Source organism: Parasteatoda tepidariorum, chromosome 10 (genome assembly GCF_982258835.1).
Source record: "Parasteatoda tepidariorum strain Cologne lab strain chromosome 10, Ptep-v5.0, whole genome shotgun sequence".
NCBI classification, from domain to species: domain Eukaryota; kingdom Metazoa; phylum Arthropoda; class Arachnida; order Araneae; family Theridiidae; genus Parasteatoda; species Parasteatoda tepidariorum.
In genome coordinates this window covers 12,902,512-12,974,600 of record NC_141764.1, presented here as the reverse complement: position 1 = coordinate 12,974,600, position 72,089 = coordinate 12,902,512, and the positions used below count along the sequence as shown (strand labels likewise).

General features: G+C 31.7%; 2 protein-coding genes across 2 annotated transcripts; both read left to right on the top strand.

Annotated features, from left to right (window-relative positions):
- Positions 1 to 14,461: 14,461 nt before the first annotated feature.
- Positions 14,462 to 42,466, top strand: LOC107453935 (FAST kinase domain-containing protein 2, mitochondrial). Its single transcript, XM_043043864.3, has 9 exons — positions 14,462 to 14,785; positions 17,916 to 18,096; positions 19,336 to 19,465; positions 22,817 to 23,216; positions 26,490 to 27,126; positions 30,700 to 30,930; positions 33,794 to 33,926; positions 38,258 to 38,372; positions 42,296 to 42,466. Exons 2-9 carry the CDS (start codon positions 17,925 to 17,927, stop codon positions 42,401 to 42,403), a joined length of 1,926 nt encoding a protein of 641 aa, XP_042899798.1. The 5' UTR covers positions 14,462 to 14,785; positions 17,916 to 17,924; the 3' UTR covers positions 42,404 to 42,466.
- A 9,505-nt stretch (positions 42,467 to 51,971) lies between these two features.
- Positions 51,972 to 64,469, top strand: LOC107453929 (protein lin-12). Its single transcript, XM_087153822.1, has 5 exons — positions 51,972 to 51,996; positions 54,109 to 54,378; positions 59,274 to 59,453; positions 63,155 to 63,271; positions 64,310 to 64,469. Exons 1-5 carry the CDS (start codon positions 51,972 to 51,974, stop codon positions 64,393 to 64,395), a joined length of 678 nt encoding a protein of 225 aa, XP_087009948.1. The 3' UTR covers positions 64,396 to 64,469.
- The last annotated feature ends 7,620 nt before the right edge of the window (positions 64,470 to 72,089 follow it).

Here is a 72,089-nt window from a genome sequence, read left to right as displayed (position 1 = left end):
TCGTTTTTCAAAAATGTGGTTTGGTGAGTTATTTTTTCAACGTGGCTTGCGTGGCCAAACGCCAATTGATTACCAACGACGTGTATTACAAAGATGTCATGACCATTGTCAAGTACCAATGCCGAACGGGAGTTCCCCTCCCCCTGACCCGAGAAGGTTTAGCCAGACATCCAGAACGTTCCCCCATCGAAGTATTGAGTTTTGAGGCTCCCAAGAAAAACATGGCTCGTATTTGTACCGCGGCATCCAATGTCTATCCTGTGGAAAAGTCTGCCGACAAAATCTTGTTTGGTCAACAATTTAACGAGGGAACTAGTTTTTTTGCGTTAAGATCAGAGGTCGATCGATGCCTACAGCAAGACGTTGAAGCACGAGTGGACACACCACTGAAAAAATTTTGTAAATATTCCCGTGAGGACTCTGATGCTGGACTCTGTACATCCCGAGGATCCACGCTATGACTCTCTAGAAGCATCTACTCGTCGATGCTTGACTGGAATATCTGAAAAAAAAAAAAAAAAAAAAAAAAAAAATTTTTTTTTTTTTTTTTTTTTTTTTTTTTTTTTTTTTTTTTTTTTTTAACGATGTTTAGGAGATGCGTTTTTTTCCTCGCCAACAGGACGTGACGTCTATTCCACCGGATATTTTTTTGTCATATCGACGAGTACTTCAACTCTTTCACTTCCTGTGGACAAGCCCAAACGGGATGTACTGTGAGACATGTATCCGGTCGCGAGGAGAATTTTAGACATTTCGATTGCGTCACAGGATGTTTTGGACGACACTCTAAAAACTGCTCCTTGCTGCTACTTTCAAAATCCCCGCGCACATCCTGTCTCACGGGTATAAAAGCCTCAGCCCGTGCAGAGCAGTCGTTCATATTCAGAATGACTCCTTCTGAAGTTGTCGAATTTATCCTCTCTCATTCGTCCCGTGTGGTGGAAGAAGACCATTTTTCAGCACTCTGGGGTGAGAGCGCTTGGCAGATACTACCCTTCCCAATTTACGATTTGTCTGCGCCGGTTGAAAGGCAGGAGCCTGACATCGATTTGCTCTTGGCCATAGACTCCAATTTTCACAAACGGGACCTACAGTTTTTCAAGTTTATTGATTCTGATTTGCCGACCCGGTATTTGCACGTGCCAGGAGACTGGCGATGGAAGACGTGGCGATTTTTTGGTATCCGATGGCTCCAGAAAATCGTCAAGTTCTGGTGGAGAAAGCAATGGATCTTGAGTGAAGAACTGACGTGCCGAGTAGGCCTTGAGATTTTGAATTTCATTTACTGGCAAGATGTTCAACCTCTCCCTTTTCAGGAGCCAAAGGATTGCGCCATATGCCTCAGTCGTATAGTGACTGGTGTAAAATTGGACTGTGGACATTTTTTTCACGCGCAGTGTATTTACCGATGGAATAGGAGGCGTAGCACGTGCCCCATCTGCCGACAGGAATTTTAAGGACTTGATTCTGGACTTGAAAAAAATGGGACAAGTTCCCGTAAAAAATGGGACGAGCTCCCCTAATTGGGAGCTCGTCCCATTTTTTACGACTCTAGTTATGCCAAGATTGAATTGTTTAGGTCTTGGATCTCGTGATACTCAAACGTACAGGTGCATATTGCTCATATTCACATTGTCTTGGCTTTGAGAGAGTGTCCAAATTTTTCATCCAACAAAATTTGTAAGTTTTGAGGGCTCCAAAAATTCCAATGAGTGTAGATCAGCGAGACTCGAGGCTTGTCTTAAATGTGCAAAAAAAAAAAAAAAAAAAAAAAAAAAAAAAAAAAAATTTTTTTTTTTTTTTTTTTTTTTTTTTTTTTTTTTTTTTTTTTTTTTTTTTTTACATTGTCAATGACGTTTTAACAATAAAGCATTATTCTAAATTTGAGAGCTTCAAGAAATTTTTTGTTATGGTAGACATGACAATCCTGCTCCGTGCTTGCCGTTAAATGGACAATTTTTAATCAAAGCATAAGATGGAGTGTCGCAATAAGGTGGGTCATTTGCTTTATGAATGTGACAAATTCCCTTCAAAGCCTCAGATGGACACTTTTCAGGCATTTTAAATGTCCTTCCTCTGAAGTTCATTACTAGATGAACAAATTTTCGAATAAATTGATCGTACGTGACATCTCCAACATCGTCATTAGGTTTGATTTCCACACAGTAATTGTCGTATCTTGCAATAAAGAGACATTCATTCCGTACCATGAGCTTGGATTTGAAGAACAGACGTAACCACCATACATGCATTGGTGGAAAAAAAGCTCTTAGAAATTCCATCCATACACAAGTCGTAATGAGTTTGCACTCTTTTGTCAAAGTATTGAGAGGCTTAAATAAAATTTGATCGCCTGTTACAAGATAGTCTTGGATAAAGTTGTGAAATATAGGAATCACTTCATCGAAAAACATCTTTTCAAGATCTGAGACGTACCAATACAAATGTCCATCTCCTCCCACGGCACACGTCAACGGCGGCACTCTGGAATTGGCGTGCAGTTTGAAAAACATTGTAAGCAGATGCGACTATGAAAGAATTTGACTTGAGCCAGAGTACATCAATAATGTGAATTGTGTGGACAAACCCTACATTATAAATCCTAATTTCAAAAAAAAAAAAAAAAAAAAAAAAAAAAAATTTTTTTTTTTTTTTTTTTTTTTTTTTTTTTTTTTTTTTTTTTACATTATTCGAAAGGATGAGACATTGTTCAATACAACATTTTTTATTAATCTATTCAAAATGATTTACAGCATCAATGATATATTGGTTTAAAGTACATATTCAGGTAGCGTGAAATACCACCCACTACTGCAATCCAACGGTGACACTCTTCTCGACCACAAGACTCGCATCGTCCGATGGGCGGCTCAGGCAAAGTATCCAGAGTCACAATCTTTATATCGTGGGCTGGATGATATTTCGGCCACCTGCTCAGGATGTCGCTCCACAATTTCCGTGTCGTGTCGTCTGGTAAGACGAGGGTCGTTGCGTTTAGGCTCGACAGTTTATCAAAGAGCTCCTGCTTCGGAATGGATCCGTCGCCCGACTTGCACACATAACCATTGGTGATTGTAAATCCATCCGAGCGCAAGCACAGGACTGCAAACGCATTTCTGTGTTGGTAACGGTAGTATTTGGGTGGTGGCTGAGCACGAGGCGTCTCCCTCCATCTCGAAGGATAGCGTTGGAAGGCAGACTGTCTAGAAAAATCCAATCTACGAGGTGTGCATGAGAACTTTGTCGGACGATTACGAGGCGTATAGAAATCTCTGGGACGCTTCCAGCCAGAGGGATCAGAGTTTGAATTTCTTGGACGCTCAGACATTCTTCGCCACGTGCCATGTTGGCTGGAATCGTGTATCCTCTCCGTAGACTCTGTCGAAACGGGTGGATCCACAGGAGTAGGAGTCATGGGTGGCGAGAATAGTGAAATAATTTCAGTGTCCTCTTCATTTTGGTCACGAGCATTGGCTTGCACTCGAGCCATTGTGGCTGTAAATTCACTATTGTCCTCATCAGTTGAAATGTATGGATGATTGCTGGCCATGATGCTATTCAGTCGTCCAATTTCCACAGGTCTTTGGGTTGTGATCAAGTCAAGCAAAGAGTTTTTTCAGACTTTATCTCCGGATGCTGGAGCAGCAACGAGTGATTTTCAACTGTGTGTGAGCGCCTTTTATACTCGCTGCTCAAAAATTTGAACCAATCACAAGCGACTTTTAAAGAGGCTGGTTCCAAGAAATTGGCAAGGTGTGACAGCTCCAAGAAATTTGCAAGTTTTGACAGCTCCAAAAAATTCTGATGAACTGAGATTCTCAAGACTCTACGCATGGTTTTAAATAGCAGCTTCAAAAAAAAAAAAAAAAAAAAAAAAAAAAAAAAAAAAAAAAAAAAAAAAAAAAAATTTTTTTTTTTTTTTTTTTTTTTTTTTTTTTTTTTTTTTTTTTTTTTTTCTTGAAGTTAAAAAAATTTTTTAAAGTTGTGTTTAGATTTTTCAAAGTCTATTTTCAAGGTCATCCAAGTGGCAAAAAAAATTCACTAGATCCACACTAGTGAGGGGATGATGGGGGGTACCATCATCCAACTTAAAACTAATTGTAAATCTAAAACTAATTCTAAACAACGCAAAATTTTCAAAGTCCATTTTCAAGGTCATCCAAACGGCAAAAAAAATTCACTAGATCCACACTAGTGAGGGGGATGAGGTACCATCATCCAACTTAAAACTAATCTAAAACTAATTCTAAAACTAAATCTAAATCTAAATCTAAAACTAAATCTAAATCTAAAACTAAATCTAAACCTAAAACTAAATCTAAAACTAAATCTAAAACTAAATCTAAATCTAATCTAAATCTTAAACATTCTATCCATGGATAGGGTCATGATCAACACATAAGCTCCAAAAAAATATCTCATAGGGGGGTGCAAAACCCCTACGGAAACGCTACCTCGGTATTGCCAAAGCAACTCCGACCTGCAATATGTGCATCATAGCCGCCGTAGCGACTACGGGTTTTCTCGTTGGGCCGAAGCCCCTACGGGAACATGCTCTTCTCGATGACATCGTCGTGATGTCACCATCCTCCCTCTCTCCGCTGGACCGCAGAGTCTCCCTCTCTAATGAAACATTAGAGTTTTTAATTCAGCTATTTCTCTCGATTTTTTTTAATTCAGCTATTTCTCTCGATTTTTTTAATTCAGCTATTTCTCTCGATTTACTCCAATTTCTCTCGAATTCTTTAAGGCAACGCTTCTTCTGTCATCTCATGGCTGGAACATTCCATCGGGTCGTCTCCACCTGAAAAAAAAATACTTACCTGCTGGTCTGGACCTGAAAAAAATAAGCTCTCCTCATAGCTGCCGAAGCCACTACGGAAACGCTACCTCGGTATTGCCAAAGCAACTCCGACCTGCAATATGTGCATCATAGCCGCCGTAGCGACTACGGGTTCTCTCGTTGGGCCGAAACCCCTACGGAAACGCTACCTCGGTATTGCTAATGCAACTCCGACCTGCAATATGTGCATCATAGCCGCCGTAGCGACTACGGGTTTTCTCGTTGGGCCGAAGCCCCTACGGGAACATGCTCTTCTCGATGACATCGTCGTGATGTCACCATCCTCCCTCTCTCCGCTGGACCGCAGAGTCTCCCTCTCTAATGAAACATTAGAGTTTTTAATTCAGCTATTTCTCTCGATTTTTTTTAATTCAGCTATTTCTCTCGATTTTTTTTAATTCAGCTATTTCTCTCGATTTTTTTTAATTCAGCTATTTCTCTCGATTTACTCCAATTTCTCTCGAATTCTTTAAGGCAACGCTTCTTCTGTCATCTCATGGCTGGAACATTCCATCGGGTCCGGACCTGAAAAAAAAGCTAATCTCGTTACGACAGACGTCCACAGCTGAATAGGATTGTTTCATCCGAAAACTCAATTTGCGCAGCAAGCAAAGAGACATGCAAAGAGAAAGACATTATCCGCTTCCAGTTGGCCAGGCTAGTCGCAGATAATGTTGAAAAGGAGCACACACATGCAAAAGGTATAAGATAGAGAGTAGCAGCGGCAGCGGTCCCTGCGCACAATCCTATTCAGCTGTAGATTCATCCATCGTAACGAGATGACTGTAGAGGCTCTCCAGGGCTGGTGACTGCTTGCCAATACAGTGAGGATCCCAGATCTCACCAGCGCTTTTAAAGCCCAATCTCAAAAAAAAAAAAAAAAAAAAAATTTTTTTTTTTTTTTTTTTTTTTTTTTTTTTTTTTTTTTTTTTTTTTTTTTTTTTTTTTTGAGATTGGGCTTTAACTAGCCAGCGAGTACCCAGTCTCTTCACTCCTCATTCAGGATTTGAAAGTTCAAGAAGTATTTTGTCATCAATATCATTATTCAAAAGTTCTTCCTCGAGTCAAGACGTGTCTTCAATTGCTCCTGGTCGACGGCAAAGGCTGCAGATCGTACCGGCAAATATCAGAGAGAGCTTCGGCAAGGCAGACGGCAATCGTCGGCCAGTCGTTCATCTAGTTTAGACTTGTAAATTTTTCAGGCAAATCTTCTCAAGGTGGAGTCGCGGCTGCGACTGATTTCCAACGCTGAAGGAGCTCCTTTTAAACCCAATTTTGAAAAGTTTGAACCAATCAGAAGCGACTTTAGATTATATAAGAGATTGATAGTCAATCTATAATTTGAATGCTCCCGGGTCCATCGGACCCCCATGGGACATTATTTAAAATTCAAGCAAAGTATATCGTGTGGGGTATCAATAGATTTGTCTCGATGAGCTGAAAATTTTGCTGGCCCCCGGGGTCGGATGGACCCCCCATGGTACAATTTGAAAAATTCAAGCAAAGTATATCGTGTGGGGTATCAATAGATTCGTCTCGATGAGAAAAATATTTTGGTAGCCCCCGGGGTTGGATGGACCCCCATGGTACAATTTGAAAAATTCAAGCAAAGTATATCATGTGGGGTATCAATAGATTCGTCTCGACGAGAAAAATATTTTGGTAGCACCCGGGTCCATCAGACCCCCCATGGATAAGAGTTGGAAAAAATTTTCGAAAAGTATATCATGTGGGGTATCAATAGATTCGTCTCGACGAAAAAAATATTTTGAGGGCCATGAGACCCCCCCTGGAGCAGAGTTGGGAAAAAATTTTCACAAAGCATATCATGTGGGGTATCTATAGATTCGTCTCGACGAGAAAGATATTTTGGTAGCACCCGGGTCCATCAGACCCCCCATGGAGCAGAGTTGGAAAAAACAGTTTCGCAAAGTATCTCATGTAGGGTATCATGTGGGGTATCAATAGATTCGTCTCGACGAAAGAAATATTTTGAGGGCCATGAGACCCCCCCTGGAGCAGAGTTGGGAAAAAATTTTCGCAAAGCATGTCATGTGGGGTATCTATAGATTCGTCTCGACGAGTAAAAAATTTTGGTAGCACCCGGGTCCATCAGACCCCCCATGGATAAGAGTTGGAAAAAATTTTCGAAAAGTATATCATGTAGGGTATCAATAGATTCGTCTCGACGAAAAAAATATTTTGAGGGCCATGAGACCCCCCATGGAGCAGACTTGGGAAAAAATTTTCTCAAAGCATATCATGTGGGGTATCAATAGATTCGTCTCGACGAGTAAAATATTTTGGTAGCACCCGGGTCCATCAGACCCCCCATGGAGCAGAGTTGGAAAAACCATTTTCGCAAAGCATATCATGTAGGGTATCATGTAGGGTATCAATAGATTCGTCTCGACGAAAGAAATATTTTGAGGTCCATGAGACCCCCCATGGAGCAGAGTGGGGAAAAAATTTTCGCAAAGCATATCGTGTGGGGTATCTATAGATTCGTCTCGACGAGTAAAAAATTTTGGTAGCACCCGGGTCCATCAGACCCCCCATGGAGCAGAGTTGGAAAAACGTTTTTGTAAAGTATATCATGTAGGGTATCATGTGAGGTATCAAAAAATTTGTCTCGACGAGTAAAATATTTTGGTAGCACCCGGGTCCACGAGACCCCCCATGGAGCAGAGTTGGAAAAACATTTTCGCAAAGTATATCATGTAGGGTATCACGTGAGGTATCAAACAATTTGTCTCGACGAGTAAAATATTTTGGTAGCACCTGGGTCCACGAGACCCCCCATGGAGCAGAGTTGGATTTTACGCAAAGACTTTCCAACGAAATATATCGAGTGAGGTATCAAAAAATCGATGAGTCTGCCTAGAATAACCTGGAGGAACCCCCCAGGGATTCACTCTAGGATAACCCACTTCCAAAGGTTGCATTGGAAACGTGTCTGCCTCCTCCTGTCACAGGGGGTCCACTGAAAAAAGGTCTTTAACAAGGCGTCAATGGCGGGAGCCGTCAAACCAGACCCCAGATTCGGTCTGACGGCTCTCCACGGCTCTACGCCTACTCGACACGCAGTCACTCGAAAAAATAGCTGAGCACCGTGACCCTTGCAAAATAAAATTGGAAACGCAAAACGACACAATAAATAGTCTCAAGCCTCGATTCTCACTGCTCTTTTGTCGTGACACCATGATTGGAAACGTTCTCACTGCCCTCTCGTGAAGCAGTCCATTGTGTATGTGAAATGAGTGACCCCCCCAGAAAGCCCTGTCCAATGCATTTTCAAGGGGTCTGCACCCAAACGCCCAATGTTGGCGTTGTGTGTGTTTTAAAAAAATGGGACGAGTCCCCAATGAGGGGGACTCGTCCCATTTTTTTAAAAAAAAATGGCTTTTGACACAGAGTTAGATTTCGTGTCGGCAAAGGGGACATGTCCTGTGTGGACGCGTGCGCAACCAATTGTCCAGACACTGTGCGTGAAACACGTGCTGGCAACGAGTTGGATGAGGCATTTCCAACATTTCCTCCAAACAAATCGGACAAGGCTCAGGTGGGGCGTAATACCAGCTTTCAAAAGGTAACGAGAACAGACAATTTCGAATTTCGCTGGCTAAGCGAATCCGCAAATCGTCTGTCAAGTTGTAGCCTTTCCTAAACCAGTCACACACAATATTCGACAACCATCTCATGCCGAAGCTATCAAAGCTCCGGTAAGCTGGGCTCAAGTGACTGACATTATTCTCGAAACGCAACTCTCGATCGAGAAATTGCTTAAAAGCACCCCTCACCTGCCTCACATCGGAATAGCCTTCCGGGTCGAGGAATCGAAGCACTGGATGCGCCTCGTCCCCCAATTCCACGACCTCTGGCTCTCCCATCAACAACACCTCCCGAGGAAAAGCATAGCATGGAAACACCTCATCGGGGGATTTGAGAACGAGATTTCTTACAATAAAAAGATTTGCCATTTTGAATCGACTCTATGTCAAAAAATATAACGGCTCCTCGGCGTGCAAGCCCTTTTTATAGACACACAGAGGGCGCTCCAGTCGTCCTGAAATGTTTTAGAAAATGGCCACGTGACCTGAAACGAATCACACGATGCATTTCCAGAAAGTCACGTGATGAGATCCACCTCACCGGATGCACTTTCAAGAAATCGAGCGACACATTACATCCGCCAGATGCACTTTTAGAATGTCACCGGATGCATTTCCAGGAAGTCGAGCGACACATCACATCCGCCAGATGCACTTTTAGAATATCACCGGATGTAATTCCAAGAAGTCGAGCGACAAAACACTTTCGCCAGATGCACTTTTAGAATATCACCGGATGTAATTCCAAGAAGTCGAGCGACAAAACACTTTCACCAGATGCACTTTTAGGATATCACGTGACAGGACATGGGAATTGTGATTGAAAGGTCAATGACCCAAGGTCATTAGAATGTTTGGATGATGCATGGAGAGATTGTCTCGAGACTCGAGGCTCGGGGCTCAGCAGAAAAAAATTTTTTAAACCGGAAGTGGGCGTGGCCAAATGACAACTCAAAACTTGCATTTCGAAAATTTCAAATTTTGTCTCGACCCAAATTTTGCTGGACCCAAATCTCCGGACGAGTGAAAAATTTTTTTTCATAAACCGGAAGTGGTGAAAAGATAAGTGTCTCAAGGCAAGGGTTTTCCAAAAAATGTCACGCGATTCCAAAGCCCATTTTCACCAAAAACCCGCATCCCAATACACGTCAAACCTATCCATTGGCATGTGACGCATCCAAAGCAATGCGTCCATTGGTCTACAGTCCAATCCATCCATTGGCATGTGACGCTCGATGGCCATCCCATTCAGTCTCGAGAAAATTTTTGCTGGACCCAAATCTGCGATCGAGTGAAAAAAAAAAAAAAAAAAAAAAAAAAAAAAAAAAAAAAAAAAAAAAAAAATTAACCGGAAGTGGGCGTGGCCAACAACTCAAAACTTGCATTTCGAAAATTTGAAATTTGTCTCGATCCAAATTTTGCTAGACCCCAGTCTGTGGCCTCGAGAAAATTTTTGCTCAACCCAAAATCTCCGGACGAGTGAAAAAAATTTTTTTTCAATTTTGTAGTTATAAAAAATATTCTAATTTTTAATTGAATAAAAAAATTCTTATTTGTAATTAAAAAATGCTCATACAGCAAACCTACCTAAGTACAAAGTGATTTGCAAAGTGAAAAATTTTCATTTTTCTCATAATACACACCTTCAAAAACCCACAAAGCGTCGTTTTAAACGATGAAATATAATAGATGGAAAAAATCCAACCCAAAAATCCAACCCTGCTCCAGGATGTCAGATCCAAGTGCCATCCCATTCAGTCTCGAGAAAATTTTTGCTCAACCCAAAATCTCCAGACGAGTGAAAAAAAATTTTTTTTTTATAAACCGGAAGTGGTATGTGACGTAACGACAACGCTTGCCCATGACAACTCAAAACTTGCATTTCGAAAATTTCAAATTTCGGCTCGACCCAAATTTGCCTCAGCCCAAATCTCCAGGCGATTGAAAAAAATTTTTTTGCCTCGGCCCAAGTCGTCAGACGATTGAAAAAAAAAAAAAAAAAAAAAAAAAAAAAAAAAAAAAAAAAAAAAAAAATCTATTTATAGACCGGCTCAATTAGTCTTACCCGTTTTAGACCAAGGAATTTAGACCTTTTCAAAAAGGGCGTTTTTACAAGTACATGACCACGCCCACTTCCTGTCAATCAAAGTGGGCGTGGCCAACGACAACTCAAAACTTGCATTTCGAAAATTTCAAATTTTGTCTCGACCCAACTTTTGCTAGACCCAAGTCTGTGGCCTCGAGAAAATTTTTGCTCGACCCAAAATCTCCGGACGAGTGAAAAAAAATTTTTCAATTTTGTACTTAAAAATGCTGAAACATATAACTGTCTTTTTCCGCGCTAAAATTCCGCGCTTTTCAACTATTCCATTTTCATAAGAATCATCATCTTTTTCTATCAACTACAGGCGACATCATGGACGAGCCCCCTATTATTGCAGCGTTTTTCAACTATTCCCATTTCCGGAAAGGTCTCGTGTGGCCTCTGAACAGCCGGTGATCCAAACCGCTGGGTGGGTTTGAAAAGTTTTTGGCGACGTTTGGAATGGCCTCGGACCGGTGCTCTGGATCCATGGGCCATTGGAAAAGGGTGGTTGTGAAGGATGGATACGACGGCTGACATTTTTGTTGAAACCATCTGGCTGTGAAACACGGCGAGAAAGATTGACATGCATGGACATTCATGGAGTCTTGAAATCCATGGCGCTGGCTTTGGAATCCATTCAGTTGGATCTGACATCCAGGGGCTCGCAGAGTGGGTTGGGACATGGGTTTTGGGCTGGGATTTTTATAATCGTTTATCTTTTAACGGGCGCGTGAAGGGTGTGAGTTGCTATGATGTCGCTCGTACCTGATAAGGAAAAGGATGATTTTTATAGAAATGGAAATAGTTGAAAAACGCGTGAATGGCGTGAGTTTCTCCATAAAGTCGCTCGCACTTGATAAGAAAAATGATGATTTTTATGGAAATGGGAATAGTTGAAAAACGCGGGAATAATAGGGGGCTCGTCCATGATGTCGCCTGTAGTTGATAGAAAAAGATGATGATTCTTATGAAAATGGAATAGTTGAAAAGCGCGGAATTTTAGCGCGGAAAAAGACAGTTATATGTTTCAGCATTTTTAAGTACAAAATTGAAAAATTTTTTTTCACTCGTCCGGAGATTTTGGGTCGAGCAAAAATTTTCTCGAGGCCACAGACTTGGGTCTAGCAAAAGTTGGGTCGAGACAAAATTTGAAATTTTCGAAATGCAAGTTTTGAGTTGTCGTTGGCCACGCCCACTTTGATTGACAGGAAGTGGGCGTGGTCATGTACTTGTAAAAACGCCCTTTTTGAAAAGGTCTAAATTCCTTGGTCTAAAACGGGTAAGACTAATTGAGCCGGTCTATAAATAGATTTTTTTTTTTTTTTTTTTTTTTTTTTTTTTTTTTTTTTTTTTTTTTTTCAATCGTCTGACGACTTGGGCCGAGGCAAAAAAATTTTTTTCAATCGCCTGGAGATTTGGGCTGAGGCAAATTTGGGTCGAGCCGAAATTTGAAATTTTCGAAATGCAAGTTTTGAGTTGTCATGGGCAAGCGTTGTCGTTACGTCACATACCACTTCCGGTTTATAAAAAAAAAATTTTTTTTCACTCGTCTGGAGATTTTGGGTTGAGCAAAAATTTTCTCGAGACTGAATGGGATGGCACTTGGATCTGACATCGTGGAGCAGGATTGGATTTTTGGGTTGGATTTTTTCCATCTATTATATTTCATCGTTTAAAACGACGCTTTGTGGGTTTTTGAAGGTGTGTATTATGAGAAAAATGAAAATTTTTCACTTTGCAAATCACTTTGTACTTAGGTAGGTTTGCTGTATGAGCATTTTTTAATTACAAATAAGAATTTTTTTATTCAATTAAAAATTAGAATATTTTTTATAACTACAAAATTGAAAAAAAATTTTTTTCACTCGTCCGGAGATTTTGGGTTGAGCAAAAATTTTCTCGAGGCCACAGACTGGGGTCTAGCAAAATTTGGATCGAGACAAATTTCAAATTTTCGAAATGCAAGTTTTGAGTTGTTGGCCACGCCCACTTCCGGTTAATTTTTTTTTTTTTTTTTTTTTTTTTTTTTTTTTTTTTCACTCGATCGCAGATTTGGGTCCAGCAAAAATTTTCTCGAGACTGAATGGGATGGCCATCGAGCGTCACATGCCAATGGATGGATTGGACTGTAGACCAATGGACGCATTGCTTTGGATGCGTCACATGCCAATGGATAGGTTTGACGTGTATTGGGATGCGGGTTTTTGGTGAAAATGGGCTTTGGAATCGCGTGACATTTTTTGGAAAACCCTTGCCTTGAGACACTTATCTTTTCACCACTTCCGGTTTATGAAAAAAAATTTTTCACTCGTCCGGAGATTTGGGTCCAGCAAAATTTGGGTCGAGACAAAATTTGAAATTTTCGAAATGCAAGTTTTGAGTTGTCATTTGGCCACGCCCACTTCCGGTTTAAAAAATTTTTTTCTGCTGAGCCCCGAGCCTCGAGTCTCGAGACAATCTCTCCATGCATCATCCAAACATTCTAATGACCTTGGGTCATTGACCTTTCAATCACAATTCCCATGTCCTGTCACGTGATATCCTAAAAGTGCATCTGGTGAAAGTGTTTTGTCGCTCGACTTCTTGGAATTACATCCGGTGATATTCTAAAAGTGCATCTGGCGAAAGTGTTTTGTCGCTCGACTTCTTGGAATTACATCCGGTGATATTCTAAAAGTGCATCTGGCGGATGTGATGTGTCGCTCGACTTCCTGGAAATGCATCCGGTGACATTCTAAAAGTGCATCTGGCGGATGTAATGTGTCGCTCGATTTCTTGAAAGTGCATCCGGTGAGGTGGATCTCATCACGTGACTTTCTGGAAATGCATCGTGTGATTCGTTTCAGGTCACGTGGCCATTTTCTAAAACATTTCAGGACGACTGGAGCGCCCTCTGTGTGTCTATAAAAAGGGCTTGCACGCCGAGGAGCCGTTATATTTTTTGACATAGAGTCGATTCAAAATGGCAAATCTTTTTATTGTAAGAAATCTCGTTCTCAAATCCCCCGATGAGGTGTTTCCATGCTATGCTTTTCCTCGGGAGGTGTTGTTGATGGGAGAGCCAGAGGTCGTGGAATTGGGGGACGAGGCGCATCCAGTGCTTCGATTCCTCGACCCGGAAGGCTATTCCGATGTGAGGCAGGTGAGGGGTGCTTTTAAGCAATTTCTCGATCGAGAGTTGCGTTTCGAGAATAATGTCAGTCACTTGAGCCCAGCTTACCGGAGCTTTGATAGCTTCGGCATGAGATGGTTGTCGAATATTGTGTGTGACTGGTTTAGGAAAGGCTACAACTTGACAGACGATTTGCGGATTCGCTTAGCCAGCGAAATTCGAAATTGTCTGTTCTCGTTACCTTTTGAAAGCTGGTATTACGCCCCACCTGAGCCTTGTCCGATTTGTTTGGAGGAAATGTTGGAAATGCCTCATCCAACTCGTTGCCAGCACGTGTTTCACGCACAGTGTCTGGACAATTGGTTGCGCACGCGTCCACACAGGACATGTCCCCTTTGCCGACACGAAATCTAACTCTGTGTCAAAAGCCATTTTTTTTTAAAAAAATGGGACGAGTCCCCCTCATTGGGGACTCGTCCCATTTTTTTAAAACACACACAACGCCAACATTGGGCGTTTGGGTGCAGACCCCTTGAAAATGCATTGGACAGGGCTTTCTGGGGGGGTCACTCATTTCACATACACAATGGACTGCTTCACGAGAGGGCAGTGAGAACGTTTCCAATCATGGTGTCACGACAAAAGAGCAGTGAGAATCGAGGCTTGAGACTATTTATTGTGTCGTTTTGCGTTTCCAATTTTATTTTGCAAGGGTCACGGTGCTCAGCTATTTTTTCGAGTGACTGTAAGTTAATTCACCTTCTGATCCATACTTACTACTTACTACACGAATTTACAAGCTTTTAGATTTTCAGCGCAGCAGAAACAAACAGTCAACAACTCTTCTCTAACAGATGAAAGCGTTGAATTGCATCATGTTTTAGTCGGTTTTTCAAATTTAGTTCACAAAGTACCTATTTCCTTCTAACCTATCTCAAAGCTTTCAACTATTATAGAATTAAGAGTGTGTTCAGTTGAGAAAATTTAATTCATCTAACCGCAATATATATATAAATTTTGTTACATGTGTAAACATAAATATTATTGAAATCAGAGTGTCATTAAATCACTTATTATCACTGTTAGTTAAATTAATAAGTGAAAGTATTATTAAAGGATCGCCGGTCTAGTGCGTAAGTGAAAATTATCTTATTACGCATTCATTGTAAGATTACATAACATGATGATCGCTTTAAAAACCATTTGTCGAAATTTTCTAATCTTTTTTTTTTATGATAACTATGCATGGCTTTTAAATATATTATGAACCACACCTGTAGAATTAGTAGCAATGTAAAAATTCACTTATATAAATATTTGCTGTAAATGTGTTCTTAATGTTTGTAAGCAAATGCAGTGAAAGAATTCACTGGTTTTTTAAACTCCTGAAGTTCCTCATGGTACTTATTAGAATTTCCCTTGTATAAACCGGAAACAAAAGTTTACTAATTTTTATGTAAATCAAGGTTGTATACAGTTAATTTATGCACAAAATAAAATTGACAGTTATGACCTTTATTTAAGGATAAAAGAAGTATGTGTGTTTACTCATTAATCTATTACTCTTATTTAAATTAATTGGTCATTAAATTTGTAAATTATTTTAGCTTTTTGACTAAACAAATAAATTTGTTAATCATAATAGACCAAAGTTCTGCTAATTGCTTATTTCTCAAATGAATTTCTTTCAGTTGCTTACTGTTTTTTTTAAAGATTTATTTTATTTTTTTAAATTTGGTAGTTCTTTAGGATACTAAATCTTGAATTATCTGATTTTTAAAGTTCAAGAGTGGAAAATTTATCTGGTGACCACTGGAGGTAAATTTATTGGTGGCCACTTCTTGGCCTCAATAATAATTTTGCCTCTAAATTATTATGTAAAGAAAATCTTAATTTTTTATCTTGAAAAAAAAATTTATTATTAGCAATTAATAGCATTAGTGTATGGATAGTTGACTGACTGTAAACAATAACAAGCTTCTTAAAAATTTAGAAAACTTCAGGTGTATCCCTCCACTTATGAGGCGATGCGTGAACAGGCTTAATCTAGAAAGTTTTATTATTGTTTGTAAATTTATGCATAATTTTACCATTCATAAGCATTTTCGGTAATTTATAAATTCTAACAAGTCGTGAGTCTTAACGAATTTAAGAAAATTAATATCACAACGTAAATAAAGCGGTTGCTACCCACTTGGAAAACCTGGAAGTGTCTGACAATATTTTTGTTCTGGAAAAGTCAGTAAAATTTTTTTACTTAATTTAAATTATTTTGCCATCTATTATACCTCCTTCTTTTAGATGGAACAGTTGAAACATCGTCATAGCAATACCTCTCTTGTATTAAATTTTTTTTCATAATAACTCTGTTAAACTAAAATGTTATCTGAAACTCTCCTATGGTTGCTAAATGAATAAAGAAATTGTTTTCTGGAAAATTTTAAAAAAAACTTTCACCTTTAGGGAAATTGTTGTTATGAAAGGCAAAGATTGCAGTGGAGGTAGAAGAAGGGGTTAGGATATTTTCTGTTTACAAAAGTAGTTTTTTTTCCTCTTCTTGTCCATGGGCGGAATTCATCTATCCTTCAAATTTGTTCCGATGCTTTGACTTTTTTTTTTCTTCTTTTGACAAAATGATTCAAAATGTTTTAGTATTTTCAACTTTATAAAATTCTCCAAATATTAGTTGGTTATAATTTAATAATATATTTAGATTGCACTCTTTCTTTTTGAAAACCTTTGACCCTCCCATCCTCTGAAATCAGTGAATTATTTTTTTTTCCCTTCAAAACCAATTAAATACTCATTTTCGTACAATCCCTAACAGCAATGTCTGTTGACAAATCTTTACAGCTATTGTTGTATTGATACTAATTTTCTAGATTTCATTTTAACTTTTTATAATATATTTTATTTTAAAAAAGACTCGTTTATGAACCATGGTATATGGTAACAGTTAATTTTATTGTTTAATCAAAATTTCCATTTCAGTTGTTTTTACGAGATCAAAATCAAGTGATATTGAGACTTATTTTTCGCAAATTGAGAATCTGTGCGTCCCAAAGGATGTGTCAGCAACCTTGTCCTTTCCTAATTTTTTCTATATTTGGTGTGCTATATATACTGCTTAACCAGAATTACTGGATGCTCAAAGTTATGTTAAGTTTCAAAATGCCGCAGTTCACTTTTTTTTACGATAATTAGGGAATATCCCGTTGACCTGACAAAGTTCTCGAAATTTGCACTAATCCTCTGGCACCATCATTATGAAAAACAATTTTCAAAATAAATATTCTAAACTCTTTAAATTTATCAAATAATAAAATAATAATGCCGAAAATAATGTTTGTGTACAAATATGTAATGAAAAGAATCAAATCAAAACAAAAACCTTTATTTTTTTTATAATTACACATTGTTCTTAAGTCTTACCTTATATATTATAGATCATTATTAAATATGCCACTGCACTCTCTTCACACCCAAATTTGATTCATTTCATTGCAGAGTAAAATATATATATATATATATTTCTGCAGCACGTTCAGGAAAACAACGCAGGTTGGCAAGGAATATACAGTAAATATGATAAAATGTGTGGTAATTGGCGCAGAAGTTACCTTTTAGCGATAATTGTTAGATAAATAAATGCTGAAAGTTTTTATTTTGATTAAATAGCATAAAAATAATGAGCATAGATTCAATCTCATGCATTCAACTTCAGTTGGTAACGTCATGGTCTGCGGGGATCGGCCAGTTTCTTATAATTTGCTGTTGTTCATTCTCGCATGGATCATGATGTCATCCGTTTAAAGAAAATTTAAGCTTCTGTTGAAGCAATATTATTTGTATTCATTCTTTTTTTTCGTTACTCATTTGTCACTATGTTTGTGAGAGTATGTCTAATAGTTTAATATGTTTTTAAAATAAGTTTACTGCCATAGAAACTTCGTTTTCTTACTTTTTTTGTTGATAAGCACATACAATGACATTCTGTGACAATCTCGGATGTCAATAATATCCGGTTTGGCAAAAATGGTCGACGAAATAATCCCAAAGTACGAAAATGGTTGGCCGGATTATTCCAAAATACCTTTATTTTAAATGACATAAAAATATTTTATTATTTGCATTCTGTACTGTTTTTTATCATGGGTAGAGGCTCATGTCTATTTGGGCTGTAGGAAATGTGTTTTGATGAATATACATTTCAGTATTTATTATTTAATGCCTATATTTTAATCATAATGATTTTATTTAAAGATCTATATTATGCTAAGAAGAAGTCTCCGTTTCTTACATCCACCAGCAGAATGGCTTTGCTGCTGCTATAAAATACGACCAAATTTTCATTCTGCTAAAGTTCTGTGTTCTGCAAATGATCGACACTTACCAAATCCTTCACTGCCTACTCCTGCAAGTAAACTTTACAGTCATGACGCAGGTAATTTTTGTTCTCTAGCCAATTTAGGTTATTCTTTATTGGTAATTTCATTGTAAGAGGTAATTGGTAATTTTTAAGATTGGTAATTTTTTAAAGAAAAAGAATTAAATTTTTAAGATTGAGATAATAGGCTGTTAATAACCCCTTTGAAAAGGCATCTCAAAAATAGCATCTCTGGCTGACAGACGGGGTGATTGTCTTTTGTATGAAAATCCTCTGGGTATAAAAATTAAGAACGATGCATATGATTTTTAAGCGAATATTGCAGAATTCTGCATTTTTTAGGTTCGTTGGTTATTGGACTTACGCTAATCAAAAACTTATACAAAATTTTCATGGGATTCCACGATCTAAAATTTAAATTTTGACTAAATCCTGTTAACGATACATTTACGTACATGTAACTTTGGTGATTCGGTGGATTTTTGCCATTTTTCGGTAATTCAAAAGCTACTCATCGCGATTCCTATTCACTTGTTTTTAAGACCAATATCTCAATTCATATTCTCTTGATTTTAAAATTCAATGACGCAATTCCTATTCATGCGATGGAAAATCCAATATCACACTTTATATTCACACAATTTTAAAATCCAATTTTGTGATTCTTGTAAGAATTAAGATTTTTCTTAACTTTTTTAGTGTTCTTCATTTCTATTGTACTGTTACCTCTCAAATTTAGATTTATGTTATCTAGTGATCAATATAGTAACTTTGGCAACAGTGTTACCCAGGTTCGAAAAAAAAAAATAAATCAAGGAATTATTTGCAACATTGAAGATTTAAAACAATTTTATTGATACTAAATATTTAGAAAAACAAAAACAAACTCACATCATTTCCAAATGCTACAGATTTAAAATTTAGCAATATGAAATTATATTTTCAATAAAATGCAATTAAAAATATAAGGCACAATATCTCTAAATCCAGTAGGAACAAATAAAAGTAAAAGGCACACTTATCTTAAAATCTACTAAAAACAATTAAAAATAAAAGCAAATTATTCTTTTGAAACTGATCTAAAACCAAACTTAGGTTTAAGGAATGTTTGATAACTTTTTAAAGCATATAGCATTGTTACACATTGCTAAAAAATTTTTTTAATTGTTAAAGTGGACCTCTGTACCCTATCCTCCCCTACAGCATAGGGCATGGAAGACTCTTTTTCATCTAATTTCTGTATGTCTTTTCATTTTTAGTTCATTCAATTAATTTTTTTAAAACTATATTTTTCAGACATCTTATTTGAGCAAATACGAAAAACCAAAAGTATTGAGAGGTTGCTAGATTTAGTTTCCATGCATTTAGATGTTATGAATACTAAACATATTGTAGAATCAATGCAGATAGTCAATGATTTTTCTAAGTAAGTATAAAATTATGTAAGTAATTACCTAAGTAAGTAATTACGATAAATTATGAAAAATGTATGATCTTACTTGTAATTGACTTTATTTCAAAATAATTAGTGTATTATAAATTTGTGTATTTCAAGGCAGATGCCAAAAATTTAACTGCTATTTTATTAATATTCTTTAAGCTTTCTTAAATTTCTTAATGCTTATAATCTGCACTTATATTTTAATTTTCAATTACTAATGTCAGTTTTAGTTAGAGTATGTCAAAACATAACATAGTAACATATCAATGTTCTGGAAAGACTTTTAATACAAGCTATTTGTTTCTTATGTCAGTAAATTTTCAGAAATACTGTGAATAATTATTTAGAAAATATAATCCTATTATTTTATGAAATTGCACCAAAAGGTTGAAAAATCATTATACAGTGAAACATTGATTAAATGGGCACTCCTGGGGCTGAAAAAATTGTCTGCTTATAATAGTTGTCCTTTTACAACAGAGAGGTAGACTAATAATGAAGTTTAATGCCATAAATTATTTTTAGAATAATTGCAATAATATGGAAATATTTAAATCTATTATAACTATTCACATTGATATTTATTTAAACTTTATAAAATACTTTTTTCAATCCAAAAAGAATATATAAAAAGGTTTAATATATACATACACAGTTCTGGAAATAGCAGAGAAATGAATATGATTTTCTGAAACACAGACATTCAAGTTCAGGGGTCTGTCCAAACATTTTGTGAAAGGTCCTGTGTTTGTAAAATTGTGAAAGAACTGTTCATAATTTGTGAATATAAAATAGGCGTTAAGTCACATTCTTTCTACCAGGGTCCTGCTTTTGTGAATTTGTGCAAATAGGGCCCTGTTAGCTCAAAAATTCCTAAAAACCTTTTCAAGAAGTTTTTAAATTGTAAATAGATACAAGATTCTGTTCAACAATCGCTGCAACATACAAATATTTGGTATTTAGCCTATACTGCTCAACATAGAATATTCATTTCGAACGAATAATGGAAACAAAATCACTCACATTTTTAAAAATTTCAATTGACATATTTTATATAACACAACTTAGTAATGTATCTATTTTAATGTGTTACGCATTAAACAATTCTTAAATTTATAATATTTTTTTTTTAAAAATTGGCATAAGTTAATTTTTATTTGCATAATATTTTATTCAATTAATTTTATGAATAATATATTCATCAATTATTTATCTGCAAAAAAAAATCATTTAATATCAATAAGACTGTACACACGATGTTTGTAGAAATATTTTTTTAGAATACTACATTTGGAATTTATAATTTTTTTTTTGATTTTGAGGAGGTTAAGGTACATAATATAAACAGGGCTTAATCCAGGGTGATTTTGGTACCGTTTTTCGGTACCTTCACAAAATTAAAAAAAAAAAATCGGTACCTTCACAAAATTAAAAAAAAAAAAATCGGTACCTTCACAAAAAGAAATCAATACTTCAACAAACTTTGAAAAAAAAAACGCATCTTCACGAAAATAAAAAAGAAAGTTAGAAGGAATTAAAGTGCTGAATAGTTTTCCGAGCGGTTCACGGAAAAGTGAATTCACAGTGAACGCCGTATGGTACGCCATCGGACGGCGTTCCGCGCAACCGCACTAGCTCGAAAACAGACTTGATATGCTGACGTCACTTCTCCTAAATACGCCATTCAATCGAAGTGAGTGGTGAAGTTTTTATACTAGGCAACCGGCTAAATTGAGCCAGCGCGTAAACAACTCAACTCATTTTCCCAGACAAGTGTTTTTGTTATGATTTAGCGTAAAACATGTTCTATTCGTATTTTTTAACAAGATTTATGAAAAGTTTTTATAATGAAGCGAGGAAGAAATTTAAGTGGAGCGGGTGGCTCACGGAATAGCGATTATTATATGAAGCGTTTACGCACGATCGATAGTATAGGAACGAAATCAATTAAAACATTTTTTCAGTCTGAAAAAACTGAGGAGAAACCGTCACAACAGTCGCCGTCTGAAAAAACCGTCACAGTTGATAACGAGGCACAGTGTATTAAAAATGCTACGGAACCAATGATTGAAGAGCAAAACAATTCAAGTTTTGTTACAAAAAAAAAAATAGTTTTTTTTTTTTTTTTTTTTTTAAATCAATACTTAATTTTCACAAAAATAAAAAAAAATTTCCCAAAAAATTTTTTTTTCACAAAAATAGGTACTAGGATTGAAAACCTGGATTAAGCCCTGATAAATGAAATGATCAAACTTAGTCTTAGAATTAAAGCAGAGAAACATGATTAACAAAATATTAGAGCAATATACGTCGATTGCCAGTAGATTTGAAAATAACACTCAGCATCAGTCAATTTTTCTCACCCATTTACAATAATACGCAAATGTCTATCGCGTGTCTCTTGTGAAGGGTCCGATTAAAAGAATTCTTAAATTTATATTAATTTATTTAAAAAATTTCCAGCAATTAATTTTTATTTACATATTATGCAATTAATTAATTTTATGAATAAATATAAATTGATCAGTTATTATTTACAAAAAAAAATTATGATTTAATATTAATAAGAATGCGCACACGATGTTTGTAAAAGTAGAAATATTTTCTTAAAATACTAAATTTGGAATTTAAACTTAGGGAAACTTAGTTTGTCTCGAACCGGCTTCCCCCCTTCTTCCGAAAGGGTTTATTCGATTAACAGAACAATAATGAAGATAAACAAGTTTGTGAAGGGTCCCATTAAAAGATAAATTATTTTGTGAAGGGACCGTTTTTATGAAAGGGTCCGTTAACGGACCCTAATTTCTTCTACACAGACCCCTGAAATTAGTCATATATGATACTGAATATGAGATTTTTGTCCTATGTCACTTGCTCAATCAGTTTAATTATTAGGTTCACCCCCCCTAACACCTCCCCGTCACCTAGGAAATGTGATAATACCTCCTCCTATTATGGGACCTACATTTACATCTATTCATTCTGATTTTGAATTCACATTTATATCTATGCTGATATCTACGCTATATATTATTTACATATATTTCCTATTAAAAAACATTTTGATCACTTTTCTATTCCATAAATTATTTACGACTTTTGTTTTTCAAACGAATGAAGTTTAATTTTATTATTTTACTTGAAAAAAAGCTGTCCTGGTGCATTTTTTATTGACACATCTGCATTTTGTAATTTAAATTTTATAATTTGGTTGTTTTCTCAACAAAAAAGGAATTAAAGCAATTTTTTAATTAAAATTTTGCAAATTATGTAGTTTCTTGACTATTATTAGCTTTATTTTTCCTACATTAACAGCAGTGTATTTTTTTTATACAGAAAACCTGATTTTAAAGACCAGAATCTCATGGAAAATGAAATATTTCAAGGTCTTTGTTCACGTTTGATGAAGTCCGTTCGATTGCTCGGACCTCAGGATATCATTACTGTCTACAAGACACTGTCGTCCATTGGGGTCCGAAACAACACTTACGTGATGCAGTCTATCCTGAAGATGATGGGGGCACAGCTCAATCACATGTCTTTGGGTCAACTGATATTCTTACACTTTCTACTCTCTAGGCAGAGGGCCAATTCTTTGGTGGATGGTCTGAAATTAGCCCTGCCTCTTGTTCTGCAAGTGCAAATAGAACAGCAGCTTGATTCGGATAATCTTGACGAAGTTGTTAACTGCTTGCAGTTGGCCTGTAGGTCCAGACTAAAACCTTCTATCATTGAGGTCAATTGCTTGCAAATTTTTTTTTCTCTCTCTTTTTTTTGCATGAAACACAGAGATTTAATTTTATAGTTAATTTTTTTACTTTCCTACTCTTTTAAGGATATTTTCTTTTATTCTATCTTTCACTCCACATTCTATCTTCTGCATAATTGGAAAATGAAATATTAGCATAAGATTTATTTCTTTTATGAATAATTTGTAATTTGTGAAAGTATTATTAATTTTAAAAATAAATATGTGTATATGAAGTTTTCTTCTTCATTGACCAGTTCAGAAATGATTGGGCTCTGGAAGAAATTCAGATCCTCTACCTATTCTTTTAGGTGCTCTGGTCCTTGGGACTAACAGAGGCTGCCATTTTCCCCCCATCCATGAATAGTGCACCTTATTTCTCTAATGCTGCATCGGTCATTGCACATTTAAAAAAGGCCCGCGTTCGATAAATAAACCACAGTCTCCAAATAATTTAAAGATCTTGCAATTCAACATCAATGGAATCTCAACAAGTGCAACGAGGATTAAATACTCAAAAAGTTAAAATGGCTTTCCATTTCGCATCAGATTCATCTGCAGTGGATTCCTTTCCACGTCGATCTTGAAGGAAACAAGATTGCGGACACTTCGGCTAAAACTGGTGCTTGTGAGGCCTCTGTGCCGTCGACACTCCTCACCTTTTTGGAAATCTTCTAAAAAATAAAACACAAAACCAAGACCCCTTGGAATGTCCTCCCGAAGCACCATTGATATCGGTGTTCTTGACCTGGAGGCTCCCTGGCCCAAGATTTTAATAGACAGGAACAAACTTCTCTTGCCTGCTTTCAAAGTGGTCACCTTAAATCAATGAAATTTTTGGAAGGATCCAAGAACTATGAAATTTTGTTCTGACCAGGCTTCGCCTCACCACATCCTCGCTTGCCTGGGGCTCACCAAACAGGATTTTGCAGATGATCCATTGTCGGTGTTGGATTTTTTGAGGGTGTAGAACGTCATGGACCTGCTCTAGCACTGCTGGCCAATGGGGTCGTGCAACAACAACAGAAATTCAGATTTTTTGCTAACCGCAATCCAAAAATTTCCAATCAGGTCCAGAAGTTTCAAGAAATCATTGTTCACATTTATGTTTAAGAGTTCTTATATATTTTATTTAAAAATAGTAGAACTAGAATTTGTACTTGGCATGATGTAAATATTTTTTCTGGTAGAATAGTAAATGAGATTAGGCTCGTACATAATTATTCATTTAAATTATGCTGCATATAATTTATTTAGAATTTCATGTCGTGAAAATATCAATGATTTAAATTTATAAAGACATAAATTTTTTGAATTCCATCATTAATGATTTTACTGAAGAAATTTTCAGGATTTTTGAGTTGGACTCATAATTATCCCTGCCAGTTTAAAAAAAAAGAAAAGATTATGTTTATATTAAGAATGATATAAATATGATATGCCATTTGAGAAATTTCTTTGCATAGTTACTTTTTTATTCACTTTTTTTTTTTGTTGACTACCTCTCATATTCTTGGCCTCTGTTCCTCCTTTAAACCTATAAAACATATTATCCAGAAAGCAGAGAATGGAAACCATTTTTTGGAATAGTTTGAAATTAGGAAATAGCTTATGATTAGAATATTAATTATGATGCCTGTATGATTAAGAAATATTTTCAATCAGAATTTTTTTTATTGTCAGGAAATTTTTATGACTGACTTAACTGTTTGTTATCTTGCAAAATATCTTTGTTACCAGGTTTTATTATATAGTACTTTTATTTAGTACAGTATTGAAAATCAAAAGATGCAAATATTTAGAGATTTTGTTGAACATGAATATTTGTAAATGACTATTTTTTAGTGATACAGATGATTGGATATCTGTATCAAGTATTTCACAAAGTTTTGTATTTCATTCTTTATCATAACTTTCTTTACTTCTTTATGACCATTTGCATAATCAGCATAGAAAACACTTGAAAGAGATGTGCAAAACTTAACAGACATGCAATGTAACCCCTAGTAAATAATATTTTTCCCCTTGTAAAACTTTTTTGATTCGATAATACAAAAGCATAAATGAAGTAAATAATATTTTGGAGTATATAATATTTTTTTCTCATATCTAAACTAAAACTTCTTTTGCTGAGAAAATAATAATAAAAAAATATGTAAAAAAACTAGCAATTTAAAGATGTGTTTAACACTTACACGTGAAATATCGTTTTGCTTGAAACATAAGTTTGGTCCCATGAGTCAACAATCAATTGTTGTATTTTACATGTTTAACATGAAATTTTTAAACTGATTATTGCTCAACATGAAAGGAAAATGCAGGGGAATAAAATCCTAATAATTTATTTTGAGGAATGCTATTTCTATTTTCTGACATAGCAGATGTGCAAATAAATAAAATAGTTTAATAAAGTAGTTAGAACTGCTTTTTAATTTGTTTGGTTTATAATAGTATTGTTTGATTACATTAATGTAGTACATAACATGTATTAGAAGTGTGTAATAAATTGTTTTCATGATGTAATGAAATTCATTTAACAAGAAATAATTATGATAGTCCCATTGATTTTGCGTTTGACTGTACATGAAACACATATTGTATTCTGTATAATTTATATATTTAACATGCTTTACTTTTTGCCATTAAATTTTTAAAACAAATTATTTTTATGAAGAAGAGGGAATACTTTATTATTTGGTATAACAACTGAATAACTCAAGAAAACCTCAGACAAATTATTTTATCCAGTAGCCTTCTCCTTTTATCCAGTAACCTAAGAGGTTGATAACCCTCAATTTTCAACAAGTGCTAATTCTGGGACCAACTTATTGGTGAACACGCATGCACAAAAATAATTATTTTAGTGAGATTTTTCATGATTTTAGAGTTAAAAATAATGGGGCAACTGACATATGGTATCTGAACTAAAATTACTTTTCCAGTGAGTAAAGCAAAAATAAGTAAATAATAATAATTGGAAAAAAATGATATTTTAAAACACAGTAAGTGAGTTGTTTATTAAAACTTAAAATTTGTTTTAACGCTGTATAATTAACTTTGTATATTTTTCAGATGATTATGTCAGTTTGTATTTTGCCTGTATCAATTATGTTTGCTTTGTTTTCAAATTTAAAAAATGAACCATGCTTTAAAATGATTTCATGCTATCTTCAATTTATTATTTTTTTAAAAATTAATTTTTTATGCTGTTTTTTTACTTCTTTTTCTATTTTGAGACATTTATTGATATCAATTTTTCAGAGAGTCATGTCTGTGGTTCTACAGAAAGCAAAACTTCTCTCTGCATCGAATGCAGTTTCAATTGCATTTGCTCTGCTTAACTTGGAAACCCCCGTGGATGGTTACAAAGAACTTATAGGTTACAGTTTTGAAATTTTATCGAAGAACAGCGATTCTCTGAATCAGAAGCAGACTCTCTCCATTCTACGCCTCTGCCGGGGCCAGGGTTATTACAACAGCAGATTCCTGTTTGCAGTGGCAGACAAGGCCATTTCTGAGAAGTGGAACTTTGAATCCACTTACGAAACTGTTTCTTACTTCTACAAGATGAATTTTGCTCCCCAATACTTCATCGATTATTTTGTGGACGTTATATGTTCCGAAGCCGATACCTTAAGAACTAAATTGATCTACTCCCCCCTGAATTGTTTAGAATATCTCTCCTTAACTGCCTACCCTCCACCTAGATTAGACGAAGCGCTAGAGATACTATGTTCTTTAGATCAAAAGATATCCAACCTAACAGAAAAATCAACGAGCCTTCTTGTCAAATTAATCGGCTGTTCTGCCACATGTGGACATTTTCCTAGAAAATATATTGAATTAGTTTTAAATTCTGACTACTTGTTCAGTGCGTGGTCACAAAGTAAGAAACAAGGTAATTGTTTTTTTTTATTGGAATATAATCAGGGTTCGTGATTTTTTTGATTTTTTTAAAAAAAATCAAAAGAATCAGATTTTTTTGATTTAAATCGGATTTTTTTGATTTAAATCAGATTTTTTTGATTTTTATTCAAATACACTGTAAGAACTTTAATTTATGATTAAAAAAATTATAAATGTTTAAACAAATTAACTTAATATTAAAACTATTGTAACAATATTTTAGAAGCTCTAACTAAAACATGGCTTTGAATGCATAGCAACCATTTTGAAAGAAATGCATGATTAAAATTTAAAGACTAGATGAAATAGAGAATTTAAAGAATACTTCAGGGGTCTGTTTGGGTCTTTCTGAGAGGTACCTATTTTGTGAAAATTAAAAATTATATTAAAAAATCAACACAAATATAGTAAAAATATGGATTTATTGTTTCTTACGAGACACAAAAATAAAATTTTAAGAATAAGTATTTTGTGTGATTATTCTATCATTTTTCCTAATGTTGAATTTGTAAAGGTACTGGCTTGGACAGACCCCTGTGCTTTAACTATTAAAACAAAGTTTCAGTTAGCAAACCATAACTTTAATTCAAAATTGTGATTTCTTTTTTTTTTTTCTCATGATATTTAAAATGACAAAATAAATGTAGCAGACTGTGTTTATAAATGTTAAAAAACATCTGAAGTATTCATCAAAAAATAAATAAATATTTAATCTATATATTTTTATATTAAAATATTCACTTTTAATTCTATATCAAAATAGATAAGTTAAGTTAAAAAAAATTAGAAAATCTATGTATTCATTGGAATTTTTTTTCACAAAATTTCTTTATAGAAAATCAGATAATGTCAAAGATACTGTAAACATATTATGAGAAAAAAATACCAGTTAATAACCCTACTGCATCAAATAGACTTCGAAAGAGTTTGAAAGGGAAGAATGACACTACAATAGGAAGAAAAAAAACATCTGAATTCATCAGCCCGTTTTTTTTTCTTTTTCTGTTTTTGGCATATTACGGTAATTTCTTTTTAATATAACCTCAAGCTTCAGAAATATACATTTTCCACCAATAAAATATGATGTAGATTTTAATTAACGCTTTTTCATTCAAAAGGTAGAATTTTAATTAACATTACTTGTATTATTTTTTGAAAAAAATTCATGTTTATTAATTACTTTCTACAGCTATGCAAGTCTATATTAAGACAGCATTAAATGTTTACTTTAATCTGTACTTTCAATCTCAAGAATCAAAAGATTTTTAAAAATGTAATTTCAAATGTGTTTGAATTTAACACACACCAAGAAAGTAATTTCGTTAACTAAAATTAATTAATGCAGCAATTTATTTAAATTAAATTTTAATACTAAGAAAAGAAAATAATAGAAGTATCAAAAATTTAAAACACTGTCTTTTAACTTTTAAAATCAATATATATAGATAAAAAAAATTAGTTGATTTAAATCAATGATTTTTTTAAAAAAATCATTTGATTTAAATCATGATTTAAATCGTGATTTAAATCAAGCTGATTTAAATCAACGAACCCTGAATATAATTAGATCAATAGTCAATTATTTTGCATGTATTTTTTATTATTTAACAGAACATAGAATGCGCATTTCTTTTAATGTAGTTTATTATTTCTAATTTAAACTTAAAAGGGGGCAAAGCAAATGTAATCCTTAACTTAAAGTTAGAAAAATATGTAAATTGTTAAAGAAAAGATAAATTTTACATTTGAATTTATTTATTTGAATTAGATATTATTTATTAGATTATATGAATTAGATTAGATTATTTTGTTGTCCAGGATGTGATATTGTGAATGATACAAAGTTTATTTCATGGTTGTTCTTGATCTCACAAATGTTTAAAGCTCTACTGAATCGTAATGACAGAAAATAGTTTTAAAATTTTATTTTGTTTGAAGCCTTGATTAAATTATAAACTCTTGCTAAAACTTGTGTTGTTACATACAAATACCGTATTTTGAATAATAGTTCTTTATGTAACCATCTCTTTTTGATATGTTAAGATCAACTCTAAGTGAAAAAATAACACTGCAGCAAACTAAATGCAAAATAAGTTTAAAATTAAAATAATGTTAAAGTGAGTAATGAAGAGAATTTAACTCAAAATTTTTTGGATCCTTTCAAAAGTTGAAATGATTTTTTAACTATTCCAAAACATTTTAGTGGCTTAAATTAATGATAGTCAATTTGAACCTATATCAAAACATTCACATTTACTCTGATAGTTGTAAATATAAACTTCAAATTGGCATAAATGAACATTCTGGAAACTCTTAATTTAAAAATTCAAAGAGGCTATGAGTAAAAATAATGTTGACGGATGGTTTATTAAGAGAACGTCACACCGCGGAAGAAAATTTCTGTTGTGAATTCTATTTCTCCTTCATTGCTAATTTAAAAGAAAGAAAAAGTAAGTTCATGCAAAACTAGAATAAGTCATGAAGTTTCAATTGCTGAAAAAAATACTTCAAAACATTAAAATATAAACAGATTATTAGAAGAGAACTTCACCGTTGCGTAATCCTAAGTTGGAGGCCTTAACAATTTTGAATAAATACAAATGGATGTGCTTTGTTTATAAAAGTATGCATGTTAAATTTAGTTTTGATTCATTTGCAATGAAAGAGGGATATTTTTGCAGTCATTAGAATTTCTTTGGATTAGTTTAGTAAAAAAAACATCTTTACAAAATCCTTTACATATCCATCCAAAACAGCTTTGCAAAATCCATTTTGCTCTAAGAAATTTAATTTTTTAAAAAACAATTTTTTTAAAACAAGAAAATTGCCGATTTTTATTTGTACGTTGAGTCTTAAAGCATTATGCTTAAGAATCTATATTCAAAAGAAAAGATTTAAAATTTTTAAAATCTGCAGCCATTTTTTTTTATATGTTAAAATTATTAAAAGGAATTTTATCCCCCAGTCGGGCAGTTTATCTTGTAAAAATTATCTTTTCTATAACTTACGATCCCCAAAAATATGATTAAAAAAATATGGTAATGGTTTTATAAATAGATGGTTTTTAATATGCTTTAAAATTGTAACTGTTCTGCATTTGCAGATTAGAAAATTAAACTGTAATCTGCTTCTTTTATTTATTTTCATAGTAATTTCCATGTTTCTGCAAAACTAGTCTGTGTTTTAAATTATTGTTTTCTAAATTACTCAACAATGATTAACTGTTATATAACAAAAAACAAGTAAAAGTAAAAGGTGAGTATTAAAAATTGACAGAAAATCTCATATGTATTGTGAAAATATTTTATAATTATGCCACATTAAGATTTTTTTTATTTTTATCATTCATAAGAACTTGATTATTTTAAATATAAATGACTTTTTTAACTTCAAAACAATAATTTAACTTGGATCATTTTTAGAATGGTTTGGTCCCTAGAACAGTGATTGCCAAAAGTTTCTGTTACAAAAATGTTATAAGATCATAATTATTTATTAGATAATTTTAATGTGTACTTAAATTTCATTTTTTCTCCACTTTTATGTTTTCTATTTGTGTTTTTAGGAAGGGGGAGAGATTTTGAAATTAGCATTTCAGTTTTAGCTTGGAGTTTAGAGGTCTATGAACAATCTGAGTCTTATAAATTTCCACCAACTGTATTACAAAAACTTTTGTCTGCTGCAGCTCAAAAGTATGAAGACTATCAAAGCCCTATTGAAAGCTTCATTCAGCATGGAATAGGAGGTGCTCAATTTCTGCAATCTGGGCTTTTCACTCAAGATGGAATTTTCATAGGTTTGCTATTTAACTGAAAATTGTGATTATGTGTGTTGTTTCCTTGCAATGTTTTATTTAATACAAGCCAGAAAAAATATGGTTTAGCAGTTTTGTAGTAAATGAACTTTTGCTTCATATCTGCTCATGCTTGCCAAGTCTCCTGTGTTTTAACGAAGACTCCTTTACTTTATGCCTATCGCCTGTTTAACCCTATATTCTCAAATTTTTCCGCATTTATTGAAGAAATTTAAAAAAATATAAAAATTTGGCAATAAAATATCATTGATGACAAAAATACTTCTCTTATTCCTCAACAGATGGTGCTATTGCCAGTTCTGCAGTATGTTGAGTGTTAACAGGTTAAGTAGAGCCGTGGTGACTCAAGGAATAGTGCCTTCACTTTCCAATTAGTCGAACCGGGTTTGAATCCCAGCGACAACTGGTCGATTCCAATTCAGCATCCGGCTTGCACTAGTAATTGTAGTGCTAATGTAAAATATTCTCAGTGGTAGACGGATGTTGGGTCAGAGTCTCCTTTCCTTCAGGCTAACCGTGGAAGGTTTTCTTTTCCATGTAACGCAAATGCAGGTTGGTTCCATCAAAAAGTCTACCATGAAGGCAAATTTTTCCTAATACTTGATCCAGGAGTTCCCTTGTCTTCTGGATTGGGTTCAAAATTACAAGGCTGTGAAGTTGAACGTTAGTAGTTGTAAACTCAAAATTGGGTTATAAAATAGTATAATAAGTATATAATAAAATAGTCAGTTATAAAATAAAGCATTTACCTTGATTAAAATGACAAGTTCTGATAGTAGAAAATCGAGTTACCAAGATTAATTATAACTAATTTATAGTAATCATAAATAATTGTTTTAGAAAGAACTTCTTTAGATTTATATATATATATTTTTACTTCACTGCATGTAAGTGCTTATATTATTTCCAATTTTGAATTTCTCTTTTTGACTTACATTATTATGCCTGATGTATCGAAACTTCACTCGTTGCCTAAAAATTCTCGCTAGTAAAATCTCCGTTATTTTATTTCTGCAATGTTGGCAGGTATGCCTTTATTCCTGGGTTTTTTTCTATGAAAAATTTACCAATGTTGATAATTCAATTTAATGTTAAGTTTTAATTTTGAATAACAATTATTAGTTATTGGTTCTTTAAACCTGATCTTTATGGTACAGAGATCTTAAAGTTTCAGATTTAAAATATAATAGATTCTGTGCTCTTAAGTTTCACACCAGCACATCTATCTATTATAGTAACTGATTTAGTCTGATTTCATTTTATATCCTAATATAATGTGTGCATATCCATCAACATTTATGGCTCTTACAAAATATTTTTATCCAGTGGTAGTGAGCTGAAATTAACATTTTCAAAAACACCTTTTACAAAATATTAGTTACATTTTAAGAACTTTGCCCGTTTATCGATACTTTTTAAATTATTTGCATGCTTTGATGGACAAATTTCTTTTAATTCTGATTTAAATTATGTTTTTAGCCAACAAGAAAAATATTTTCTGAGACTACAGAAATCTCGTAGTTGATAGAATGTATGCGAGGAAGAAATATTATTTTTTTTTCTTTTTCAAAATCTTCAAATTTTTAAGTTCAGAATCCCTTCAAAATCAAGTGTTAAGTATTTTAATCCTTAAACAATTATCCTTAATTATTCCTTAGCAAATTAGTTTAATAATTGTGTGGAACTTGCTTCAGTAGTTCTTAGAGATAAAAAAGAAAGAAAGTAAAATTAACATTTAAGGGGGATCAACTTTCTAACATCTCTACTAAACTATTGGAGCCCTATTTCCCAACTAGTGGCTGCCTTTTATTTTAAGATTCAAAATCTTAATCCCATAAAACAGGGTTCCCACTCCTGCATTGAAGCAAAAATTAAGGAGTTTTAAGCACTTTTATTGAAAAAATTAAGGACTTTTATGTAAACAATTAAGGACGTAACTTCCTAATTTTTAAAAATAGTATAATAATTATTTATTATCAAAAACACATGAAAGTGCAAAGTATTTACTTTTCAAAAAAATTATGTTGCAAGTATTGATATAATTTTTATTATGTTAGTACAATTATAAATTTTAAAATTTTTTATTGCTTTTAAAAAAACATGGTTATTTATAACTCATTGAAATATCATACACATTTATTGAATTCGTCACGTTTTTAAGAAATAGTTGTTTCTTATTTTGACTCGAGTTTAAAAATATTTTTGTGTTAAGCTACTAGTAGAATTTAATTTCTTGAACTCTGATGATATCGAAGATCAATGTGGGTGCCTCAGAAATGACTAAAAATTTTTTTATAAATAATCGCTCCAACATGCGGTATCTTGTTCCCCCATACTGTTCTTTTCTTTCTGTAGTGCTGCATTCTGACATAGGCAGAAGGAAGAATATTTTAATAACACTACCACAGCAAGGGCATGTCTTCTTTAGCCCTGGTCGCACATCCCTTTCTAGTCTCTCAATATGTTCTATCCCCGCTGCAGGGTCTCCTTCGAGGTGAAAGAGAGACTGACTTTTAATTTCAAATATTCTTGCAAGTCTAAAAATGTTCTAAAGCCTCTTATTTTTCCAAAATAAAAATTAAACAGTTTTTAAGGACTGTGAGAACCCTGATAAAAACATAAGTTTGTTTGCAGAAGGGAAGACTTTTTCTTCTTTTTTTTTGCAGAAAGAAACTTTTTTTCAGAAAGTTTTTTTGTGTTAGGTTTCTTAACCTTATTATTTGTCTTCACTGATCAGTTAACATATTTAGGGTGCTATTTGATCAGTGCAGATTAGCCCTATCATTTATTACCTCTTTATTTTCTGGTCTGTACATTAGTATACCTTTGTATTTTGAAATTTCAGATCATGTCCTTGGAATGCGTAGTGGAAATTATCCTGTTTCATTGCAGACTTCAAGCTTCAGTGATAAGCATCCACTGACGTCAAGCAGCATAAAATTTGTAGAAGACATTATATTACCCGAAGATGCAAAAATGTGAGATATGTTTGAAACGGGCTTTCACTATGCAGCAAAAAATCTTATGTTATTCAGATTTGTCATTTCAAAAAATCTTTGATTTAAAAACAATTGATTTAATTTCGGTTATAACAGATTTGTTAAATATTAGTGTAGGGACCATATAATATATTTCTGACAAATATATGTAGCTTCAATATTTATTGTACTTACATTTTAAAATCATTTAAAAATTTTTTTAACTGATTCATTAAGGGAAGACTAAAAAATATTTAACAAAAATTTATTAAGAGCCATTCACTAATTTATGTTTGTTATATGATTAAAGTTTTTTATTTGGTTTAATTCTTTACAAATCTTTATAAATTTGGTATGAGTAATATTATTCTTGTTAATGTTTTTATAAATAACTTTTATTTAAATCTAAAAAATAAACACATTAACCTTTTTAAATTATAGTTAAATAAATTATAATTTTAACTTAATTTTTTTACATAAATAAAGTAATTATTTTAAAAATTAGAATGAGTCACTCAATATTGAATATATTTAAAATTCTACATAAATTGTTTTTATGGTGGCTAATATAATCAAGAAGTTTTTTTTTATTAGAAAATAGTAATTTTATCATGATCATTTAAACTTTAAACAATAAGGAGAAAAAACTTTTTATTAGACTGCATATCTTAATTATAATATTTTTTGAGTGCTTAAAAAGTGCTTATTTTTTGTTGAAAAATTTGATAATGCAACCTGAACTAGATTATGTTATTGCTTCTTTTGCTCTTTCAAGCTTAATAGTTATTTGTTAGAGTTGGATTTATTTTATCACTCAAATATCAATTTGCAATTCCTGATGCCTGCAAATTTTAACTATATTTTTTTTTACAGTAGTTTAAAATTGAGTATGAGAAAAAGAAAATATGCAATATCTCTATGCTACAAAATATATTCAACAGGAAAATAATAAAATAGTCAACTTATTTCATCTCTCATATATATATACAGTCAGACCTCGATATAAAGTCACCCTAAGGGACATCGCAAAAGTGACCTTACAAGCGGGGTGACCTTTTAACTGATTTATTAGCAGTTCGTAACTAAGCACGTAAATAGTACACATTATGATTTTTTAAAAATGGTAATGCAAACGAAAACGATAGGCCATAAATTAAAAAAATTTAAGTCAATAAGTTTTAACAGAATTAGTAAAGAATTAAAGAAAATTAGATTTTTAAAAAATTTTTAATTTGAAATAAAGCTACAAATTTTCTCAAAGTGTACATACATACATTACATCTTACTTTATTTAAAATAAATCATTTATGCAGGTCTGTCTCGTTTTTGGTTTCACTTTTCAAGCAATGTTTTCTAGATTTTTTAACTTCTCAAAATGTTCCTCAGCTCCCCCGTGGTTTGTAAAAAAATTTCGTATGGCATTTATTGCATTAAAGGCTTCCGCTTGGGTTACAGCTACAATCTCAGGATCACTGTCATTGTCCTCACGGTTAAACAATTTCAGAAATTGTAGCTTGTTCGCTGGTTGCAACAATTTCCTAGAACACGAGAGGGGTTCCTTGAAAAGAAGTTTTTGTTAGAAAAGATCTCCCTTCACCTCAGTTAAAAATGACCTTATAAGCGATAACGATTTTTAAAACTTGACCATATATTCGATAATCTGTAGCAAAGAATTCCTAATCAGTGAGCCGGGGCTTTGGAAAAGTGACCTTATATGCGGATGACCTTATATCGAGGTCTGACTGTGTATATATATATATGGGTCATTCTCACTGAAAAAGTATAAATAGACAAAAAAAAGTTTCTTAAATTAAAGTAATTAAAACAGTGATAAAAATTACACAAATGCCTTTATTTATTTTTGTTATATGTCCTTATAATAATGGTCAAGTTCTCTGTTTTATTTTTTACAAGATTTAAAATATTTTAAATTCTGTCTTGTCCACGGAGGAGATGTAATAGTCCACGGAGGTGACATTTTATGTTATGAAATATAAAATGTCAATGAAAACTAATTCATAAATTATTGGGCACAACTGATATGAGTTTAACATTAATAAGTAAATAGTGAAATATTTCATTATTAGAGATAGAGCTACTTCCGATTTATCATGCTGCCATGAAAGGAAACATGAATTTTTAAACTAGGTGTACAATTTTTTAAGTAACTCTTACTGAATATTAATAAAGACTATTGAAATAAAAATTCAGACTCCACATGAAAGTTGAGTGTTGAGGGTACTCTTTTGTGACCATTATATGCAAGTTAAACATACTGTCATCCAAATAACGTTTTTGTTTTTTTTTTCCCTGGCACAAATGTCTTGCTCTAGAAATTTAAGTACATTTAATCACGATTTTTCTGTTAAATCTTTTTCTAATACAGATTTTAAAGTTTCATTATGACATTTAGTAAGCATTTTGCTTGAAGTAATTTTTTTTACCTGATTCCATTACCGATACTTATTAATAATTTTACTAGTCAATGCTTCTAATATTGTCTTTTTCACTTTGTGATATTTTTGGCTTTTATAGTTAGATTGAATATGTCTGCCAATAACTTCAGCAAATAACAATTTTCTAAACACATTAGATTTGATTCTTCTATCCGTACTATTCATTTCTCTACTGATTTTCCTTCTTGGTAATTCATTTTTCTTCTCTTTACTTTTCTGAAATATGCTTAATTTTTTTTATATCTTTCAAGTCTAGTATTTAGCTTCTTGTTTTTCTCTTCTAATTTTTCTTTTTTAATTTATAACGGTTTTTTCATACTGTTTTTTTTTCCCTCTTAAAACTCCAGAATTATTTTCTTTGGCGATGTTACTATTATTCAATAGAGAAGATGAGCTCGGAGTTGTATCTATGATTAATCCTTCATGTTCTTCCAAACGTTTTCTTTGTTTACAATATTTTTTTGCTCTTTTTTTCAAACTTTTCTTATTTTTCTCTTTTCACGTTCATTCATTTGTTGAACACTTATAATTTTTCCACGGGCTTTTCTTTGGTGGTGATGCTCTCTCTCTCTCTTTTTTTTTTTTACTTTCTTCAAACAATATAGGGTTTTCTTTTAATTTCTGTCTAGCTTGTCTCATACTAAGCTTTTTCTGTTCCCTTCTCTTCTGCATTTGAACATTTGATTGCTTTCTTTTTTTACATTTTGGTTTTGCCCTTTTTTTCCTAAAATTTGAAAAGAAAAAAAAATGTTAAACATCGCAGAAATTATTTAGAAAAATTCTCCGATAAGAAAAAGTTAAACCTAATTGATTTTCTTTAAAAAATACAAACAAATTAACACATTTGTTCCATCTTAAAAAATATCAATTAAAAGAAAATAGTTTTTTAATTATTAAAATTGTATTATGGTTATCTAACACATTGTCGCTTCCATTGACTGTGTCTTCTCCTCCGTGGACTTGCTATGTCCACGGAGGAGACAAAAACTAGTTCTTGAATTTTACTGATTTTTGATTTTAAAGTTACAAAAATGGTGCAGTTCTTTTTTATTAAATATACTATTTTTGCAATCTAAGATTTATGTATCAAAAATAAAATAATTTTCTCTTGCCTTCTTTACAATGTCCATGGAGTATACATTGAGAACTTTGCCAAATCCCAGTTGAACCCCCAAATCCCAATCCAAAACTGACACCATAGAGAACAAAAACAACTGATAGTTAACTTTAGAAAATAGAATGGTTACCTTTCCCACCAACCGTCTTATAGGGATTTCGCATATTCTGCCCTTTATTGCATATTTACCGAACTATATAAATTGTCCATGAAGGGAGATTTCATTTTTGATGGACAAAGTTTACTTGTCATTTATTTTATAAAAATATTTTAAAAAAAAAAATATTAAATAAAAAGTTACTATAAACATTTAACTAGGTAAAACTATAAAAATCATTAAAGTAACATTTAAATTGTTTAACAGACATTAAAAATTATTTTGTGTCACAGACGTAGGGGTGTCCACGGAGGGGATTTTGAAGTTATGTTTATTAAAAAATAAGAATGAAATATTAAATACATTTAGCAGAAATGCATATGATTGGTTAGTTAGAACTTTTCAAAATATGATGAAGAAAAATATTAAGAAATCTGCTGTATTTCCTAATACTTATTACAAAGGGACTTAAAAAATCCCCTTTTTGTGAGAATGACCCATATATATATATATATATATATATATATATATATATATATATATATATATATATATAATACAAAGACTTCATTCTTTGAAATTTGATGATTTCAGTGTCTCTTTTCTATGTTTAAATTTACATCAAAGATATTTGTCTAAAATATTTCTTTGTTTATTGCAGAGTAGCAATAATTGTAGCCCAAGAAGATCAATATTGTAGAGATCCAAATGTTCTGAAAGGATGGGCGAATCTAAGAGTTAGATGCTTAATGAAAAAGAAATACTGTCCTGTTGTGGTAAGATTTACTATTCGACTTGGATGATTTTATTGATATACATATATTTATCTTTTCATATGGTACAAAAATTCATTCTGAAAAAACTTCATAAAATACATTATACTAAAATTGCATTGTTAATCATTTATTTCTTACTTAAAATTATTCAGTAATATAACAACATTTTTAAGAAACAAATAATTAATTAGAAAAATGACATTTCTAAAAAAATTTTAATTTTCAGCTGCTTCTCAGAATTACTATTCAAAATATGTAGGCATTTTTTAATTCCCAAATATTTATAGTTATTTTATAAAAAATATCCTATTTTTCTTTATGGAAAATTTAAACGTTTGCTTACTTTGAAACAAAATAAATAGCAATATTTATATCTATTCATCAAAATACTACTTCAAAAAAATATAAAAGCTTATAAAAAAATATTAAAGTTTCATGGCCGGGAAGTTTTTAATAATTCCATAATCTGTTGATCTAATCTGCTAACCATCTACAAATGCTAAGTCAACTTCTTTTTCAAAAGGTGTTTTCTTGTTATTATTATAGTTTACACTTTTGCTTTTAACATGTGTGCAATCTTATTACATGGATGACCATTTAGTAAGAAATGTGACTAAAATTTATCAAGAAATAAAATTAAGCATTGTTAACAAGAGTGAAGTAACTAAAGCAAAATTCTAATAGGTTGGAGAAAAAAAATTATTGCAGCAGATTATTCGTGTAGATAACACTATGATTTAAAAGATATTTCCATGTTTGAAAATACTAGAATTTGAGACTATGTTACAGAATTTTATAAATAAGTTTCGTTTGTATAATTCTGTTATTTTTGAAAAGAAAAGAGCTATATAGAGCAGGGGAGAGTGGCTCATCTTGGGACACTTTTTTACTTTCTTTTTTTATCAATTGTCAAAATTTTACCTGGTATTTTTTTAACATTTGAAAGCATTTTTTAAGTAGGTTTTGATTTTATATCTGTCATAGAAAAAATTTTAGAAAGTTATTAGTTACCTTGTTATTTTTTGCAAGGTGTACCTCCTAGTGGGACAACTTTCAACAGTTAAAAAGAAGTAAAAAGTTAATTAGAAATTTTCTAAATAAATTTACAGTCTCTAATTTTGTTAGTTTTAAGTTCTTGTATGTAAATTCAATTGTTCAGAATCAAATACCAAACCTAAAGAACGTTCAGTGCTTTGCTCTGGTTTTAATGAAATGTCATTTGAATCTATATATGATTTGTCTTCTTTTTCGGGATAAATAAATGTTAAAAATTGATTCACTCTTCTCAAAAATGATAACCCGTACTCAGCTCCATCAACTCATTCAACACAACCTTCACATTGTTAAACTTTAATGGTACTTTGAGGCTTGTAACATATAGTCTAACAAATTTATTTGTTCTTCAACTGTGACTATTTTGCGACTCTGTATATTTGAAATATATTTAAAGTTAGAATTATGCTGTTCTCTTTTTTTAACGTAAATAATATGGCGGTTCAGTGTGGTCTTACTAATACTGTAGAATTCAGCAGCTTTCTTACAAGTCATTCCCCCTGATAAAATTTGCAGCAGCTTTTTGAACATTGTTAGTATAAACTGCTGTATTATTTTTATACCCTTTGCTTCCAATTCTTGTCATTAGTTAAGTCTAATGAGTTCCTAAAATAAGAATTAATAATAAACGCAAATTATTTAAATTAAAAGATATTTTGCGTACACAATATCTTTTTGTTAAAAATCTATTTTTAATAAGGATTAATAATGTATATTTAATGTCTCAAGTTGTACTACATACTTAATATGAAATTTTAAAATATACTTTTAGGTTTCGCATTGGAACAATTAAATTTGATGACTTCTAAAGGGATAGCTGTACTTCATTATATTATCCATTATTAAAAATAATTTCATTAAAATTTTTTTCTACAACTAATTAAACTTTTATATGTAAGTAAGTAACATGCTTTAAAAATAAAAATATTAATAAATTCTTACCTGCTTAATCAAAATGCTTTCTAATCTTAAATTAATGTATTTCATTTCAATATTTTTTATTTTCAGCTTTATTTTAAATTAATAACTTCTATATCTCTCTTAATAAACACAACCAATTACTTTAAAAAATAAAGTTATGAAAGAAGAGAAGAAATATTTTAGTTCATACAAAATTCAAAAAAGTACTTACTTTTGATGCTTTTTTTTAATTTGAAAAAAAGCAAATAAATTATGGAAAAGTAACTAACTAATAGAAAAAAAACTGATTTATTGCACAAATTAGATAGGATTACTAACAAAATAATCACATTTAATTGTCGCATAGTAATTGCTCACTGTTTTGGTTTCTTATTCGCACTTGCTATCCTAAAGTCTTGCATATCAACCGTATCCAAAAAATTATTTGAATTTTCATTTTACCTTGCAAAAGAAACAATAGTTTGAATTGCTTTATAATCCTCTATCAGAGGAAAGTAAACTGAAAAAGTTTTGTCTCCAGACCTCTTTACCTGTAGAAATGCAATTTTTTAATACCAATTTCTTAGAATAACCAACAAGAGTGTTGAACTAAGGATCAATATGGTGGTCATTTTTTACATTCACGCCCATGAGGTGAAAAAAAACTCTATTCAAATTACGCTGTTTCATGTAATGCACCCTCTCCTTCCATGATTCAATTCATAGGACTCATTCATTTCTCTGTTGTAATGTTGCTATTATGAATACTATAACAAAGCAATAAAAAAACCTACTCTTATATAGAATTATGAATGATTAGCTATCATACCTGTCTGAGGGGAAATAAATTTTCTGTCCACATTAAAAAAAAAAAATTACCAAGATTAATAAAATTCAAGTTTACCTTAAAAGAGTATAAAAAGTAAAGTATATATATACACAGAGAAAGAGGATACATTTTTTTTAAACAAATTGCTTGTTTAAAGTAAAATTTAAAGAAAAAAATTATAAATAATGTTTGTACCTACTAGATTATAGAAAAATTAATAATTTGAATAAAATTTTAAAGGATATCTTTGTTACCAAACTTGCTTTCTTGCAGTTCAAATTTTCTTTACCTTCAAAATTTATTTATTAAATATTTTTCCTTTCATTTCTTGAGTTTTTATAATCTAAGTAAATTATATTTTATTTTATAACCATTGTTGAACAGTCAAACCAATTTTTTGGCTTTATGACTACTAATGTTAAATTCCGTAGCCTTGTAATTTTGAACCTAGTCCAGAAGATAAGGGAACTCCTGTATCAAGTATTGGGAGAAATTTGCCTTCTTGAAGTGATGTCATTTCTGCTTACATGATCCTTGGCACAAAACCGCTCTTAACAAATTTCACATTATTTTATTCCATCTATGCTTTAAGTTTCTGAAGAATTAGCATTTCACAAAATATTTTTTATCTGTGACTAAATTTGTATTATCCATATACTTATGCTGTGTTAACCTCTTACCTATCTTAATCCTATTTGCTAGTCTATCATGCAAGCAACACAAAGTACAGAATGATACATTAAAAAAAAAAAACAAGATGAAATAGAAAGGCTAAACAGCGAGACAATATTATGTCAAAAGCAGGTAACAGGAAGAAAAATTTCCTTCTCATAGTTCCAAGTAAATCAAATATTGCTAAAAACAATCTCAAAGTCAAAAGCTGATGCTTAGAACTTTCTGTAAGAGGAATCATATGGAATTTGACTATTCAATTATTATCAGTATAAATTTAAGAATAATGAAAATAATAATACTTAAGTCTATTCTCAATGCAATCAGACATCACAAAGACAATATTTTTTTTAATCCTTCATTTCCCTAAGAGATCTTTAAAATTCCCTATGTAAGAAACATTTTAGGAATTGTTCCTTAGTTTTCATAAAATATCTACACCATAATTTTATTTGATTTTTTTTTTCAGATAAATTTTAACACCTTCAAAGAAATGCCAGACAGAGAAAAAATTCCATACTTGATGCGAGAAATAAAACAAGCTACTGAAGGTCTTAGTGCTGTTAATGTACAATGAAGAAAAATCACACCCCTGTGTAAAAAAATAGCTTATTGAATAAATTTAGATTATTTTTTTTAATTTGTTCATATGAAATCAAATTTTTCTTATTATGCTTATCAAAAAATATATAAATAACTGACTATATTAAGTTGTTTTCAGTATTTTCAAGAAGAAAAAAAAACAAACTCTGAATATAGCTTTCAATAAAAAAAAATGGATATAGATGAACAAAGAAATCTATTTAGTCATGTTGAATATCTAACACTTTGAATAAGTTATTATGTCTATACCTCTAAGATATTATGTAAATTATATCTAAAAATTTCATTTTCTTAAAAAATTAATTGTGTGGAATTTACAATGAATCTTTCTATAGTTGGAGTACAAAGCTCTAGTTATTATGAAACAGGGATACTTTGCCGGTTGATCAAAATATGATTTCTGGCACCTTGATAATTCTTATACATATCAATGAAGTGTAAAGCTTTTGAGGTTTGACAGACCGACAATAAATAACAATCGGGGGAAAAAATGGTTTTAACACTCTATGCAAAGAAATGTAGCTATTAATTTGTAACTTAAAAGTGGTTATTACATGCAATAATTGCACAAAATTTTATAAACCTTGCTTCAATATTTAGAAATATGGAAATGAAAGTTTTTGTCGCTACAATTTTTAAAATATTTAACAAAATTAAACAAACTTTTGGATTAATTTAAAATTGATTAAAAATTATTGCTTTAAAATTTGAGAAAGATTCGTTAAAAAGTGTGCAAGATATGAGTAATTAAATAAATTCTTTTATACTGCCCAGGGGCAGAAAAAATTTCTTAATTTTATAATGAATTGTATTTTGCAACTATTTGAATGTCTCAAAAATTTAAAAAGCTTCTTAGTTTCTTACTTTTTAAAAAAAAGCTCAAAATTATAAGAGATTTTCTGCTCATTTCATTATGCACTGTTAAACATAATTTATTAAAAATGACACTGGCATTGTTTAGGGTCATCCCCCATAAAAGTATCTTTTCTTTCGTATGTTTTATTTCCTTATACCATCACACTTTGTTGTTATTAATATTTTTGTAACCAATTTTGAATTGATTAAAAGTTTAAACTTCATTGATATGTATGAGAAATTGCATGTTTTAAACATTTCTAAATTTATAATCTGATTTTAAATATTTTTTGAGAAATATCAAAAGATGTGTTAGTGTTTTCATTGTTTTATTTTATTTTATATATGTGTATATATACTACATAAACTATTCTTGAATCCCAGGAAAATGTTGGCTATGAGGGATTTGCGCTTTTTCTAACCTTAAAAGAATAATTAAAACAAATAAGGTTATATGTCAAAAATCTTTGAAAAATTATTTTCAGTGTTAAATGTATGTTTAAAAAATGTTAAATAGACGTATGTGGTATAATTAATTTAGAGAAATGCCTATATTTTCCCACTAAAGCACTTTTAATAGAATTTCTTAATTAAATGTAATTTTTTTAAAGTACCTGTATAACTCAAAACTTCTCTATTTCAAATTTTTCGCCTTTACCATGAGATTCGAGATAAACAGGTTAGACTGCGTTTAATTTGGCTATATTGATACAATATTAGAAAGCCTTTATGCCGATATAATCGTGTGAGCTGATGAAGAGATTATATATTTTTTTTTCTGGCTTTTTATTAGGTTATATATTTTTTAAGAATATTTTATTTCAATATTTTTACTTCTTTTCTTTTCATTGATCTCTGTTGTTTTCAATGTTTCCTCTGTATTTTTAATTATATATATATATATATATTAGATAGTTGAAAACAGAAAATAATAATTAAAATACCAACTGTAACAGAAAATAAGGCTTTAGCCTCTGCGGATGCATTGGATTTCAAAATGAGAGCGTTTCTCTTATTCTGTGTCCAAGAGAGCAGACTTTAGTGGTTATCTGATTAGTAAGAACAACCCTAAAAAACAGATGATCAATCTGGTAAGGCAGATAATGGAAATTTTAACGAAAAAAGTGCAGCAATTATTTCAAAAATAGCAGATATGAAATCAGGGGAGTATATTAATTTAATGCAATCTGTTCAAGTGTATGACATAACTATAGAAACTTTTTACCGGGATCTAAAAACACCTTCCAGTTGTCTAATTTTTTAATAAAATAATTTAAGTAAAATAAAGATTTGATAAATACTTAGCACAACATTTTAAGTGATTTGCAATTTTAACTAAGCTTTGCATTATGCAATTTATGAGTCTATTTCTCAAAGTATTTCTCAATACTATAACGAAAATGACAAGTAATACTATCCACAACAGTTAATGAGACTTAAGATTATGAAAAAATTGGTTCATTTAAAAATATATAGTAGTTCTTAGAGAGAACTATATAATATGCTTAGATTATATTTCAGAATAAACTAAATAAAAGTAAAAAAAATACTTGGAAAATAAGGAATGCATAAGAGAAAAAAAAATGATAAATAAAATTTGCAAGAGTATTACTAAATATGTTAAATACGTTCCAAAGATAATATGGTGGTAATAAATAATTGTAAATAAAACTAAGCGGCATTTACAGTTTTACGTTTTCACTAAAAAAAGGGGGAAAGAAATTTATTGAAATAATAAAAATGTTAAAAACACATTTCTTTTAAGCCATCTGAAAAAAGATAGTTTTCAAGATCAGGTTGTGTTTTTTTTTTTTAAATTAAAATTGTTCTCTCTTTTGTGAAATGATAAAAATCCATTAATGAAAACTTTTTTTTATCTACGCAAAATAAAGAATACCAAACTGCAAATTTTGGAATTTACCCGATATCTATAGAGATAACAAGTTAGAACTATAAAGATAACAAGTTAGACCTATAGAGATAACAAGTTAGAACTATAGAGATAACAAGTTAGAACTATAGAGATAACAAGTTGAGAACTAAATATACTCTAAAAAGTAGAGTCATGAAACAGAAGAATAATTACTAATAAATATGCGTGTAATGATAGTTGACTTTAAGTCTAAATCAGCAGTGATAACTTTTTTTGAATGTAAGACAAAAATAATTATCCATTAAATAGAAAAGAATTTGTTTACAATAAACTCACACTGTGATTTTTCGGCACAAAATTCATATTCCAATTCACAAAATTCATATTCCAATTCATATTCCAATTCACTCATATTCCAATTCTTCTCAAAGGTTTTGAGAAGAAACCCTTCAACATAGGAATTCAAACTGACATTAAGTGGATATGTATTGTCAAGGTAAAAATATTTTTGCCATACAACAAGGGTTTCGAGATATTGAGAGTATACTGTATATACATCATCAAGGGTGACGACCTGGGGTAGGATTAAGCATTTTCTTTTCAAATTTTTAAGCAGCACCAGAGCTAAGAAAAAAGCTGTGAAAAATATTTTTAAAATACTTAAAACCTTAAGAATAAGTATGTAGTAATTATGTTCTATAAAATACATTTTTAAGAATAAAATGAAATGAAAATAGTTAAAAAGAAATATTTACTAGAGACCAAAAGAAAATAGGTAATTGATATCCACATAATTCTCCCTAGATAAATAATGGAAAGAGAATCTGGCTCTAGAACAGTGGTTTCCAACTGGTGGCCCGGGGGCCGCATCCGGCCAGCGAAGCCTTTTTTTGTGGCCCGCGAACTAAAATATATTAGTTGTCATTTTTGGGGACCAGTTTCGTAAAAAATCTATATGGGTTTAAAATACTTTTCTCGTTAATAAAAACCTAATTTCTTCGTTTCTGCGAAATTAATCATATCAACGGTGCAAAAAAAAAAATATTTCTTAGGTTTTGCATCCAAGAAAATGTTTATTCAAATACAAAAATAATCGTGTATGTTGCTCTTTTTTATTTCATTTTTTTGTATTTTGTGAATATAATTTAGCATGTGTGTATCAGAAATTTTCTCTAACAAATACTCCGATTAAACTTTTTGAAACCACTAATTTTGGACGAAAATATTTACACACACATTTGTAAATTTAAAATGTAAATATCTATTCCCTGGTGGTTGCAGCAGACAAACCTCAATTTGTCATGAACATTTTGTGTGCTACTATGTAAGTTTTAATACCAACCTTTTTAAAGTTTTATATCTTAACAATTAGATATCTGTTGCACATTAATTAATTAATACATGGGTGCAATGATAATTAATGTTATTAAATATTTTTAAAAATCTACTTCTTATTTTAATTTGTAATTCAATACTTTTGTTTTGCACAACTTGGTAAAAATCTGACAGTAATATTTAATGTTCCTTCAAGCATTAAAGTGTCCTACATGAAATTTTGATAAAGTTGCGGCCCGCCATCTGATTTGTGTTTTTAATTGCGGCCCCCGGCCTCAATTAAAAACACAAGTTGGAAACTCCTGCTCTAGAACACCCTTAAATATCCATAGATTACAACTACAAAAAAAAAGGTGAGAGATCTTAGGCTCAGAATTACAAGAACTACTTGAGACCTATTATATTAAGTGAGAACTATCTCGCTTCTAATGAGTATCTTGGTTTTAAAAAAACATATAAAAGAAATTAAATACATTCGCTGCAGCAGAGTTCCCTTGATGTTAATGGCTCAACTTCAATGGACACATTCGGGGTATCTGCTACACTCTAAATTTTCAAATCCATGACTTTCCGTGAATAATTCCAGGAATTTTTCAAGACTTATCGAGGTTACTATTTTCTCCGACAAAAACACAACAATAAAGCATTATAATAACATTAATTGAAATGGTATAGGTATAACTAAAACTCTTATACTCCGCATCTTCATTTTTATTGATTTTAAACTTTAAAAAGTAAAGAATGAGTTGAAGCAATGGAATAGCTGAAAAAATACAAAAGAATGTAATTAAATACAGTATGTAGGTATTGAAAGCTGTTTTATTTCTTCTTAAAATTAAGTAATATAAAAAGTCTAAACTAGAATTTTATATTGATGAAATAAAATAGAAATAATTTTTTCTCTCCTTCCAATGCCCACCTGTGTTGACATCCGTCAATTCAGGCATATACAGGGCGATTTTGTGGGTCTCTCTTTCAGGGGCACCCACATTGAGGACAGATAGTACAGAGAAGAAAAGAACATTCAATGCCTTGCCCGGGATTCGAACCCAGAACCTTTCTGATGCAAGGACTGTTCCCTGCCCCCTACACAGGCCGGTCGGCATAGAAATAGATAAAAAAAAATCTGAAATCATTGAAGTTTAAAAGATAATTCGCTCTAGAAATTATGTTGAAAGAACACCTAATTTTTAAAGAGCAGGATACAAACATTTTTAAAAAATAAAATATGACTGTGAGTGAGGATTTTGTTACAAATTCAGATAGTCAGAACATCGGAGCATTGTGAATTGGGGGGAGGGGTAAATTCCATTTTAAAAATTGATTTTTCGGCAACCTGAATCCATGACTTCCCATGATTTTTTTTTTAAAATAGTTAAAATCACAACATTTCATGACAAATTTTGTTCAATACCGAAATCCGTGATTTTCCAGGTGTGCAGATACCCTGCACATTTCACAAAGAAAATCATTGGAAAAGGATGCATAATTTAAATTTACTAGGAAAGAAAATATTATAATAAATTAATATAATAAATAAAATATAATAAATTTCTCTTCTTGCTGTAAAAATTTAAATGCTCAGCAAAAACATATTTTTATTATTTTTGTCCAATACTTTCGATTAAAATTTCTTATTTCAGTCAGTTTTATTAAATTTGAGTTACATGTTGAATCAACCACTAACGAATATAATATTTTAAATACTAAGTATCAAGTAACATCGAAATCAAATTAAGCTATTTTGCAATTTCCAAATTAATATCAACAATAAAGCATGAAAATTTTTTAACTCATAAACAAATATATTTTAAAAAACAACAAAAATTAAAATTTCTACTTTTTTTTTAAATGACTATGTCAAATTGAATCAACTAATTCTGTGCAACAAACGAGTTTTTCTGTTATTAAATGGCAAAAAAGTCAAAAAGCAACAAAAACTATGTCGACATTTAAAAGGTTAAATTAAGATAAAATATATTCAACTAAATTTCTTATCTAAATCCATACTTTCAAATGAAAAATTTTAAACCTATTTTAAATAACAGTGAAAGTAACTTGCTAGGAGGAAATAGCCTGGTTGGTAGAGCGTTGGGTTCAGGTCCAAGAGGTCGTGAGTTCAATACTCCCGTGTAGTAAATGGCGACTAGTGCATGTTTAATCCGTCGGATCACTAAGTCCCCCATGTTCACGTAATAAATTACATCATTGGGGGTACTGAATTTAACAGTAATTGTTCTCTGGTTCAGGTCAAAATTATGTTCTGTGGATGAATGAATGGATGTGGGTTCGCCCTATAAACGGGTTGTGATGTGACGTATTCGTGGCAGAAGCCAAGTTCTTGGCCAAAGATGGAACCACTGGAAGCGCACCCCCTTGCCTCACGGGCATCCGTCAACATTAACAAGCTAATATGTTAACAATAGTAAGAAATATCTTAAGATATTAAATTTAGGAATAAAACTTCAAAGTTTTACATGTATGTAAAATTTTGAGAATAATATAAATTTCTAGCTTGGTATCTTCAATTTGACCTTAGAGCATATCAGTTTTTCGATTAGTTGAGAGATAAACAGCAAACATTTTGAAGATTTAAAAATGTACTTGATACCTAACATGTTAGATAAACAAACTAAACTGTTTGATTATAAAAATTCTGAAAAAACAATTGAAAATGCGTAGTTTAAAAACCACAGTATACAAAGTAATTATAAAGCCTCAGCGCATTTCGGAAATATCATTTTTAGTTTAATTTGTGTTAATAAATTTCTTAGTTTAAGATGTTTTATGTCACTTTTCACCTCTTTTCAGTTTACCCCAACAATGAAAGGAGTTTTTATTATGAAAATTCGAAATTTCGCCCAAATCGTTGCATATTGTAACCGGTGCATATTTAATGAGAATTAAAAATTTTTAAAAATATTATTTCCATTATAATTAAATTATATTCCATTAATAATAGATTCGCCAAGAATAAATAGATTTTGAAAGTTCCGCATTAAATATCACTTCCGGCTGCCTTATTTTACTATACTAAAAGTCTAAGCTCTGATGCTTATTTAGCTTGAAAGCCATTCATACTAGCTAAAAAAAATTAGAAACTGAAATTTAATCTCTAGTTGAAAATGAAATAAATAATTTAATTTCATTGTACAAAAACTTTTCGGGCCTTTTTTTAATTTATTGGACAGATTTTTGTTTGTAAAATAAATAGTATAAATCTAATCTGTAACTGATGACCAAAATCATTGCGTTCTCTTAATGAGAAATCCATTTCAGAGAAAAGTAACCAATGATTATTTAATGAATAAATAACATTTCAAAAAGGAGAAGGGAAAAGAAAAAAAAAGGTAAAACAAACACTAAATGGCTTGTACAGTTGAGAATACGTTAGTTAAATTGGAGACAAACTTGAAAAATTGTGACAGCGCTTAATTCTCGACGGAAGAAACTTTTGGATAGCAACCTTGGCCTTCAGCAGGCTATAGAGCTAGAGAAGAGAAGAAGAAATAATCAAAATACTACTGACTTAAAAATAATGAACCATATTGTCAAATCTTCATAATGTTTCATTCAATAAAATTAAGGAAATATAGTTCTTGTTGGGATTGTTGCTTTTGGCGCAAGCGCAGCAGTTCTTGATCATGTGACCAAGAAAGTGTAGTAGTAGGATAAAATGATGGCGATTGAAAGTGCATGACGTACATGCAAAACGTTCCTTGTAAAATCATTGATGTTCGACCCTTGCTGGTCAATGTTATTGCTTGTTATAAATTAAATATTAAGTTTATCGTTAGTTACAGTCCTCTGTTTTTATTTTGGAATATACACTTGAATGGCCAAATTATTATGACCACCCCTTCAGTACGTTGTTGGGCCACCTTTTGCGCGTATTGCTGCCTTAATTCGTCTGGGCATGGATTCTATGAGATGTTGGTAGGTGGTAGAAGGTATTCCAGACCATGCTCGCTGAACTGCACTTGCCAATTCCTGCAAATTTGATGGTACTGGATCCATCTGTTTGAGCGCCCGTTCAATTTCATCCCACAAATTCTCAATTGGATTGAGATCTAGGGATTGTGCTGGCCAACGAAGCAAGTTAAATTCTCCGTCATGCTCTTCGAACCATCTGAGGACAATGCCAGCTTTATAACAAGGAGCGTTGTCCTGCTGGAAGTATCCATCCCCGCCAGAGACATAAACGGATGTACTTGATCTGCGATGATACTTAAATACCCTTAGGCATTAAGGCGTTGTGGTACAGGAATTAAAGGATCCATACATTACCAAGAGAACATTCCCCATATCACAACGTTGCCACCACTAGCTGAAAGTGTCGTGGCAATGCAGTTGGGGTCCATGCTTTCGTGCTGTTTTCTCCATATTCTCATTCTGCCATCTGCGCGATGCATTTGAAATCGTGATTCATCGGACCACATGACCCTCTTCCTGTCATCTACTGTCTAATGTTTGTGCTCCTTTGCAAATTGGAGACGTCTGCGCTTATTTAAGGCAGACAGTAGAGGCTTACGAACAGGTCGTCTGCTTCCATACCCTATACGGCGCAATGTGCGTCGAACAGTCCGTTCAGAGACGTTCACAGTTGCTCCTTGATTAAGATCACTTGCAATTTGTCACATTGTTGCTCTGCTGCTGCGCTGCACAACCTTGGCCAGCCTTCTCTCTGATCGAGCATTCAGTACCCTGTGACGACCACAAGTCTGACGTTGAGACCCGGTTTTTTGCTTGATTGTCCATTCTTTGTACGCATTAACAACTGCTGCTCTAGAACACTTCACAAGTGCAGCCGTTTTGCTGATACTCGTTCCGACACATCTCGCACCCACAATCATTCCACGTTAAAATTCAGTTAAATCACTTTTCTTTCCCATATCTGAGCAAGCAACACAGTATAACTGATGACTCACTTGTCCTGCATTCCCGTGTTATAGTTATCTTGCCCAATAGCGGCAGCGCTGTGACGCAATAACTCATCAAAACTCTGAGGTGGTCATAATAATTTGGCCACTCAGTGTATATCACACACTGACTCCATTTCGAAGTTATCGAATGCGCACAGTTCTTTTTAAACTTCGGCTAGCATTAGTATTACATCAAGGATATTTTTATTTATTCGTAATTGAACATTTAAATGAACAGCGAGAAACAAAAACATAACCATGCTTTTAATGATGCTTCTGTTTATTTTCTCCTTATTTTGCTCGGCCATTAAAATACAAAGTAAGGGAAAAAAATTTGGATTCGTAAGAGTTAAATACAACTGAAATCAAATGCAATTGAGATGATAATATTCAGAGGCCTCTTCTCTCGCCAGTTTGAATTGATTATTATTTTTTATTTGCTTTTTCTTAATGTTTCTTTTTTTGCACTTAATAAACTTTTAATCCGTGTTATTCTAAACCACTATGAGGAACTGAATGTAAACAATGCGTGGTTGACCGTGTAAAGATCAGAGCAGATGGCGCTAGGTGTGAAAATTCGTCGTAAGACTTTCGGGTTACTACGTTCGACAAATTTGTAATCCTAATCTAATGTTTCGGAAATGTTTGGGTAGATGATATTTGAGGGTGCCCCTTGATTCTCGCCATTTGTGATCGCGGTTGATCGCCAAGCTGGGCGATGTTGAAACCCAATCGTGATTCTGATTAGTTTAGATTTTAGCGTTATTTTTAAATGTTCAACGGTATATGTAATTTCAGAGGTCCGTTAGTTCTACGGTGGATACCGGCTGGTAAGGTTACTTTTGCTTCTGGTCAATAAAATCGAAGGTATGTGGGCAGGCATAAAAAGGGACTTAAGAAAAAATTGTCACCGCCAGTCCGGTACCACAGACGCCATTTTCGATTCGTATTTCGCCGAATTTATGTGGCGATGGAGGTACACAGATTCTATTCATGATAAATTTAAACAGTTTTAGAGTATCCTGTGGGTCTAACTTTGAGGACATTCAAGCTTAATGAAGAAGTGAGTCGTTTTTTTCTCTGCTTTCTGTGCTTACTCCATTAGTTTTTTTTTTCCGATTCAAAATGCATTTTATTGGGTTTATTAATTTTGCTTATATTAGATTCATTGCAATTTTATAAAGTTTTGGCCGATGTTTTGTTGAAATTTTCCAATATTGTATTGAAATATCATTATGTTTTGGCAGCCATTCCTGTTACCACGGTGTTCCACGCAGACAGAAATGGCGCCAAACATAAGTCGCCAATTTCGCCAAGGGGCAACATTAAGTATATTTTTACCAAAATGTTTTCTGTATAAGTTCCTCTATACGTGTCCTCTTAATTCGCATACTTATTTTAAATTAATTTTAACTCATTACTAATTCAAACTTATTACTTTTTTTTTATTCAAAATGCATTATTTTATTTAAAATTCATTACTTTATTTAAAATGTATTATTATATTAATAAACTTATTTTTTTATTAATGATCTGTTTAGGATTAAATTATTTTCAGGGTTCAATGAGATAAAAGAGAAATAGAAATTAAATAAGACAAATAAAATTTAATAAAAATATAATAAATAAAAATTAATTAAATTAAAATTAGTTAAAATAAAATAAAGAAACTACTGTTAATAGTTTTTGATCAAATGATTAGAATGATTTGAGCACTAAAATGCAATGCACAATATAACGCAATTAATATGCTAAATAATTAGTTATATTTGTATCATAATATTAAAATAAGATTTAAAACGTACTTTCTTTCAATAATCATACCTTCATTTTCGACTGATTTATATCCTAATCACAGTAACTATGTAATTTTCAACCCAGCAGGCAAGGGAATTCCTTGATCAAGTACTAAGTAAAAATTCCTCAGTGACAGACTGAGTGAAACATACCTACATAGCGTTACACGGAGATGCAAATCAGGTTAGCATGATGGCACGTTGTTTCTATCGGACTTAACAGAAGAAAGTATTTTTGTTTTATCAAACACAAAACAAAAAAAGTGAAAGGGGTGCGTCAGATTTTTAAGACATTTCTAAAATAATCCTGCCTCTCCCTGTCTTTCAAAAGTAATGCGTCCGATATTCTAAGTTTGACAAAAATAGATTTTCAATCATTTACAATCAATCATTTCAATCATTAATCTTAGGAATCATTTACATAGCCTTGTTGGTAAGGCACTGGGCTCATGTCTAAGAGGTCGTGGGTTCGATCCCCGGCGGCCGAAGACTCCCTGTGTAGTAAATGGTGGCTGATGCACTTTAAGGTGGCTGTCGAGTCTCAAAGTCCTCCATGTTCCCATAAAAAATCATACCTCTGGGGGTATTGATCCAGAAGTTTCCTTGTCTTCTGTATTAGGTTCAAAATTACAAGGCTACGGGGAAAGTAGTCGTAAATCCGTAATTGGGTCTGCTGTTCAACGACGGTTATAAAATAAAATAAAATGTAGGTGGGAATGTGAATTCAGAGATGTGAAAGAGAACTTGATTGGTGGAATATTTCATTTAATCACGAAAACTCGCCAATCAGGGTTCGTATAGGCGATATTTTACGCTTGCAGTGAGCATAGATCCGTTTGAAAAACGTTGCTTTCAGTATTTTTTTATTTTAATTTACTTTATTGTTTAAAAATTTCAGTTATAGGATCACCGTTTTTTCCGGGAAAGAAATTGTCCAAACCTCATGCGGAAATAACGGAAGGAACTGCCGAAGGAACAGAAAGAATAGTCGAAGCCAAGACGGCAGTTCCCATCGAGAAAGAGATTCGATTCTATGAGGCTGTGGATAAAATAGACCCGATTGTTCTGAAAGTTCTGATGGGTAACGCGACAGAGGGGCCCAGAGTACCGAGCACGCCCAGCCCACATTGTTGTTTCAATGGGGGTACTTGTCATGTGCACACAATGAGTATGTCAAGAATTCTTTATTTGCACAAGATTTTCTTTATTATCGTGTGTAAATAAAGAATATCACTTCTGTATTCTTTATTTACACAAGATATTTCTACTCTAAAAAAATTTACTCTTTTGTGTTCCATAAAGACTACATTAACCAAAACTGTCAAATTTTACCATTACCGTCTTACCATTACCACCAAATAACTATATCGGTATTATTGACGGGTACAATACCAACCTCAAGATGTGAAATGAATTTTTAATAATCGAAAATTTGAACCTTTCTGAAGCCTCGGCATTGTATTCAATACCGTATGACAAATAGGCAAAGTATGAAAGGTGATTTTTGCATAAGTTCAAAATGAAGATAAAACAAAAGAAAATTACAGACATATGAAAAAAGAGGGGGGGGGGAAGAAAAATAATAATAAAAAAATAACAAACAACTGGGGGAAAAAAAGGATAAAATTTTTTAAAATATCCGGAAAATAAAAGATATAATTTTTTCATCAGCTCACACGATTATATCCGCAAAAAAGAGTGCTTTCTGATGTTATATCAATATAGCCAAAGCAAAATATATTAATACAACAGTTTGAGGAGCACTCAAAAATTTTTTTTACAAAAACTTATTGTTTTTCTTTATTTTTTTCGTGTTTTTTGTATTTATTTATTCTGTTATATATATATATATATATATATATAATTTGTTGACATATAATTCTTTTTTTTGTCTATTTCTTTTAAACTTAGATTTATTATCACCATACTATTTTGTTTTTGTTTTGTGTTGTATTGGCATCTTCGATGCATAATTAGCTTGACTATGTTCTACATAGATTCATGCTTATCTTTGCGTAAATACATAGTGGAAGAATTGATCTCTTAGGGAAAGAATCTTTGTGAAAGAATATAGAATGTGTTACTTAAGAGAATTGATGCCTAAAGGGCTTGGCTTACTCTAAATAGAATGAAAAAAAAGAGTTACTGACGTAAACAAACGCCATGTTTTAAACAACCTTACTTTGAGCGGAGGATAAACAAATAACTACAGTTCCTGGCCAAATTTTTCGACGCACTATAAATTTCTGTGTAAAAATTTAATTATCAGGTGATACTATAGAGCTTTATTGTTTTTACACGATTGAAACCGGTTTGCACTTGTTAACGTTCGTGTATCAATTGGTTAAATGAGACGATATATAATATAAATTTTACGATTGAATAAATTAGACGATATATTATTTAAATAAAGAATATTTAATCTATCAGCTATTATATTAGTATATTATAATAATTACACCAAATCACTAGACGCACCGTAGTGTTTTAATAATTGCATGTTTTGTACGAGTACATATGCAATACTCTTATACACTATCTGCCAATAAGTTTTTGGACACGTGTGATTGAAAAGAAAAACAAACTTTATTCATAATCAATAGTTGGTAGAGCCTCCACTAGAGGCAATTACAGCGTGAACCTTCCGCTAGTTCTTGCTTGACGGTATTTTCTTCCACTCGGCTTGGAGAAGACATGCAAGTTCCTTCACCGATTTGGATGGGTAGTACACCCCTTAAGTCGGCGATCCAACTCGTCGCGGAGGTTCTCGGTAGGGTTCAGGTCTCGGCTCTGGGCAGGCCAGCCATTCGATTAACACTATTGGCACCGTACCAAGCCTTGGTGACTCTTGCGATATGACCGCTGGCATTGTCGTCCTGGAAGTAACAGGGGTCCACCCCGTAAAACAGCCACAACGCAAGAAGCATACTGTCATCCAAAATAGTGCAGTAGGCATATTGCATGGGACTAATGCCGATGTTGTTCCCTACTAGCAGTATTTTCATTACAGAAAAAAAATGGGAGAGAATTTCTCACCCTTTCTCAAAAACAGGGTGAGATTTCAAAAAGTTAAGTGAGATTTCTACAAATTAAAAAAACACAAATAGACTTTTAAAAAAAATTATTTCTTTAATAATAATACATTTTTCACATTTTCTAATTGAATATTTTTGCTGCATCATCATATGGAAAATGTTCTATATCTACTTTTTCATCAGCTATTATATTTATTTGGCCGAAAAATATCCGTATTTGTTTCGTTTTGACCGTTTTGTTTTCGTATCGACGTTTGTTTCATTTTCATTTGTCCGTTGCGGAGTGGAAGATGTCGCCTTAACAAGTTTTTTGTACATCTTACATTCATGCACAAAAAATGTAAACGTCTTACATGAAGAAACCTTACCTACGGTGAACACTTGATCCCAGAGAAATGTGTTCTGAAAGGGGTTCTGTGGTTCGGGGGGGGGGGGGTGTTCTGCTGTTCGCACCGGTTCTGAACAATACTGGTAAATAGGGAAGCTAGATAAGACCGATGTTCGAAACAATGAAAGATCAAGGAAGAAAAGTGAAACGGATTTTATTCAAAATGGCAAAAGAAATTTTTTTCTTCCAAAATTCGAGCATTTTGAAAATGATTAATAGAGTGCGCGAACTTCTCGGGGTTATCATTTTTTATTGCGAGAAAAGAAAAAAATATGCGAGATTCTCGCGTTCTCGCACTGTAGTGAAAACGCTGATGGGCGTGACGTATCTCAGGACCGCAGATATAGTCATCTGCATAGGTGTTCAAATACTTATTGGCATATAGTGTATTTAAACATACATGTAATGGGTTTTTATTCAGGATATTTTTTATATGCTTCCCATTTGTATTTATTTTTAAAGTATTGCATTATACAATGTTAACCAATTAATACACAAACGTAAACAAGTGCAAACCAGTTTCAGTCGCTAAAAAACAATAAAGCTGTATAGTATCACCTGATAATTAAGATTTTACCTAAAACCTTATAGTGCGTCTAATTATTTGGCTAGGGACTGTACATGCTAACTTTAAATTAGATATATGAAATATTTTACAGATAAATTAGTTTTCAGTTATTAATATTACGCTGATGACGAGCAAAGAAATCTGTATATTCATTTAAGAAAACTATATAATACGATGTGATTTTATTGCCAATAACAACGCAAAAACACCAAGAGGAAATGGTTTGTACCATTACGTTTTTATGTTAAAAAAGAAAAATATATTCTAAGGGCAGTCATTATGGAACATCATGCATTTATTTTCTTAAATATTTAATAAGATTTCAAAATGTAAGGTACATAAAGAAGTCAAGGCGACATTTCTTGCAAATTGAATTTTTACTTTTGTCACACTACATGTAAGCAATTAGGGCAAAGAAAAATAGAAATGTATATACGAATATAAAATTTACACTGAAAAATAAATGGTTGGGACATTAAATGCAAAAATATTCTAGAAAATTCCAGAGAAACTAAGTTTTTACTTCGTTACAAATAAAACATTTTATTTCTTGTAGGGGAAAAAAAAAAGAAATAAAAGCTAGACGCAAAGTTTGAAATTTTTTAACCCCCTTTTAGAAGTTTTAAAGCATGCGACGTTTTAATCTTGTAGCAGTGGAAGTTTTTATTTTTATTTTTTTTTAAACCGAAGTAAAAAAGTAAAGGATAGAGATTCTCTAGAATATTTTCCTTATTACGCGGTTGCTGAGATTCTAGATTTTTCTAAACTCTGTCGAAGTTCCGAGACAATCTCCACCTTTTTAACTCTAAAAAAATAAAATAAAATACTAAATTTAAAATTTTTTTTCCTTTCCAATACCTATAAAAATCCCACGCTTCAGAACATTTGTCATGAAAAATCTTGACATTTTTTGAAAAATCCCTGCGATCTTTCGAAAACATCCCCCCATTTAGGCGAGTTCTTATTTTCCTTTTTTGGTCAAAATGGGGCCATTAGTTTGCTCAGTCGCTCACTGTATTATTTGTGGAAGAAGATAGACCCATATTTTGTAAGAAAATATTCATGCTATTTTTTTTCACATATATGTGAAATAGAGATAGGTGGTTATCTAAATTTTATCTACAGTTTTTTGCAATCCGGCTCAATTTAAACTTTTCTTGACAAATAAAATAAAATTTATTTCGAACTTTAGAGTTTAATTCATGAAAAACTTGATCGTAAATGTTTAAAAACTTTTTTGAAAAACAATGCATGGAAAGTTTTATTTATTTATTTATTAATATTTTATAAAAAACTTTTTTGAAAAACAGTGCATGGAATGTTTTATTCATTTATTTATTAATTTTTTATAAAAACTTTTCTGAAAAACAATGCATGGAATGTTTTATTTATTTATTTATTAATTTTTTATAAAAACTTTTCTGAAAAACAAAGCATGGAATGTTTTATTTATTTATTTATTAATTTTTTATAAAAAACTTTTTTGAAAAAAAATGCATGGAATGTTTTATTCATTTATTTATTAATTTTTCATTAAAATTATTTTTGAAAAACAATGCATGGAGCGTTTTATTCATTTATTTATAAATTTTTTATTTATTTATTTATTATTATTTTTTGACGAAACATTGAAGTTTCATCTAAAAGACTAAATGATTACGACTTAAAGACTGAAATATACCTGACGCAGTTATTTACATCAAAATATAGCCTTAGATTAATTAAAGAGAAACTTAAGATAAAAAGAGAATGTTTTTTAACATATTTTTAAAATTGTATCTAGCAAATGGTTAAGACTAATTTCGTTTTTCTCAAAAAATTACTAAATTGATTAAAGAACTTTTTCCTTTGAATCTTTTACTCTATCAAAAACTTTTTCCATAAAAAGTTTTTGAAATACAAAAATTTTAGAATATCTAAATTACTCTAGTGACGTAGAACTCTAAATTACATAAATATCTCTCAAATTATATAAACTTAGTCTTCAGTAAACAGCGTTTTAATTACGGAAAATATTTAATAAGTAAAAAAAATATTATTTTCTTTCTTATCAACATAAATTTCTTTTTCAGATGAGGCAGACAGATGGTGTTCGTGTCCTTTGAATTTCACGGGTCGTTTTTGTGACGTAGACGTTGACGAGTGTTTGGAACCCGAGATTTGTGATGAGCACCAAGTGTGCATCAATACATACGGAAGTTACAGGTGTGACTGTCGGCGGGGGTATGTGTGGGATGATTATAGATGCGTTGGTAAGCTTGTAATCTCTAAATTTATTTACTCAGAACACATACTGATAATCGAGTCTTGATTTTGTATTGGTTAAATATTAATTGAAAGCCAAAGCGATAAGTCTTTTAAAAGGCACCAAAATAAAATTTCGAGATGTATTTTTTAAAAGTTAATGTGATGATATCTTTTTTTCTTTTCTTAGTCGACTGATATTTAGCGTTACGGGCTTGAATTTAATCATTATGAAACAATAGAAGTTTAAATATAAATAATATTATTGTTTATTTCTTTCTTTACGCGAGAACGTGATTTAGAAACCCCCGTGTGACTGGTTGACTCGAGTGACCCCATAGACTCGTACACGTTAAATCTGTCGAGGTCACAAAGTCCACCAAATTCCCATATCAAATCAATATTACTGAGGGTACAGAAACGAAGATTGAACGTTCTCTGGTTCAGATCAAAATTACGATCTGTGGGTGTTTGAATGCGTCTTTCCTGTAAAACGGGCTGTGATGTGAGTGTGACTGAAGTCATATTCTTGGCCGTAGATGGCGATACTGAAAAACACGAAACGAACCCTCTGCCTTAAATCGCTTGATTTCCTATGGCAGAATTGCTTTTGGCAAGTTGTATAAGTAAGTAGAGTCGCGATGGCTCAGGGGATAGAGTGTTCGCCTTCCAATGAGGCGAACCGGGTTCGAATACTCAGCGATGGATGGTCAAAACGAATCGCATCCGGCTTAAACCGACCACAGTGTTGAAGTGAAATATCCTCAGTGGCAGACGGATCATGGGTTAGAGGCCCTTTGTCGTTAGGCTAGTCGTGGGAGGTTTTCGTCATTTTCTTCTCCATGTAACGCAAATGCCGATTATCTCCATCAAAAAGACCTAAATAAAGGCAAATTTCTCTCAATACTTGATCCAGGAGTTATCTTGTCTTTTTAATTCCCCGGCAATCTTCTATGAATAAACCATTACGTACATTCTCCGCAAAGCGGACACTCCCGTAACCGGACGCTGACAGTCATTTTGATCCTGTAACGTTGTTTATTATCTCTACAAACCGGACACTACTTTTTCTAAATAAATTGCAAGATAAAAAAATGCAACTTTTCACCATTTTTAAAGCATGTAAATAAAACCTTTTGCCTTATCCATAACTAAAAATATTGTTATGCTATTTCACCACCGAAAAATCAATCTTTCTCCTGTCACCTTGCCTTATCTTTGTAAAGAAAGGAGAGAAAATGGTACTGCATTCCTGAAATAATTCTGACATCGGCATCTTTTGATCTTTTCATCTGGACCACACAGGTTATGAGACCCCTCAAGTTGAAATGACTTCTCTCAATGCTTCTTCCCCATTGAAAATTTCTTTAATTTTCTTATCAATTTGAAGACTGTATTTAACACAACTGGGGTAAAAAAAAGAGAACAGAAGTATAATCTTTGAGGTGTTTATATAAATGAAACATTTTTTCATACACTTGATAGCTGATCAATTGTGAATAATCATCTCCATAGGTCCTCATGACTTACAGGTATGCATTACTTTTTCTATGAATCATGGGAGGTTTATTTTCCAAGAAGGTATTAACCATGTTCCCTATGAAATGATAAGTAGGTGTAAGGGGATGTGAACCTAATAATTGAAACGGACTGAGGACAGTACGCTCCTATTTGGTATCATATGTCTAACTTAAGTATCTATGCTAATAGGAAAATTATATTTATTTATCTGTAGCTACATCCAGAATTATGTATTTTTATCAAACTTCTTTATATATTCTTTTTTATCTTTCTTATTGTTTAAATAAATATTCTTGTAGATATTTACAGTATCCTTGTAGATATTATTTAATTATTTCTACATCTTTGAGAATATTCTAAAAACAATTTACGGTGTTAAATTTCGTTATTAGGGTACCCTTCCCGTAAACGGACAACTCTCATAAACGGACAAATTTTTTGGTCCCATGAATGTCCGCTTAACGGAGGTTTCACTGTATATATATATATATATATATATATATATATATATATATATATATATATATATATATATATATATATATATATATATATATATATAATATATATATATATATATATATATATATATATATATATATATATATATATATATATATATATATATATATATATATATATATATATAAAAGGTGCATAAGTAACAAAAACAAATTTGTACTTTTTTGTGATACTTTTTTTTAAAAAAACTCGATCGTATTAACAAAATATAATATAATAAAAGATCATTTGCTAGAATTTTAATAAGAGAAGCTATATTATATTACGATTTTAGAAAAGTTATATTGAAAAATCTGAACAATGTAAATCTAAATGTATATTTAAAAATCGTGCTAAAGCTGGGTGAGCTTTAAGCTACCGCCAAGGATAGAACCCTAGTCCTTCTTAGGAACACATCACGGCCTAACAATATATATACAAAATTTTCAAAGCTAAGCTAATTTGTTAACTTTGCACAATCTAGAAACTATGGCTGTTAAATGATTGTTTTCCAAAAAATATCGAAATTACTTTAAAAATATACTTTGAAGTTTGATGAAAAGCACGTTTTTTTGTGAAAACTATTCGGCTTTATGAACATTCTTTTTAATTATCTCTAGTTTCAGTAATAAAAGTTTTCTAAGATTAAGATTTTATCTGTATTTGGTAGCTATATTGCCATCTAGCGTGAGAATTTGACATTAATAGTTTTTGTTTTTTGTGTGAATTGAACGGGTAGGAGTTGAGTTGTAATACAGTGAGATGTGAATAGTAACCTTCTATGTATCAGAGAGACAAAGATGGAGATAGATAGATAGATAGAGATGCCAGGCTTAACAATCAAGGTGGGTGTGTAGCGGAAATGAACAGATACACTATCGTTCTGTCCTCATCTAGTAATCTACGCATTATCGTGCCAAAGAACTATTTCTCAACAATAATTTATACATAAAGAAAACTTTAAATCTTTTTTTTTGTCAATACTGTTTCTTATAGATTGGAATATAGACTTATATCACAATCGTTCGAATAGTTCATGACAAATTGAATTTAAAAAATGTCGCATATTAAAAATCCAATTTCTTAGGGACCATTCAATCGATTTCGGTCAAATTTTGCATTTTGACACGTAAAATTACATTCTTTAAAATTAGATAAGAATTTTTATTGTTACCATTCAATTTTTTTACTATTATTAAATAAAGTAATAAAAAGGAATAAATATTTACTAAACATTATTTTTGCATGGAATTATTTTTGAAGAAATGAATTTTATGAGTCTGTGCGAAATTTTTAAATTCTCTTAAATTCTTGAGATATTGCAAAATACACAAAAAGTAATATTAACATTAAGGGGTTCAAAATTCGGGCTGTTCTCCTAACCAAAGTATTAGGACCATATATTCCCCAAATTGGGGGCCAAAAGTCCATATCCCTCTATATTTTGGGGGTCAAGAATCCATATCCATTGAAAAAGAGGTATATTTATTCAAAGAAAGTCCGTGTCTGATTTCGTAACTTAAGATATCTTTTGCACTAATTAGTTAGAATATTTGAGATCACTAACTCTACCCACTTAGATAGAACGTGAAGATCCAATCATTAGAACAAAATTTATTCAGAGTGGTCCTCTTCTGCGCACATGTACATGATCAACAACATTAACTGTCATTTTTTATTCCTTTAGGTAAAACGAATTGCTATAAAGAGTCATGTCCGAACTTCGGTGAATGCGTTGAGAAAGATGATGGAAGAATTACGTGCATTTGCCCGTTGGGGTATACGGGAGAAAAATGTGAAAGAAGTAAGGGTTGAATTCTGATTTATTCCTTCTATCAAGGGATACAGGATACACTTTAGATTTTTCTTTTAAAATTGAGTTTTTGAAAAAAAATTTTTTGCTGTTGCATTACTTAATCAGTAGGCAATCTAAAACTTTGAAGAAAAATTATGTTTTTATTCCTGATATTTCAATATTAATTTATATATATATTATTGCTTTTTTCATTTCTTTTTTGGATTTTTATATTAAAATTTATTTTATTTTTTTACTGTCTGAATACAAATGAGAGTGAGATTTGAATACATATATTTAATATCAATTCCACTTTATGTCTAATTGGCAGACATTCACTAAACAAAACAATAAGTACATTGTACAGTCCCGGGAGAAATTAGCAGATGCACTATAAGATTCTATGTAAAATTTTAATTATCATAAGTAGTTTTATTGTTTTCACTCAGCTGAAACCGGTTTGCACTTGTTTACGTTCGTGTATCAGTTGGTTAACATTGTAATGCAATGCGTAGAAAATAAATACAAATAGGAAGTATATAAAAAATCTTCTGAATAAAAACCCATTACGTGTATGTTTAAATATAAATGTATTGCCTATAAACTCATGTAAATCATATAATTATTAAAACACTATAGTGCATTTAATAATTTGATCTATTTATTATAATATATTAATATAATACTTGATATAATAAATATTCTATATTTATGTAATATATCGTCTAATTTATACAATCGTCAAATTTATATTATATATCGCCTAATTTAACCAATTGATACCTGAACGTAAATCGCGTGAACGTAAATCGCGTGAAAAACAATAAAGCTGCATAGTATCACCTGATAATTAAAATTTTATATCTTATAACGCGTCAAATAATTTGGCCATATTTTTTTTTATTATATGTAATTGTTACTAAATTTGTTCAAATTGGAAATATACAAACGTGTTGGCATTTATAAAGTAATTTTGGCAAGAGAAAGAAACTATTTACTTGAGAATCATCATTTACAAAATGATTTAAATAATTAATTATTTTTCAGAATTGTTGGATTGTGATGACTCATCATGCACTGAAGAGGAGATTTGCGTTGCTACTCTCAATGGCTATCAGTGTATTAAAGTTTAATCTGCAAACATCCGAATTCGAGTTAGTTTGCTTATAACAATTTTATGATTTAATCTGTTGGTCGAATTCAAAATTTAGAAACGGCGCTGTGATTTTACAAATAAGTAGAATTGCTAAATTTTTTTCTTGTGAATAATTTATCAAAATTGAAACTTATGCGCATGTAATAAAAAAATTTTAAAATATCCATAAAAAATTTTCCATTTTAATTTTTTGTACTGTAAGCTTATGATTTTTTACAAATTTTCAAAACATTTGTATACGTACAGTATCTTTCACGGACGTACAGTATCTATACGCAGAGTACGTACAGCATCATACAGTATCCTTCGCTATTCAAATAAAAGAAATGAGTATTTCTTGGAGTCTGAGTACTATGTCACTAGTAGTTTTGATTAGATTTTATGAAATATTCTTAAAAGATTCTATTAAAGATAAAGATTCTATAAAAAATTCTATAAACATAAAGATTCGATAAAGAAAAAGATTCTATAAAGATAAAGATTTTATAAAAGATTCTATAAAAGATTCTATAAAGATAAAGATTCTATAAAGATAAAGATTCTATAAAGATAGAGATTTTATAAAGATAAAGAACATGGTAAATCTTTCTTTTGATGGGCTGGACTTCTAAATGTACGTTTTAACTTAGACAATACCGTGCCGTGATGGCTCAGGAGATAGATTGTTCGCCTTTCAATGAGGTGACCCGAGTTCGTTTCTCGGCGATGGCTGATTGATACGAATTCCGCACCCAGCTTTCACCGACCAAAGTACTGACGTGAAACATCCTCAGTGGTAGACAGAACGTGGGTTAGAGTTCCCTTGCCGTTAGGCTAATCGTGAGAGGTTCTCGTGGTCTTCCTCTCCATGTAACGCAAAGGCGGGGTTACTTCTATCAAAAAGTCCTCCACGAAGGCAAATTTCTCCTAATGCTTGATCCAGGAGTTCCCTTGTCTTCAGGATTAGGTTCAAAATTACAAGGCTACGTAGCTGAACATTAGTAGCCGTAAACCCGAAAATTGGATCGGCTGTTTAATGTTGGTTGTATAAATTTTATATTAAGTACCGTAAATACCCTTGAAAAGTGCAGGAAAGAATAATAAATAAAAGAAAATAGAATTTTTTAAAAAAAATTTTAATTGTCTCGATATATACTTTTTATTTATGTGCATGATTACGTAGTATTTATTTTCTGAATATTCTTCCACTTACTAAGAACGGATGTTCAGCAAGTAATAAATAAATTTTTTTATATTTGATTTGATTTGGTATTCGGTTTTGTTTAGTTATAACTTCAGTAATTATTATCGATATATTTTAAACATTTTTCTTTCAATCTTTTTTTTTTTGCTTTGACAAAAATTTATAGTTTATTTATATACATTTAATTTATTTTCTTTCGCGTTTGCTTTAATAAGTATCTACAAAACAAGTCTTTCGAAATAATACAATTTTTATTGAACATTTTAAATCCTTGTACATGGATTAAAGTTTTACGTCTGACTTTTTCTTCCCAAGAAAGTAAATTGCTTTTCAAGTTTTAATAATTTCCCAGATGTTTTGATTACTAAGTCTTCTGAAATATTCAAATAAGTTTCCAAAATTTTTCCTTTTTAATGTGCGTAGAAAAAAAAATTATATTTCGCATTTTGTATTAGTTTTCATAAGGATCGGAGATAAAAGAAGGAAAAAGCAAAATAAGAAAAATGATTTGGAAATTTCCTGAAAAAAGTAGGATCGATACTTTTTATGAAGATTTCTTAAAATAATTCATCCATATCTATTTAAACTAAAGCTTTAGGAAACAATTTTCTTTTTTAACGCATGTGTTAGTTAATGGTGTAGGATATAAAATATTAAATTCCATAGAATCTAAAAGTGAATGAATTATATCTGGTCAATATGAAGCGTGTTTGGGGAAAAAAAATAAAAAATAAAGTGCCTTTTAAACTAACAGCATTTCTTTTACAAACCTTAAAAGTATGCCGAATAAACAGTTGCCTTAATTTTTTTTCCTCCCTCAAAAATGTCATGTTGTTTAGCAGTTTTAAAAAAATAAACAAAGAAAACCACTCATGCGTTTTCATAGAAATTGAAAGCTTTTTCCTGTAATTATAGATGCTTGAAATGCGGTAAAATTAATAGTTGGCGAGGCAATTAATAAAAAATAGGAAACTTAAAAAAAAAATGCAGTAAAACTTGTTTTTTTTCCTTAATACTTGATAGTAATTTTCTTTCTACAAGCAAGATAGTTTGTATTTTTCATTCCCCTTTTTTATATTGCTATTATTTTAAGAAAATTAATGCTTTTTTTTAAATTTTTTTCAGAAAATTAGGTAAAAAAATTAGAATAAAAATAAAACTTGCATAGTTTTTTTTTTATCGCTCACGACTATGTGGATTCGAATTAGAATAAAAATAAGTTCATAGAAATCAATGCAAGGTAAAGAATTCCAATTCCAAATCTATTGCACACAGTTACAAAATTTGTTATTTGTTCGTTTAAGATTATTCCGCGTAAAAAAAAATATTTGTCATTTTTTTTTCTCACTATCTTCGTATTTAATAAGAAAAAATGTGAATCGTAAGGTTATACCAAGTTTTAAACCATTTTAAATTATGTGATTTTAAATGTAAAAATGCAACATTACAAAAAAGTTGGGTTAATAGCTTCTGAGCTATAAATTTTTAAAAAAGGCACTGTTTCAAAATTCTGTTTTTCAAAAACTATTACATCAATTTTATTCAAATTTTGTCGTTTGTCATTTAAAACTAAAAATTTAAAACAATGTAAGAAATTGCAATGAAAAAAAATTGCTAACATCTAATATATATAATTCTCTTACGTGGCTCCCACATTTTGGATGTATTTCTTTTCCGCCGGTGGCAACGTTTGCTTTGTTTTGTTTACGTTACTATTTCTCTTACACGGCGAATCGACCAATGATTGCCGCTAAAAATGTCACATGCCAAATCTAGCTGAGGTGGCTCAACATATAGCGCTTTTAAAAACGGAAACTGAAATAACCAGAGAGCATCAGCTGCGGCAATCTCATGCTATTAAGCTAGGCAGAAAAGGAGTAGTCTTTGTCGATAGATCTCTATTTCAGTATTTTGTCGAAAGCGCTTTTTTTTCACGAATTATTTATTACGAATTTATTTGACGATTTTTGATTTATATCACGAATTACATGTCATTTATTTGAATTCAAAATTATTTTAATGACTTTGTATTTACTAAAAATATGTAATTTTTTCTAAAAAAAAAGTTGTTATATGGATTTGAATGATTGTTTTGAATTCTTAGAATTTTGAGCATTTGCAATGTACCTAAGTTAGTAGCGAGCGAAGCAAACCATATAAGATTGCGTAGCAATTTTCGGGGGTTGGCGAGCGTTAGCGAGCAGGGGGCGCAGCCCACTAGTATTTAATATTTTTCGATCCTTATTATAAAAGATAATGAAAAAATAATAAAAGTATATTAAAAACAATTTTTTATAAAGAATTATCCTTAATGGAATTTTTTACACGGAATTACTTAAAAAAAAAAGGAATTTTTAAAATGTGTTGAAAGTTTTTTGATTCGCTTAAAAAATTCCCAAGATATAGTGAAGTATGCAAAACATAATAATAACAATAAGGACCAGAACTTTCGACCGCTTCTCTGACTAACCAACTTTAATTATATTTTTCAGATTTGAGCCAATTTCTTATTTTCTCAATTACCAAATCCTTAGGAAAAAATGCACGTTTACTCAAAGGTAATACCGTTTTGTGTCTAATTCTGTTTTTTAATTTAAAGTTCGCATTAATTAATTATAAATTCGCGTATTTAGGGTCACCCGTTTGAACTATTATGATCAGCATTTAGTTTTATTTCATTTTAGAACCGTCGTTGAACAGCCGACCCAATTTTGGGACTACCAACGAGCAGCTCCGTATTGTTGTAATTTTGAACCCAATCCAAAAGGCCAGGGAACTCCTCGATCAAGTATTAGGAGAAATTTCTCTTTGTGGAGGACCCCTTTATGAAACGAACTCGCACTTGCGTTAAAAGGAGCGAAAACCACTGAAACCTTCCACGGGTAGCCTGACGTCATGGGGATCTAAGATCCGTCTACCACTGAGGATATTTTATGTCAGCACTGTGGTTGGTGCGAGCCGGAAGCGGAATTCGCACCGACAAGCAATGGCTGGGTTTCCAACCCGGTCTAACTCTCTATCCCCTGAGCCATCACGTCTCCGTCTTTTAGTTTGTAATAATCTGATCATTATAACAAATGTTATTCAGAGTGTTATATTTTTTTACACTATACTATATTCCCGTGCCGTTACGCAAGAAATATTTTTCATATTTTGAGATCTTTCATTCGATAAAACCTAATCTCTTGCCCAGACTGGTACTGACGCAAAATATCCTCATCGGTAGACGGATTATGGGTTAGAGTCCCCTTGCCGCCAGGCTAACCGTGGGTGGTCTTCCTTTTCATGTAAGCAACTGCGGGATAGTTTCATCAAAAAGTCCTCCAAGAATGCATATTTCTCAAAATACTTGATCCAGGAGTTCCCTTGTCTTCTGGATTGGGTTCAAAATTACAAGGCTTCGGAGTTGAACATTAGTAGTCGTAAGGCCGAAAATTGGATTGACTGTTTATCAAGGATGGTAATAAAACATCACCAGATTCATCACCGTATCATGGGTTAGAATTCTTTTGCTGTTGCGCTAATGATGGGAGGTTTTTTCTCCTTATGTAATGCAAATGCCAAAAAGTTTAATTGAAAAATTTTACACGTGGGTGTGTTTGTCCTAATTCTTGATCCAAGCAGCCACGGTGACTTAGGGGATAGAGCGCTCGCCTCCCAATGAGGTGACCTATAAGGTTTCCAGTTCCATCAAAAAGTTCTCTACAAAAGCAAAATTCTTCCGATATTTTATTCAGGTGCCCCCTTGTCTTCAGAGTTGGGTTCAAAATTACAAGAATACGGAGTTGACCATTGGCAGTCATAAACTCAATATTGGGTCTGCTGTCCAACAACGGATATAAAATGCTTGTACCGAGAGCTCTTTTGTCAAGTGGTATGAAATCAAATTATAAGGCTATGTAATTTCTGAACATTGATAGTAATGAATCCAAAAAAGAATTGGCTGTTCTATGCCGAAAGCAAAATGAAATTAAAATACTTAACACTGGAATTTTCGTGTCTTCTAGGTTAGGTCCAAAAGTACACGTATCCGCAAAATATGGTAGTAACAATAAAAACATAAGATATTAATTTATATTGTTCAATATATGTACAAGAGATTTTTCAAAAGGTTTCCGTTTCTTTTTCAATGAAAAAAAATTATTAAGTTATGAACTAAGTTCGTATCAAAATGTACTAATGCTAATATTAGAGAGATTTTTACAAAGTCTAACGCTAATGCTGTTTGAGATTTACAGCTCAATTGCGAAATTTTCCCATTGAATCGCAGTATCATTAAGATGTGGGAAACAAGGTTACCATTAACAGTTTAGTATATGACAAACGCTATGCAAACTCTCTCTTTTTTAATTGTGCTTCTTTCCTTTCGTGAAGTAAGAAACTATAATTAAAAATTCAATAACACTTCTCTCAAACTCTTTATTTAATTAATATCCCAACATAATGATAATGTGGGTATTTTTTATCATGTTACTGTAACCCAATTTTTATGAATTCATAAAAACTGCCAAGAAGAAAATGTCTGTTATACCATAGATAAGTTGAATAAAAATGTTTATTAAAATGTATTGTACTATAATTGAAACATTATTTTATGCAATAACTATAAAAAATTTAAATTCTTCAGCAACTTAAAATAGTTATAATTTATTAAATAAATGAAGCTTTTTGAAGTGAAACTTCTAATGCGACTTCCAACAAGGTTGCGTTAAAAGTTTAACGCTACCATGGCAACGAGCGGCCTGTGATCCTTGCAGGAGATTTTAATGTGAATTTCCCGTTACCTGAAACATTATTAAGCTTCCTTAAAGACAAATTTGGATTGGAAATGATAAATGGTAGGAATGATCCAACAAGCAAAGGGGGAACTACCATTGATGCAGTTTTTGCAAGAAATATTGAAAAAATAGAACTCAAACATTTCGTATCTTACTATAGTTATTATAATCCCATTGTAAATGTTATAGATTTGGATATTTCTCCACTCGAAAATGATAATTAAATGATGCGACTAATTGTAAATTGTAAGCTATGTTAATAATGTTTGTCTTAAAGAAACAATATGATTTCACTAAAAATCAATTTCTACCCCCTCCTATTTTCCTTTCCACATTACGAAGTTTCTCTTCTTCAGCGAGGAGGGACTCCACGCACTATTTTTTTTAATGACCAATACACCAAGTTTTTCATTGCCTCTGAATAAATTGAGTTTATGCGTAAATTGGAAGCAAGCTCAAAATCATTAGGAAATTATAACTCGAACTAAATTCCCTAAATTGGATTTTAAAATTCCATTATATTTCTCTGTTAAAGTTTAAAAGATAAATAAAATAGAAATAAGGAAAAATACGGATTTGAGCTAGGTTAAAGTCGTAAAACATAATTTAAAATAAAATAAAAAATATCTTGTCATAGCTATAGTAATTTTTCTTCTGATTTAGAGATAGTTAAAGAGTTGATATCATGCTTTTAATCTAACATCACGCCTTCCAATTTAAAGACCATAATGGAATTCAGACTCGTATGGTCCTAAAACTGTTTCATATTCCTTTTTGCTGCAATAGAAATATTTTTACAGATTTTGAAAATTTCTTTTTGCCGTTTTTATATCACTACCTGTTTTTCGTCAAGTTATTTTTCATGCAATTTTTCATACCTTTTTTATTGATACATACGATTAAATAACAATTTATTTACAACAATTCTTACAAAAATTTTAATTAAAAAACATTTTATATTAAATTATACATCAGATGTAATTTTTTCTCTAACGCTATTGATCGAATGAATTTGAAACTTGGTGTATAAAGATAAATAAAAGTCTTATTCTAAATTCTTTTTAAATGTGTAGTGTTTTTTTTCTTTCAAAAATTTCTTGTATAATAACAAAAAATTATATTTTTATAAATTCTAAGCAAATTTTTTCTCTAATAATGGCATAAAATTGATAAAAACATATGAGTAGAGATTTACCTAATTTATTGAAAAAATTTCGTATATGAGTTTTGATTTTTTAAAAGTATACATTTTAAAATGTGCACTTTGTGGGTATTAGGGACACTACTGCGTTATTACTTTTTGAAGATTATATGCATTCATGAGTGTTAGTAGTCAAGGTGGCAAATTTTCAATTTCAACTGTAATCAGAGTATATAAATTTTTATTCATGATTTTTGGTAATTAAGGGTGAATGTATGTACATAAATGAATACTTGTAAGCAAGTTTAAATTATTCATGGTTATTTAAAATCAAAATTTATTTATATTGGTGATTATAGAGTTAAATTATTTCGCATCAATATTACACGTTTTCATGATTACTTATAAATAAGGATCATGTGACTTTTAAAACTTGTGATAAAGGAAAAATATTCATGAGAACTCGTACCTAAGTAATAAATTTTTTTTTACTTGATGTCAAGAGGTTAAATATAATCGCGTAATCACTATTACAATTTTAATCATAAATTATGATTGTAACCACGATT

Bases quoted from the DNA above. Each gene is read 5' to 3' on its own strand.
- LOC107453935 (XM_043043864.3), top strand. From the start codon at position 17,925: ATGCTAAGAAGAAGTCTCCGTTTCTTACATCCACCAGCAGAATGGCTT. The intron at 18,097-19,335 runs GTAATTTTTGTT...TATATTTTTCAG, and splicing joins ACTTTACAGTCATGACGCAG to ACATCTTATTTGAGCAAATA. The intron at 38,373-42,295 runs GTAAGATTTACT...TTTTTTTTTCAG, and splicing joins AGAAATACTGTCCTGTTGTG to ATAAATTTTAACACCTTCAA.
- LOC107453929 (XM_087153822.1), top strand. From the start codon at position 51,972: ATGGCGCTAGGTGTGAAAATTCGTC. The intron at 54,379-59,273 runs GTATGTCAAGAA...TTTCTTTTTCAG, and splicing joins TTGTCATGTGCACACAATGA to ATGAGGCAGACAGATGGTGT. The intron at 63,272-64,309 runs GTAAGGGTTGAA...ATTATTTTTCAG, and splicing joins GGGAGAAAAATGTGAAAGAA to AATTGTTGGATTGTGATGAC.